The sequence below is a fragment of the Gossypium hirsutum genome, chromosome A11, assembly GCF_007990345.1.
Source record: "Gossypium hirsutum isolate 1008001.06 chromosome A11, Gossypium_hirsutum_v2.1, whole genome shotgun sequence".
Classification (NCBI taxonomy): Eukaryota; Viridiplantae; Streptophyta; class Magnoliopsida; order Malvales; family Malvaceae; genus Gossypium; species Gossypium hirsutum.
The window spans coordinates 114417524-114489142 of NC_053434.1; the positions used below are offsets into that span (position 1 = coordinate 114417524).

Sequence of the window (71619 nt, forward strand, 5' to 3'; positions counted from 1 at the left end):
GAGAAGGGGAAAATGCGTGAGTTGCCACAAGAAGAGAGCGATACAGTGCCCTGGCACAAACGGCTTGAGCATTTCCATCATAGTGATGTGCTCTATATGAAAAAGAACCAAATTGTTGTTGAACTTCCTCACTTAAAAGAAGAGCTTCCTGTGTATATAGTCTGCCGATATAGGAAGCAAACAAGACTCCCTTTTCCAACAGAATCAACTTGGAAGGCAGCAAAAAAGCTACTGTTGGTCTATGCAGATATTAGTGGACCTCCCAGACACCGTCCTAGAAAAGGCAAGTACTGATCATCAGCTCACTGCACTATACACTCCGTAGTTGACATCGAGTAAGCACAATTTTTGTTCATGATTAGGAACATTTTGTAAATACTTGAATTACTGGTGAGTTATGTGAGTGTTTTACAGTTCTCCAATAGAGGGGAACTGTTTGAAAGAGTGAGTTCATACCGAGAGAGGTGAGAGTAAAATTGGTCACTTTGTTGACCATTCTTTTATGTAATAATAAAAGAAGAGAAATCATTGTCTCAAACATCCATACCACCAAGTACTCAAATAATCTTGAAGCTTCTTCACATGTAACCAAATTAACCCTAAACTAAATGGAGAAAAATAATTCGATATCTAAAACACCACTTGTTTTAACTTTGAATTATAAAGAACGAAACTTCCATAAATTTCATAATCATCAAACAATACAGCATCCAATGAACTGAAAAACACAATAAATAAGAGTTGCATTTGTTTTTTATCAAACCAACATAAAGAAAACATAACACTATATAGATTCTAATCAAGTTGTAATCAAGTTGTGTTTCCTGCTTTGACACGAGGCACGGGTGACTTAGCAGAAAACCATAAGCAGATGCAATTTAGAAACCATGGATTTTGATGTTTTCCTTCTTCACAATGCCAGCCTGGTCGGAAAAACAAAGGCAACGAAGATTAGGATCTCAAACACTAAAATGGATTAGATGTTCATTAGAAAGCACTAACAATTACCTGAACAAGGAAGGTTGAGACATTCTTGCGCTGGTCACCTTGGAGTTGAATAACCTAGATATAAAGAGAAATATAACAATCTTAACCACCAGGCACCGATAATGGATATCAAAGAGGTTAACAATATCTAGAGGATTATAAACACACCTGCCCTAATTCAGGGTCCTGGACCACAGTACCATTGCAGCAAAACTCCTTCTTGAGGTCTTTGAGTATCTTGTTGTAGCTGAATTCTTTCTTCAACCCTTGGACAGTCGTCAAGCTTTTCCTACCGTTGCGTTGCTGAATACGAATGTGCACATACTCCTTTGCACCGGCACCTGAGTCCTCAGCATTTGCATCAGCAAAGGGATCTAGCACAATAATTACATAAAACAAGTTAAACCCAAAAATGATGACAGATAGATAAATAGCATAAGTGAGGAAGTTACGATCCAAGCATACCAAAGGCAGTAGGAATCTGGACGTCGAGATCAGACATGAAACTTAGTTGATCAAATAGGCTTAACAACCACAAGCTGAGACCTAAACATGTAACACGATACCCACACCAGATTTGGCTTCATATAATTATACCACCAAGCATAAGAATAGTTAATGGCAAATTCTATTAAGATTTAGGGCAACCAATACAAAGATTTTCAAAAAAACTTCATCAATAGATTGAAAAGAACAAACAAAAGCCTTAGAAACCCCTCAAAAGGAAAATTGAAACTACATGCATATAATCATTATAAAATCAAAACCATAGGCTAATTCGAAAACAAGCATTATTTGTTTGCAAAAAGCCAATAACCCAGACTCGACTTAAGGTGCACTACCACTCCAAATTAAGATTAAAGTCTAAGGTTCGAATTCCCTATCAATCTTCGACTTCCTCAAAGAAAAAAAAACAGTTAAATAAATAATACACTCCAAAAAGAAAGTAACTTTGAATCCTAATTTTTTTTCCTTTTATTCAAACAAAAGCAATTCCCAAACTGAAGTAATTATAAACAATTAGAACGGAAATTAAAAGAAAATTTGACGATACAGACAAAACCCAGAAACAAATGTTTTAGATCAACCGGATGACGATAAAAAGTTCAACTTTAACAAGAAAAAAAGGGGGAAAAGTTACCTGATCCGAGGTGTTTAGGGCTTTCTTGAGAGAATTCAAATAGATAAATAAGAAGAAAACCCTAAAGATCGGATAAAGCTTTTGGTTTGGGTGGAGATGGAATTAAAAGGAAAGGTTGAGAAATTATTTTATTAAAAAATATTTTGTTAGTTGGGGGGATTCACGCGAATTGAGGCAGAGCGATTACAGTATTGCAATTTGTACTCGCTAGAAAAAGCTTGTGATGATTTTACATGGACACGTGGCGATCGATGGGAAAGTGATTAAGTAGAGAGTGGTTGACAATTTGTCAACGGAGGTTGAAAAGTGTTTTTCGAAAGACAAGGTTAGTTTAGAAAACGACGGCGCTTTGAGGTTTAAAGAAAGAGCACGTGGGAGATTAAAACACGTTATAAGTAATTGCATTATTCACAAATTTAAAATTATTTTTATATTTTATTTTCATAATTTTTTTTACTTTTCCATTTATTGTTATTACATTTTGAAATAAAAGAATATTTAATTAATAATAATGTAACTAAAAATATAACATTATAGTAATAGTATATATAAACATAAAATAATTATTTTTTTTGAAATCAAATTGGGATATTATTATTGCAGTAAAACAAAACCAAAAGAAGGAAAAAGCTTAACAGAGTCAAAGACCACAGACCCAAAAACCAACACGGGAGCCCAAACATCAAAAAGGCCGAAAAAGAAAAATCTTGAAACATATTAAAATAACAAAATAAATGCCTAGAAAACCCAGTATGTCATTAATGATCTGTCCTCAACTTTCCTCTTTTCAATATTTCCTTTCGACTTGTCGGATCTAAAAGCCCGAGAGTATTGTGACCGAATCAAAGAAATGGGACCTCTCAAGTCCCAGTTCACCATTTCAAACTCTTATTTGATGAATTTGGTTCTATTGGTCGTTCAATCTCCATTTGCTGTTGAGCATATCTAAGAACACAACCCACCAGGTAATTCATTTCTCTCTTTTTTAGACTCATCTTGGCTAGGTTATGGTCTAACTAATTAGCTTACGTGGAAAGCAAAATGGAAAACTAATGACCGAAAACTTTCATTTTCCTTTTGAATGTTTCTAATGCAAGCGCTAATTTATGATTTATCCACTAATCTTGTTTTGCATTTGTTGATGATGGATCTGGAATCCCCTTCCACTATTACATCTATTAAACCCAACTCGATCCTTGTGAGCACGGCTTCGAAATAGGCAAGGGCTTCTGCATCAAAGGTCGTGCCAACCGCCGTGTGCAAACAAGACTTAGAGACCAGAACTTCTCCTTTCGCGTTTCGTACCACAATCCTTGAAACCGACTTAAAACCCTGGCAGTCGAACGAGGCATCAAAGTTGATTTTAATAATCTGTCCTCCAGGTGATTTCCAATTCTCCTTCTCACCAACAAAGGTCACGAATGTAGTTTTTGGTGAAATTAGCTACTCTTATTCCTGAATGGGTTTTCCCTTCATGCAGATTCCTATTTTTGTCTAACCAAATCGACCACAAGCCACAACCAAAAAGTGCTGTTGGGACTTCGTGCAACTTCCAAATACCTAGGTAAGCCATTCAAAACAATCCGTCTGTTGCCTTAGAATTATCCATTCAAAGTTTAAAATTTGCCATATTTCTACTGAAACAGGACATTGGCCAAAGACATGCCATAAAGTCTCAATTCCCACGTTACATCTAGGGTTGTTTTGAGTCAATATTTTGGCATATAAGTTAAACATTGTGGGGATGAAACACTCTCTATATCATTATCTTAATTTTATTGGGCAGTTGTAAATCCCACAATTGTTTGTAGAATTATTTTGTTGTAATCTGTAAATCATTAAAATTAGAGGTAATGCTCTGAGTCTATAATAGTTTATAGGTGCTTCTTGTCAAGAACATACCCGAGGGCTCACCGCACCATGCTCATCCCTCGCAAGTGGAATCTGCAGGATTCTGTCCGCATCATTCGTCTTAAAAGGTATTGCGAATAATCTCCTCCTTCCATACTCTATTAGCACTATCAATTAAACACAGAATAGTAGATAAGTTTGCATTGTTAATTTGATTATGTAATCTGTAATTTGTTGTCCCGAGTAGCTACGCATCCTTGTTGATTAATATGCTTTTTTACATATATGATCGTGTGCACCCTAGCTCTGCCTGTAAGAAACTGGTAGAAGGATAGTATTTGACTTTTAGAACTTGCGCTAATAATGAGTCAGGCCGATTAATAAGACACCGTAAGGCCACATTAAATTTCGTTAAATTCCTAAAACCCAACCCACCGTCCAATTTTAATTCGTACATTTTATCCCAGCTACACCAATGAATTCTTTTGCACGCATGCCTTTTCTATCACCAATACCTAGCAATTATAGCTTCCATTTCTCCATATAAAGTTTTTGGTAAAAGAAAGCACATCATAAAATAAGTAGGGATCACTTGCAAAACCGATTTAATAAAGACTTTCTTACCCCCTTGTGATAAGAACCACAAACTACATCTATCAATTTTCAGTCGAATTCGATCCTTTAAACTTTGAAAGGAGGCCTTCTTTTTCTTACTTACCAAATTAGGAAGATAAGATACTTCTCAACATCATTAGAGCTCCTCACCCCTAACAATCTCTTAAAAAAAAGTCTGTCAGCCTCCAAAGTATTAGTACTAAAAAATACTGTGGATTTTTCAAAGTTCACACACTATCCAGAACACAACTCATACGTATTCAAAATTCCCTTTATCTTCTGAGCTCCCAAGATAGTTGATAAACACACTAATTTACATAATTCTTGTGTTTAATTTGGTTTATTTCTAAATTAATCTCTGCTTAATTGGTGTTTTTTATGATTTAATTTTGTCAGGGATGCAATTAGTCAAAAACAAACAAAAAGTGACCAAATTGAAAGACAAATCGTTGAGTTGGGGCCAAATCATAAAGGTGGGAAGGCCAAGGATTTAACATCAATTTTAACTTTGTAAAAATCTAAAAATAGAAGATATTATTTTATTTAGTTTTATTATTTATTTATTTTTATTTTTATTTTATTAATTTAGAATAGGCTATTTTTAGTAACCCTATGTATATAAATAGGGGCTTTTAGTTTCCTAGAAAAATTATCATTTAATTTGTATTCCTTCTTCTACTTGAAATAGAATTACTCTCTCTCTTGTATTTCCTTTTTCAATTTGGAGTTGGAATATCATTTTTTTTCTCTTCAATTTGATGTTGCATTTTGTAGCTTTGTCTCCAATTTTTGTTTCTTTTCCACAATTGGGTCAATTGCTATCCAAGTTCTCTTTTCTTTCCAAAATTCCATCATCCTTCACACAAAGCCAAAACGCAATCCACAACCTTCAAGCATAATTAAATTCATGTCACACTAAACCCCTTTCAATTTTAAGCCGGTGTTAACCCCGTTAAAAAAATCCATGAGTTACAAACCCGAGCTGTTTAACTCCCAACTTTCGATATTTGTTATTTCTTTGGATTAAGAGTATGACTTCGTCAACTCACAAAGTCAAGACAACACTAAGTCAAAAAAGACGTCGTTTGAGTTAGTGTGGCTAGACGTACAATTGGAATTCCGAAAGGATCGATTGTCTAATTGGTCTTCCGTGAACACATTTGTGTGCCAAGTGGGGATTGTTGTTTGGTTCCGTCAAGGGAAGTAGTAACCGGATTTAAATGTCCCAAACGTTTGAGGGCATTGGTTCGAGCTAGGCTCTTCTAGAACGCAAAGCTATCGGAGTTCTAAATCACGAACGTTTCGTAGGTTGTTCGATCGGTAAGGGTTAGTTATAGGACGTTCCATAACTAATTTACACAAGGAAGAGTTGGTGTCCGAGGCGTCCTTGGTAGCTATAACTAGCTTATTGGAAAAGAGGAGTTCACCTAATTTCGAGGATCGGGTCAAAGACAGAAAAACCCGTGCTTAAGGCTGAGCTAAGTTTAATTGATTTTTCTTCGGATTACTTCGTTGTTTTTTTTATTTAATCTTTTACTTTTTACATTTTTTTGTGTTTATTTCAGGTTTCATATTTTATCCCCCCAAACATCGCGGGCACGACAACTGCCCAGACTTAAATCTGGTCGAGAGATAAACAATTTTCAGTAAACTAGTCTCTGTGGGATCGACCCTACTCCCTATACTGCTTTAATTTACAAATTAGGTGTAGGTTTATATTGGTGGAATCGACAGCCATCAGTTTTGGCGTTGTTGACGGGGACTGGCAACACTTACAATTGTTTAAATCGTCTTCATAACCAGATCTTCATCAGGAGATCTCGAATACAACCCAGAGATTGAGAAATCGACGCGAGCACGATGAAAAGAGACAGAAGCTCTTCAATGTGCAAGTAAATCAGGAATTGAGCTAGGACAAGGGATCCTGGAATTCGACGTTGAAAAGTTGAGCGAAATAATTCATGCAGAGGCAATTCGACGTGGGAAACGAGTCGAAGAGGTTGAACCTGAGACCGAACCACTCTTTGAAACAAAAGGCAACCTCAGTGAATTAGAAAGGATGGTAAACAGAACCATTCGTCAACTAGCCGCTGCTCCCAACAAGCAAACACCGTTATGCATCAACTATCCAACTAGAAGAACCCCTTTCGAATTGAAGTCGGGCTTGATTCACCTTTTGCCCACTTTTTTAGGCTTGAAGAACGAAAATCCACACACTCACTTGAGAGAATTCCACATGGTCTGCTCAAGCATGAAACCCCAGGGAGTACCCGAAGATGAAATCAAACTTCGGACCTTTCCTTTTTCTTTAGTTGATACAGCAAAAGAATGGTTATTTTACTTACCCCCCGGTTCTATCACAACGTGGGATGACTTATCTCGTGCATTTCTTGAAAAATTCTTCCCAGCGTCACGAGCAGCTGAGCTTAGGAGGGAAATAGTGGGAATTCGCCAAATGGAAAGTAAATCGCTCTATGACTATTGGGAGCGATACAAAAAACTGTGTGCAAGTTGTCCTCAACATGGGTTGACCGAACAATCACTTCTTCAATATTTCTACAAGGGTTTGCTCCCTATGGAAATGAAGATGATTGACTCTGCTAGTGGAAGGGCGCTTGTCAATATAACCCCTCAAGGGCAAGAGAACTAATATCCACCATGGCTGCAAATTCTCAACAGTATCGGCCGAATTCGAAACCGACAAGACGGGTTAATGGGGTAAACGTTTCATCTTTAGAAGATAAATTGGATAAGCTTACGAATGTTGTTCAATCTTTGCTTACAGAAAAGAAAAGTCTGACCCAACTATGTAGAATTTGTACTACGTCTGAACACCCGACGGATTTGTGCCCAATCCTTAACGACAATTCAACGGCACATGTTGATGTTGTCGGAGGTTTTTCGGGACCTCCACAAAGACGCTATGATCCTTTTTCCAACACCTACAATCCCGGGTGGAAGGATCATCCCAACCAGAATTACGGAGCTAATCCCCGATATGATCTATCATACCAACCGAGACATCTGCAACCACCACAACAACAACACAAGCCAAGCACATCTCTAGAAGCTGTTGTGGAAAGACTTGCCGCCGATGTTGTAAAATATCAACAGAGGACAGACGCATCAATACAAGAGTTAACTAATCAAGTTAGTAAACTCCCGATGGTAGTTAATCGCTTGGAGTCTCAAGGAAAATTACCTTCCTAGACAGAGCTGAACCCTCGGCAGAATGCCAGTGCAATAACTCTTCGTAACGAAAAGGTTCTAGAAACAGTTCCAGCCAAAAGTCATGGGCAAGACAATGAACAGGGAAAGCAGATCTCTGATCCAACAGCCAGGCCAGAATCAGAAATTCAGAGACCAGTTGTGATGCCACCTCCTTTTCCAGGGAGGCTCGCAATGGATAAGAAAGAGAAAGATAAAAAAAAATCCTTGAGACATTCAGGAAGGTGGAGGTAAATATTCATTTACTCGACGCTATCAAACAAATCCCTCATTATGTAAAATTCCTCAAAGAGTTGTGTACTAGCAAGAGGAGGTTAATAGGTAACGAAAGAGTAAATGTAGGAGAAAATGTCTCCGCAGTACTGCAAAAGAAAGTTCCACCCAAATACAATGACCAATGTATGTTTGCTATTTCCTGTGAGATAGGTAATGTAGGCATTAAGAAAGCCATGTGTGATTTAGGGGCTTCCATTAATGTTATGCCTTATTCTATTTATAAGCTGATTAACGCGGGTCCTTTAAAAGAGACAGGAGTAATAATCTAGTTGGCAGACAGGTCAGTCGTCTATCCCGAAGGGCTGCTTGAAGACGTCCTTATTAAAGTTAACGAATTAGTTTTCCTTGTAGATTTTTACATTATTAATATGGAAGATGATAATTCTACTAATTCGTTTGACATTTTGCTTGGAAGGCCGTTCCTAAGTACCGCAAGCGCAAAAATAGATGTTCGAAGCGGGACGCTGACCATGGAGTTTGATGGCAAAATCATGAAATTCAATGTCTACGAGGCCATGGGTCATTCTAACTCACTATTAAATATTTCTAGCATCGATATTTTAGATTGTTTAACTCAATCTTATTCCGAATATCATGACTTTGATGAGTTGGAAACTGTCCTTTATAGAAACATTGACATGAATGTTTTACATCATCTCGAGGAATTCACAGTCATTGAAGATCCGTTGCAAGAAATTGTCAATCACTTGGAAACGCAACCTTCGTTGACAAACCGAGGTAACCAATTTGAACTATTACATTCTCAAACTAAAATATTGCCCTCGATTTTGTAACCACTGACCTTGGAGCTTAAAGCATTACCGGACCACCTTAAGTACGTCTTTTTGGGAGATAAAGACACCTTACCGATGATAGTGTCAAACAAATTAACCAAAGACGAGGAAGAAAGTCTAGTTCGAGTTCTGAGAGAGTATAAGGAAGCTATTGGTTGGACGATAGCCGACATAAAAGGGCTAAGTCTATCCACTTGTATGCACAAAATTTCCATCGAAGACAACACGAAACCAAAGAGAGATGCTCAAAGGCGCCTCAATCCACCCATGATAGAGGTAGTGAAGAAGAAGGTCCAGAAACTGTTAGATGCTGAATGATATACCCGATTTCTGACAGTGATTAGGCTAGCCCGGTTCATGTCGTGCCCAAGAAAACTGGCGTGACAGTGGTGAGAAACCCGTTAGGTGAGCTGGTCTTTACACGAGTCCAAAATGGATGGAAGGTTTGCATCGATTACAGAAAGTTGAATGCAGCTACCCAAAAAGACCATTTTCCACTCCCCTTTATCGATCAAATGCTCGAGCGATTAGCCGGTAAGTCCCATTATTGCTGTCTCGATGGGTACTCAGGATTTTTTTCATATTCCAGTGGCTCCGGAGGATCAAGACAAAACGACTTTCACGTGTCCCTTCGGAACATTTGCGTATAGACGGATGACGTTTAGACTCTGCGATGTTCTGACCACCTTCCAAATATGCATGGTGAGTATATGCTCTGATTACGTCGAGAAAATCATCGAAGTTTTTATGGATGACTTCACGGCATACGGTAACTGTTTTAACGAATGTCTCAATAATCTTGCTAAGATATTACAAAGATGCCTAGAATTTAATCTTGTTTTAAATTATGAGAAATGTCATTTCATGGTTGACAAAGGATTAATTTTGGGTCATATAGTTTCCTCGAAAGGAATCGAGGTAGATAAAACAAAAACAGATATTATTAACTCGTTACCTTACCCCTCATTAGTGAGGGAAGTTCATTCGTTTCTTGGCCATGCAGGATTTTATAGATCCATGAAAAAATTTCTCAAAAATCGCGCGACCACTTTGCAGTGTGTTGCAAAAGGATAAGGAATTTGAATTTGACCAAACTTGCAAAGACGCATTTGATGTGCTGAAGCAGAAATTGTCTCCGCTCCCATAGTGCAGCCACCAAATTGGAACTTTCCCTTTGAAATCATGTGTGATGCGAGTGACCAAAGTGTGAGAGCTATTCTTAGCCAAAGAATAAGGAAAGAGCCTCATGTTATCTACTATGCTTCGAAGACTTTGGATGTTGCCCAAAGCAATTACACAACCACCAAGAAAGAATTATTAGCTGTTGTGTTTGCTTAAGATAAGTTTAGATCTTACCTATTGGGAATTAAGGTAATTATCTTTTCTGATCATGCAGCTTTGAAATATTTAATAGGGAAGAATGAGGCAAAACCCAGACTGGTCAGGTGGATTTTACTCCTACAAGAGTTTGATTTTGAAATATGGGATAAAAAGGGAAGTGAAAACCTAGTAACTGACCATCCGAGTCGATTACTGATTCTAGTAGACGACACACCATTAAAGGATAACTTCCCAGATGGAAACTTTTTTTCAGTAAATGCAGTTCATCCTTGGTATACAGACATAGTAAATTACCTCGTCACATGTACTGTTCCTTCAGATTTACAAAGGTCTAAAAAAGATAAGATAAAAAAGGATGCGCGATATTACATTTGGGACGATCCTTACCTTTGGAAGCATTACTCGGATCAGGTAATATGACAGTGTGTAGCAGAAACAGAGGTACAGTCTATCTTAACTTTTTGTCATTCTTATACATGCGGAGGGCACTTTGAACCTAAACGCACCGCACACAAAATTCTCGAATGTGGATTATTTTGGCCAAACATATTTCGTAATGCCTTTTTATTCTGTAAAACTTGTGAAAAATGCCAAAGAGTTGGCAACCTTAGTCGTCGAAATGAGATGCCTCTTACTATTATTTATATTTGTGAAATTTTTTATGTGTGGGGCATCAACTTTATGGGTCCCTTCATTTCTTCTTTCGGTAATTTTTATATACTCTTAATTGTTGATTATGTCTCTAAATGGATAGAGGCGAAGGCCACTCGCAATGATAATGCTAAGACCATAGTTGACTTTTTTAAAAGTTCTATTTTTTCCAGGTATGGCACTCCACGAGCATTAATTAGTGACAGAGGAACTCATTTTTACAATAAGCTCGTAAGTGCACTTATGGAGAAATATGGAGTAACTCAATGAATTGCCACTGCTTACCATCCACAAACAAATGGGCAAGCCGAATTGTCAAATCGAGAGATCAAGTCTATTCTGGAAAAGACGGTTAAACCTAACAGGAAGGATTGGAGTTTGAGGGCTTATAGGACAGCTTACAAGGGACCAATAGGCATGTCACCTTACCGACTCGTTTTCGGTAAATCGTGCCATCTTTCGGTCGAGTTAGAGCACAAGGCTTTTTGGGCAGTTGAACAGTGTAATATGGAAATTGAGTCCGCGGGAAAATCTCAAAAATTAGACATCCAGGAACTCGAGGAAATCAGGAACGATGCATATGAAAATACTCGAGTTTATAAAGAAAAGACGAAGGCATTTCATGACAAGTTCATCACTAGGAAGCAGTTCTCAATAGGACAAAAAGTTCTCCTACATGACTCCACTTTAAAATTCTTCGCTGGTAAGCTTCAATCCAAATGGATAGGACCGTTTATTATTACTAATTTATTTTCGAATGGTGCAGTGGAAATTCAAAGTGAAGAGACACGAAAGCGCTTTAAAGTGAATGGTCAACGATGAAAACCCTTTTTCGAGAATTTTCAAACACACACAGTTGAAGAGATTATTCTCGATGAGCCAAAAGTTTAAATAGCAGGTCGTCGAGCTAACGACGTTAAACAAAAGCACTTTTTGAGAGGCAACCCAAATTTATTTTCATTTATTCTCATTTATTTAATTTTTTTAGTTTAAGTAAATTAGGATGTAAATAAATTAATTAATTTCTATTTAACTCAGTCAATTTGATGTTTTCAGGAACACTATGGAGGTCATGTAAAAAAAAGAAAGACGAGTACTGATGGAAGCGTGGGCATGACTTGCTAATTTGGTGATAGTGAAAAATATATAAAAAAACCAACATCCACTAAAATTCCTACCCAAACCCATTTACCCACATACCAAAATACCCAAAAACCAAGTCCAATTACCCATTTCCCTTAAACCCAATTACCAAATCACCTACCAACACCCACATCCATCAACCTAACCCAATTAAATCATCAACCCAAACCAATCAAACTACCCAAACCCAATACCCAAGATTGGCTCAATAACCAACACCTAACCCAATTACCCCACCTAACCTAAAATAACCCAAATAAAAAATAAACAAAAATAAAATTTTAAACACCCAAAATCCCTAATCTCCCAACATCTTCTCCATCTTCTTCATCTTCTCCAAAAACAAAACCTACACCCAACACCAAGCCATGCCGCTGACCACCACCGTCACAACCCATCGCCGACGTCTCGATCTTTGCCAAGGTTACACCTTCACAAGGCCATCAACACCCCGCGCCACCATCGATGGCCCCAACTTTACCTTTTCTTTTTCTTTTTCCCATCCGTCACCGTCGAAACCATCTGAAATGCCTATTTTTAACGCTAAAACTGAGACCATAGTTCGAACTCAGAACCAAACGCCCGACAACTTTTCGGTTTCACTCAATCAGAGTCGGCACTGATTCTCCGCTCCTCTTATCATCGATATCGACGATGATGAACCTCCTCCATCGCCTCCTATATAAATAGCCCCACCAACGAGAGCACGACGCCAACAATGTTTGACTCCTGTCGAACCAGAACTTTCAGACAGCAGCTCCGATAGTCCCGAGAGGTCGACCCTTAACCCTCCATCTAATTTACCTTTATTGACATATCATGAAGGTAACTCGAACGAGGCTCAGACATCTCGCAACCACGTTAGAGCTTATTCGACCACAAATGAATGTGTCGGTCAACGCCAAACAAGATCGTCCACCACTCGAAGTCGTCGACAACAGATACGTGAACCAACGACACCGCAGGACCGCAATACTGACACTGCTGAAAATTCAAGTCCACCACCCTCGCCCAACGAATATGTTCGACCAACACGAAACAGTTAGCGTAATAGACGAGGTCGTGCCAACACCTTTCTCACTGAAAGAAGATTACGATGATTTTTAGATTTTTCGACCCCAGAACATCGCACATGATACAATGACATTCAACAACTCACACTCCCGGTCTGTAAGCAAATCGATTTCACCACTCTTAATATGCTAAATATTCATGATACTGTGACTACTTATTTTGATGCTATTGGTTGGAGCTCTTTTGCAAACATATCCTGTGATGCATATTATGAGCTGATATATGAGTTTTACACCACATTTAGCTTCAATGTTAGTGCATTACAGACTATTGAAACGCAAAGCATTATCTGTTTTCGTCTGCTTGGAAAGGACTTTCAAATGTCGATATCTAATTTTAATATTGCCATGGGTTTCGTTGACCCTGACAATATTTAATCCGATTCCTATCATACAGCTTTGTTAGATATTTCGAGCTACTTTAATGCTTAAGATGCCTACCGTGTGTTAACCAATTCTAATCAACTTTATAATCCGAAAACCACAAAAGACTTATTGGTGCATAAACCTGCCTTAAGATATATTCATCGATTTTTGGCATTTAGTTTTTCGAGACGAAACGATTCATCCGCTGTTTTAACGAGAACTGAATTATTTTTCTTGTGGTGTATGGATTCCGGTTATAAAGTTAATTTAGGATATTAGTTTGCAAAAAAATTTCATGTTGTTTTGCATTGTAATCGTCCTCTAATACTTGGGTCGTACATCACGAACTTAACCTCTATACTTTTTCCCTCTAAAATCGATTTCTCCTCCTTGACATGTGCATATCATATGACAGCCTAGATAAATATTGTTTGGATTCTATGGGTTTGCTTGCCGGCACCCCTACTGCTTGTTATTTTGTTCCTCCAGGTACACGGACTACACGTGGGAATATGGTTTTTCGCCAACGCCCACATTTCGCTACTCGAGAACAAGAGGAACAGACTCCAACTGTAGAGGCCCGTTTAAGCCGAATCGAGGCTCGACTTGAAACGATAGAAACCCAAGTCTCTACAATCCTCAACATCCTGCAGAATCGTTACCCCCAACACCAACCACGTCATTAACATATATGGGGAGTACTCTTAACTTTTTCTTTTGTTTGGGCTGTTAACTTTTATTTCATATAATCTATGCTTGAGGACAATCATTGATTAAGTAGAGGGGATGGATGATAAACATGCATGATTTTTGCTCTTTTGCATGTGTTAAATCTTACATTAAGTTCATTCGAAAATTTATTTAAACATTGAGCCTTTAATCTCATACTCAGTTAATTTGGACAATTGGGCAAAGTTTGAATTAAAATGTTCAAGTATATAGGTTAGTCAAGATTTGTGTCTTAAAATTGATATATGTAGCTAGATTTTTTTTTCATAAATTGATTGTTTGGAAAATTATATTTGTTTGTGCATTAATAAATAAGTGAGTAAATTAAGGTTCAAGTTATGAGTGAAGTTTCGAAAATGTGACCGGATTGAGTAACCGGGGTAAGGTGTTGGGTTGTCATCTTATCTCGCGTAAAAAGGTTCGAGTGACAAGTCGGTAACTTATAAACATTCCGCTAACTGAGCTTTCAAAAAAAATAATAATAAATAAATAAATTTAAGACGATTTGAACTGAGTAACCGGGATAGGGTGCTTGGGTTGTCATCCTAGTTCGCTAAAAGGGTTTGACCACGTCAATAATTTTATTTCTCTAATGCACAGTTAATTAAATAATGCCTTGCAATTTATTGGATTCAAACTCAATTTAGTGAAATTATTTAGCCTACATGTTTCAATGTTATGACACTTGATGTTCGAACGTTGTATCTTGAGCATTTATTTATTTTTGCCTAAGTTGTTTACATTGATTATGTATGCGGAAAAAAAAGGCTCGATTTTTAATGAATTATAGAATAAATTTAATGTTTGAAAGAACAATATGCTTGAGGGCAAGCATGAGCCAAGTAGGGGGAGTTGATAAACACACTAATTTACATAATTCTTGTATTTAATTTGGTTTATTTTTGAATTAATCCCTGCTTAATTGGTGTTTTTTATGATTTAATTTTGCCGGGGATGCAATTGGTCAAAAACGAGCAAAAAGGGACCAAATTGAAAGACAAATCGTTGAGTTGGGGCCAAATCATAAAGATGGGAAGGCCAAGGATTTAACATCAATTTTGACTTTGTAAAAAACTAAAAATAGAAGATATTATTTTATTTAGTTTTATTATTTATTTATTTTTATTTTTATTTTATTAATTTAGAATAGGCTATTTTTAGTAACCCTATGTATATAAATAGGGGCTTTTAGTTTCCTAGAAAAATCATCATTTAATTTGTATTTCTTCTTCTACTTGGAATAGAATTACGCTCTCTCTTGTATTTCCTTTTTCAATGTGGAGTTGGAATATCATTTTTTTCTCTTCAATTTGACGTTGCATTTTGTAGCTTTGTCTCCAATTTTTGTTTCTTTTCCACAATTGGGTTAATTGCTATCCAAGTCCCATTTCCTTTCCAAAATTCCATCATCTTCACACAAAGCCAAAACACAATCCATAACCTTCAAATATGATTAAATTCAGGCCACACTAAACCCCTTTCAGTTTTAAGCCGGTGTTAACCCCGTCAAAAAAACCCGTGAGTTACGAACCCGAGCTGTTTAACTCCCAACTTTCAATATTTATTATTTCTCTGAATTAAGAGTATGACTTCGTCAACTCACAAAGTCAAGACAACACTAAGTCAAAAAAGACGTCGTTTGAGTTAGTGTGGCTAGACGTACAGTTGGAATTCCGAAAGGATCGATTGTCTAATTGGTCTTCCGTGAACACATTGGTGTGCCAAGTGAGGATTGCTGTTTGGTTCCGTTAAGGGAAGTAGTAACCAGATTTAAATGTCCCAAACGTTTGAGGGCATTGGTTCGAGCTAGGCTCTTCTAGAACGCAAAAGCTACCGGAATTCTAAATAATGAACGTTTCGTAGGTTGTTCGATCGGTAAGGGTTAGTTATAGGACGTTCCATAACTAATTTACACAAGGAAAAGTTGGTGTCCGAGGCGTCCTTAGCAGCTATAACTAGCTTACCGGAAAAGAGGAGTTCACCTAATTTCGAGGATCAAGTCAAAGACGGAAAAACCCGTGCTTAAGGCTGAGCTAAGTTTAATTGATTTTTCTTCAGATTACTTCGTTGTTTTTTATTTCATCTTTTACTTTTTACGTTTTTTTTTGTGTTTATTTCAGGTTCCATATTTTATCCCCCCCCAAACATCGCGGGCACGACAACTGCCCAAACATAAATCTGGTCGAGAGATAAACAATTTTCAGTAAACCAATCTCTGTGGGATCGATCCTACTCCCTATACTGCTTTAATTTACAAATTAGGTGTAGGTTTATATTGGTGGAATCGACAGCTATCAACAGTTGTCTCACCAAATAAAATGCAATCATCTGCAAAGAAGAGATGAGAAATCTGTGGGCCTCTCTTGCTTGCTTTGTCCCCTTTAATCTTCCCCCTCATCAATGCCACTGCAAATCATAAAAAGGAAAGGGTTGAGCGGATTCCCTTGACGAAGTCCTATGGTTGGTTTAAAACGTTATCCTTTGCCCCCATTTAAGATGATCGAATAAAAGACGGAAGTAAGACACTTCATAATGAAATCCACCTAAGATTGCACAAAACTCAGTCACTCCATCATAAACCTTAAGAAATCCTACTCCATCCTATCATGTGCTTTGCTCATATCAAGCTTAAGTGCCATTTGTCTTTTTACTCCAATTCATTTATTCTTCAATGTATGCATTATTTCATAGGTTACGAGCACATTATCAGTGATTAAATGTCCTGGTACAAAGGCACTCTATGCACTGTCAATGAATGCATCCAAAACATGCTAAAATCTATTAGCCACCACCTTAGCTATCACCTTATAAAGAACATTGCATAGACTAATGGGTCTAAAATTTGTCATTTCCGTAGGATGCGAGGTTTTGGGTATCAACACAATGTCAGTGACATTTAAGAGCTCTAAATCTCTACCTTAATTTAAGATTTCCAAACAGAAAAAAGTTACCTTTGTACCTAAAATATGCCAACACTTCTAAAAGAAAACCATTGGAAAGTCGTCATCACTAGGAGCCTTTGTGGGGCCCATTCCTTTCAATGCTACCCAAATTTCTTCAGCAGTGCACTTCGTTGTAAGCTACAAATTTGCTTTCTCAGAAATGTAATGCTCAATTCCTTGCAAGACCGATTCCATATTGCTCACCCATCCGGTTGTAAACAACTCTTGAAAAAAAGCAATTGGTTATCTTCTCTATCTCTTCCACGTCATTGACTTCTTCCCCATCCTTGTTCCGCAAGCTTCTTATAGTATTAGATCTATTATGTTGAGTAGCACAATTATGGAAGAATGTCGTGTTTCTATCTTCCAATTTAAGCCAATTAGCATGCGCTCTTTGCTCTCAATAGGCCTCATCTTTATCAATTTCCAAATTGATATGTAACTTTGTGTCAATGATTTCAGCCAAATTCTCATCATTTCTATCCTCCTCTAACAAACTCTTCAATTTTATACTTAGGTCTTTTTTTAACCCCACCATTCCTTTACAAATTTTAATCACCCATTGAATTAATCCCTGTCTTAAGCTTTCTAGTTTACCCATTACCGTCCCCGAATATGATCCCTAAATATCCTTAACCATCCTCTCAAATATTTCTTCTAATTACCACCATGCCTTAAACCGAAAGGGAGCCTTCCTTCTCTCCCTATGCCCTTACTCTGTATAAATAAGCTAAGGATAATTATCCGAATGTTAGTAGGGTAAGTGTTGAATACAAGCACGTGGGAAAATCGAAAACCATTTTGTATTTGCGACCCCCTGTCAAGCCTTTCCCCTATGTTTGTTTCTGGTAAGTTTTCTCTTTCCCATATGAACCACAACCCAAAGAATCCTACATCCAAGAGTCGACACTTGTCAAGAACTGTTCGAAAAGCCTTCATTCTTTTCTCATCTCTTGGCACCCCTCCCTTCTTCTCAAATAAGTACACGATTTCATTAAAATCCCCACAAACTAGCCAATGATAAGTTTGAGTCCTTCCCAATTTTCGAAGTAAATTCCAAGTACTACACCTTTCAGTAACAATATGTACTCCATAAAACCCCGTGAAGCGCCATTCTTTGTCAACTTAATTTTTCTTAACTAGAGCATCAATATGATTTTTAGAATAGCTAGTAATTGTAACAAGAACATTTCATTTCCATGCCAATGAAAGGCCACCCCGCGAACCTTTTACCTCAGCATTAAACCCATTAATAAATCTACAACTTCTCCTAACCCTCTCCATACGTCTGTCATCAACTTTCATCTCTATGAAGAAGACCATTTAAGGATAATGTTGCTTCAACGTGAACCGAAGCCTTCTTATTGCCTGAGTACTCCCCAATCCACTGACATTCCAACTTATAATTTTCATTTAGTCCAATCGGCTTACTTATGGGCAGTCGTCGGTCCTATTTGAGAAAAAACAACCATTTGTTCCTGAAGGGTCTTCAGGAACTGATAATCAAGACCATCGTTATCAAATCTCCCCCTTTTATGATTATCTTCACTAATAGAAAGAGTTCTCAATTTCATCATTTGTAACTAAAAAACCCTTCCTCTTACTTGTCACACTTTCCATTTGGACATCATCAATCTGCACAGTCTTTTCCAATCTCTTTTAGTTCATTCTTTTGGGCTTTTCGATTTTTTCTATTGCTGCTACATCCAGTCTATTCATATTCTTATCTTTCTTACACTACTCAAACCCCAAATTTGAGACATGAAAAATAGATTTTTTAGGTTTAATTTTTGTAGAACAACATTAACTAGATGCCCTAATTTTCTCATAATTACGGAACAAACCCGCAAGTCGCAGATCTGTCAAAAATTCCACCTTCTGCAGAATCTCCTCTCTATGATAAATTGCTATCGGCATCTTACTACAAGTGGTAGCTTTTTGAAATTTGACCATCGATGTATCCAACCCCTCATTCTCCCCAATATATAAGCATTATATAAGCATTCTTTCATGGATTTTTTTACTGAGAAACCAAACATCTGGCACTCTTTACGTACTAAATTAGATTTAACTTTTAGCGCCAATGAGTAAGGGAGGTCGTCTTCCAACTTTTCTTCCCCCAGATTTGATATCTCAACATAATCTTTCACAGCATGACCCATACGACCACAGCTGAAATAAAAATTCGATAGGTTTTCATACTTAAAAAGGAAGCCAAACTTTCTCTTGATTGCCAGTTGTAATAAAAATTCCCCTCCATAACGATTTTTGGACATCCAGTTGGACTTTCAATTGGCAAACATCGCTTTTTTTTATCTCTGATCGCATTACTTCTCCAAAAGTGGAACCTATTGCGTGTATCAAATCTTTCTTCTTACACTCTAGCAGACAATGACCAATTTTAAGCCAGAATGGTGAGAAAACCAATTTAATATTTCTCTTTTCTGTCGCCTCCTTCAATCTATCAAATATAATCAATTGTCTTCTGAATAGCCACAGTCTCCCCTCCATTATCATCTCCAAGTCATCCTTATCCTCAAACGAGATCAGAAACAAGTTTTGCCCAACCACTTGGATATCAAATTTTCTCCTAGTCTTTCATATACTCTTCAATTGTGCAAAAAAACTATTCAGGTTATATTATTTTTTTTCTTCACACAGACCATAATAAACGACAAATTACAATTTGGCACAACCAAAGAATTCTTCACCGTTAACTGTACAAATTCTTCTGCTAAGAGGGAGATCTCATCCTCCGCCATACAGGGAAAAAGTCACCACCCTACTCCAACCCAACCACAGCAAGTACTGTTTCTCTAGGACATTAAGAGAGAGCACTCTTGACCTTTTAGATATACACAAAATACAATCATCTTCACATATACAAGACAAGACATATAATTAAGAGTGAGCGTTCAATCAAATTGAGTAAATTTTTTTTAGAATTAATCGAGTTAACAAGTCCTGTTTTATCATCCTAACTCAATTTAAAATTTTTTCGAATCAAATTGAGTAAAATAAAATTCGAATTAAGTCTAATCAAGTAAAATTGTTCGAGCTAAATTAAAAAATTAAACATATTAAATTAAAATCTTATCACAATATAACAAATTCCATATTAGAGTTGTGAAACCATATATATTTAAAAAAATTTTCGAAACGTAATAATAATAAAATCCTTAATATGATAAATTAGAATCATTAATTAAATTATTTAAGTTCCAAAGTTATTATTCTAAAAAAAATTTAATTTTTTTACTTTCTATATATATCTTTTTAAATTTTTTTAAAAATTTTGAATTTTAAATTTTTTATAAATATTTTAAATTTTAAAAATTATTTTAAATTATTTTGTAATTTTTATTAAGAAAGACCAATTTGCTCATTTTCAAACTTGACAGGAACCAAAATACCATTTACACCAATCTGTTATTTGAATTATTCTAATTATTTGAATTATAAAATTTAACTCGATTCGAATTCGAATTACTTATTTAGAGTTTACTCGAAGAAGTCGAATAACTCGATTTAATTAACTCGAAATCTAAAATTCTTTTTTGATTTTTTCAAATCAAATCGAGTTTTGTCCACCCTTAAACGTATCTATATCCAACCTTATTTCGGAGCCAGGATAGCATGTAATAGCAAAAACATGCTAGAAACAGAGGATAATAGTTCCATTGGCATTCAACATCACATGGGCCAACAGTAGAACAATACAACAATCAAATCAACATGGGGATACTTATAGCAAAATAAGTTCATCAGTAGGTAGGATTTTCAGCTATCAAACGTAGGGGCTAGATTCCCAGAAAACTCGGAACCTGCAACTTAAAAACCATGGATTTTGATGTTGTCCTTCTTCACAATACCAGCCTGCTCATAAAGAACATACAAAATTAAGAACTTGTACAACCTGACCGAGACCAGAGAGCGAGTGTCAACACATGTATGTTCAATAGAATCATATTCACACAGCATGGCTACATTTATTCGGACGCATATACCAGCTTTAAGTGTATATATAAGAAAACCAAATGATAATGACAATAACCTGAACAAGAAAAGTGGAGACGTTCCTCCTTTGATCACCTTGAAGTTGAATAACCTACACATAAACCAAGTACATAATAAACTTAAAAATGAAGAACAAAGACAGTGGTGGCGAAGGTAACTTTATTAGGAGGTTAGACGTGCACCTGCCCTAACTCAGGGTCCTGGACAACAGTGCCATTGCAACAGAACTCCTTCTTGAGGTCCTTGAGAATTTTGTTATAGCTGAATTCTTTCTTCAACCCTTGGACAGTAGTCAAGCTTTTCCTACCATTCCGTTGTTGGATACGAATGTGCACGTACTACTTGGTACCAGCACCAGAGTCCTCAGCATTTGCATCAGCAAACGGATCTAGCGTAAAACCGCAAAGCATATGAGTTCATTTTCCATGGGTGATCCAATTTAATCGATAAGAAAGCGGCAATGCTTACCAAAGGCAGTAGGAATTTGGATGTCAAGATCAGACATGAAACTTAGCTGACGGAAAGGTCAAACGAGTTCAACGCACTGAAAACCTACATTGCAAGGTCAAATCTTGATCAGATATTTCGTTTACGAGATCTTTTCAGTTCGGAACTTCCTATCTTTCAAGCAAAATCATTTTCTGCAAACACTAACCGGTCACCCTGGGGGTAACATAGCAAATAAATTTCATCAAAAACACAAATTTAGTATTCTTGGTAAGAAAAGAGAAGATGAGAAAGCACCAAAAAACCATACACAGATTTCAGCAGTTACAAGCATAAGCCTCGAACTCATATCGGAATTTTAGCAAAAGGGAAACTCGTTATATTGATCTGATCTAAAGAGGGGGCACATGTGATTTGGTCCTAAAAAGAATTCAAGCATAAGCCCTAAATTATATCAAAATAAAAACAATTGTTTTGGGAGAAAATCATAAAGAAGCGATTAATACGTACCTAATCTGAAGAATCTGATTATGAAATTTAGAAATCCTAAAGGCGATGATCGAAGTCTGAGCTGATTCTCTTTTTCTCTACCTGAGTTCTGACTTTAGAGTTTGAAGGGTGGGGGGGAGACAATATGATTTATCCGTCGGTTTTTCTGGATTAGGCCGGGTTCAGTAAGTGAGTCGGCAATGTGGAAGGTATCTTAACCGATGATCAGTTTGATCCACACGTGTACGATGATTAAGGCGAGTTTGATTGTTTTGTGTAGAGAACGAGTTAGTTTGGAAGGGTAGAATTGACCGTACAAAGATAGATAGATAGATTAGATTACAAAACATATACGACACCGTCTTAGTTTTTCTCTGAAATGGCACGTGCCCTTTTTAACTCTATGATGCCTTCTAAAATCTAAAATAGTTGGTTTTTCATTTACGTTATTTTGCTTTTCACCATTGATGTCTTGAATATTTAAATTCGATTTTTTTTATTATACGAAAGTTTTATTTATATTTATTTCAATTTAAATTTCATTATATATGATTCTTATTCAGAGTTTTTTTCGATCTAAATAAATCACTTTTCAAATAAATAATACAATAACGATTAAATTTATTTTTAATCTCTCTATTATTTAAATATAAGATTATGGCATGATATTTTAAATTTGATAATGTTTACATCATTTTAAATGATCATTAATTAATTTAAACAATTAATACTATTAATTATTTTTAATGACATAATTTTTTTTAAAAAAATATTCATTCTGTTGAAATTAATTTCTGAATTTAAAGATTTTTTTTAAAAAAATAATGTCAATCTTTTAAACTAAAATAATTAGTAATGTTAACTATTTAGTTTAAATAATATTAATATAAAATAAATAATAAAGTAAATGATGAACTTATTTCAAAATTAAAATATAGTAACTAAATCTTGAATCAAAACAAAAATATGTAGTAACTAAATCTCAATTTTAATTAAATATTAAAATCATAATTAAAATTATATTTTTTTTATTCCATGCTTAAAATTATTTATAATCCTTAAATAATAACATTACACTTTAACATGCTTAAACTTAACTCCTCTACCATTAAAAACAATACCAATTAATACTCAATAACCGCCATCAATTCAATGGTTTAACCATTTAGTAGAGAACCAACAAAAATCAATGAAAAATCAAAAAATTAAAATAAACAGTAAAAGAAAGGAGAAGATGTAAAATCTTAAACTGTCATATAACCATTCACTGAAAAAGATGTCAAAAAACACATTCATATCAAAACCTTTGAAGATAAAATCAATCATATAGCAAACATAACATTAACAAAAAAATATTAGATATTAAGATCATAATAAGTAAAAAATTAACTCTTTCAAGTAGCTCATAATTTTCTTTAACAACAACATGATGGGTCTGCAAACTACATCCAATAAAAAGTTCAAGTTGAAAATTTCGGTTCTAGAATTTCCAGGCATAAACGATTCAACCATGCAGCTGTATAAAACATTGCAAATATTACAATAAAAAAAAATTAGAAGATTATGGCTCAACAACAGTCACCTGTTGCCATTCCCCATCTACAGCTTCTTTCCACAACGTCACATTGTTGTTCCCATCAGCCACAGCCAATATGTTTCCAGTCAATGACCACGACACCCTCCACACAGGGGTACCAAAATCATGCAATACTTTACCTTCCCACTGATCCCCTTCCTTGGCCACTGTCCATATAATTACTTTCCCATCCTGGGAAGCGCTTGCAATGGTAGATTTCGGTAGCCCCAAATTGGGTGCCCAAGCAACATCCCGTACCCAATCAGTATGCATTTGGAGAGCTGGAAAGCAGTCCATCTTCCAGATTCCATTGTAGAGTTTCCACACCTTTACAGTGTTATCGCACCCACCAGAACAAAGTTTCTGAACAGGGTCCAGCAAACCCGAACCGACAAGAGCACCGGGTGCTGTTGATGGAGCCCATGAAACAGATGTTACCCCCACTGGGTGAGCCTGATCAATCCTTGATACATCCCAGCCCCCGTCTGCCCTTGCTGTGAAAACCGATATATTTCCATCAGAAGAACCACATGCCAAACAAAGTCCCAGTTCATGAGGAGCCCAAGCAATTGAATTAACAGATGACTTATGGTCATCAAATACATGAGCCTGAGCCCAATCATTCTGATTGCCTTCCTTCCAAATAATCACACGTCCATCATAACAACAAGAAGCAAGTAAAGAGCCAAACTTTGGATGAGCCCAAGCCACCTGCCATACTGGTCCCTGGTGACCTGTCAGAGTCGCTAAATGCTGATGTGTGTTGTTGCTCACCCCAACTATCTTAATTGTGCTGTCTGATGAGGCGGTAGCAATACGCTTACCATAAAAATCCATGGCCACATCATGGACCGTGTCCTGGTGGCCAGTTTCAATCTTCTGCGATGGCATTTCTCCTTTATCTGTGAGTTATTCAGTTTCAGTATAAAAAATAGGAGCTGGAATTTTGAATTAAAAGAAAAAAAACAAATGTTCCATAAAAGAAAAAGAGCTTTTTAAGTACTGGAAGACATATAAATCACACAAAAAATTAAGAACTAAATCATCTAAGGAAAAAAATCTAAGAAACCAAAACACGAAAAAAAGCAATGAAGCATAAAGAAGAACAAAATCAAAGGGACTACAACACCAAAGGCAAACATTAATAATCATATGACTTCAGTAAAGTCTATGTTTCATTAAGACTTATCTTTCCTATCGGCCTTGGTTTCATTTGATGCCTTAGGTTTGTGACTATGTCTTGACTAATAGGGATAAAAGGAGGCAGTGACGACTGATAAAGCTCCACCAGCATTGGGATCATATTCTCGGGCCATCAAGGCCAAAAATCTTCTATTCTCTCCAGTGTTCTTTCTCTTATTTCCAAAGGTTTGTGAAATTGAAATTTCTTGACATGCCAAGGTTTTAGGCCTGAATTTTCATTATATGCCCGATGTATTAAATATTAACCATCACCATTCTTTTCTATTCCCAGGCTATGAAATTCATCTCATCACTATAAAGGATCAGACCAACAGATCTAATAATTTGTAAACAAATTATGATGTAAATGAGGCATCTCAGCTTTCCTACTTTGGATCTCAATACACGATGGTTATTGACAGTTTCGAAGCAAATCTACAGGTACTCCATAATATAGGATATCTATGGAAAATGTGAGTACAAATAGCATGAAATCAGGCTGCGATCTTACCAGTAATCGGCAGAAGGAACAACAGCAGCGTCGATCGGATCGAAACTGGTTGAGGTTACAACAAAAAAGAATCATAATTAGATCTAATAGAACCGAAATATAGAAATAAAAAAAATAACAAAAGAAAAGAAAATAAATTAGAGAAAATAATTCACCTTGAAAGTAGGGATTTTCGCAGAGGGCTTTGATGGATCAATTAATCTGAAGATATCGATTTTGGGGATGGAAATAGTTAGGGCCTAGGGCTCGAATCGGTACGGTAACCTTGTTTTATAAGGTCAAGCAAGACGTTAAATGACGAGAAAGGGCTTAAAGAAAAAAGGTAAATTTTAATAAAAGGTCCTTATACTATGAACTTTTGGTGAATTTAATGTTCTTATTATAATTTGATATCTTTAGTTTTATTTTTTAAAAGGTCATGTTTTTTCAGTTAATTCACCAAATTATTTGATTTGATTTATTTTTTAAATATATGATAACATAATATTTACACCTTTATAAAAACATGACATCAATAAGATATTTTTTCAAGATCTGTAAAAAAGTGTCAATGTGTATATGACACATCACTGTATATTTTTAAGAAAAATCATGCCAAATTATTTTCAATATTATAAATATTGGATATTTGATCGAATGGGTCAAATCATCAATTTCAATTCAATCGATTTAACCATCAATTAAACAATAAGTAAATAAAAAATAAATCGATTCACCATTATTTTTTTCCTAATTTCAATTTTTTAATAATTCACAATAACTTGTTCTATGTTCGATCAGGGTGAAGCCAAAAAATCTTTTTGGAGCGTTGGAATTAAGTTTTATATTTTTACAATAGTAAAAATACAATTTCATCATTTTACTAGCCTATATCTTTATAATTTCTTAAAGGATCAAATCAAATTTTTATTATTTTTTTGGGGAAAGTGAAATTTTACCATTACCTTTAAAATTTTATAAATTATAAAGGATCTAAAAGGAAAAATTTTCATTTTAGAGGTTTGGGGCTCCTGCCACCCCTATATCCAATATTCATCAATTCTTGATTCAACTAACTCAACCAGTTGTTCCAATTTAGTTTAATATAATTGACTATTTGGAAAAATTAACAAAAAGAATCATGTTAATACCAAAAGTATACGCATCTCAAAAAATAAAAATATATTAAATTATAGTAGAAAGATTGTATCTGCCAAGAACATATAGTACAGGGACCATTAAAAAAAGAGTTAAATTTAAATTTAGTATTTGAACTTGTCTACTTCTTTCATATTGGTACTTAAGAGCTTTTTTTTTTGTCAACTAAGTTGATACTTTTTTTTAACACCGTTAAGCCTGGGGTAGGTGGCAGTACTAGACAATGACACGTGTTATGAGTGACATCATGATGATGCCATCATCTAAAAGTTAAATTAAAAATTATTAATAATTTTAAAAATATATGCAAAAATAATAAATATATATTGCCCTGTTTCTTTTCTTTCTCTAATATTTTTCTTTCCTTTTCCCCATTTCTCCTCATCTTCTTATTTTCTCCTTCTTCCTCCCCTCAACCTTAGCCAGCACCTAGCCTATGCCACCATGATTGGTCGCTTTTCTGGCCGAAAGTGGCACCTAATTGTTGCTCTCCATTCCCTCTTTTGAATGCTCTGATTATATTTATTGGAAAATTTTCCAAAAGTCACAAAAATGCTTTCTACTTTTAAACTTCTTTAACACTGATCTAAAGATCAAACCATTGAACCATCTTGTAATTTCGACCACGGCTTCTCCTTGGTATGGTAAACTTCTTCATCGCTCAGATCTTTCAAATGGATTGGTTGTTACAGTCATGGTAGTCGATATTTGGCCCTTTATCGAATCATTTTCTGCAGCCATGGGGTATAAGGGCCTTGTGTAACAATTCAATTTTTAGTGGTGTCAGAAACAGTAGTTTCAAGACCATAGTTCTGATGAGTGAGTTTGTAAATCTTACTAATTAATATTTACAGGTTAAATATGGTGTCATTGTGAATTGTGATTTGGCCTATTTTATTAATTGGTCAATTAGTCAAGTTACAAGTGGTTCGTACCAAAAGTTAATGCTTTTGGAAAATGAGGTATCGGGACCTCGTTTTTGAAAACCAAGCTTGTAAATATCTCCATTGAATATTTATGGAGCTATATTATAAGTGAATTGAAGTTTGGTATGAAAATTTTAGTGATTGGATAGTTAATTAAAGTATAAGGACTAAATCATAAAAAATTATAAAAGTTAATCGGTATTGGTTTTTATTTGTTAAAAGTCTAAATTAATAAATTTTTGAGGGTTTAAGTGAAAAATTGACCATTTTTATTTAAAGTGGACGACTGTGACTTGACAAATTTGTAATTTTTGTTAAAAATAATTAATTATAAAGTAAAAATTATAATTAAGTAAAACAAATAAGTGTTATCATCATCCATTTTCATTTCTTCTTTCTCAAATTGAAAATAAGGCACCAAGGAAGCCATTTTTGAAGGCTTACATTCGACCAAGCTTAAGGTGCTTGCATGATCGAAAATTGGAACAAATTGAAGAAAATCGAGAAAATGACAAAAAATGTTAAATAGTCCTTAGGGAGTTGTTTGTTTCCTGTCTTGACCAGGTAAGTTCATATGGTATATTTTTGTTAAATTGTTATATTTTTAAAATTATAAATGTAAATATGTTTAATTGAAATTTTGATTGTTTACGATTTGGTATAAAAAGGTGAGATATGGATTAAATCATAAAGAAATGACAAATTGACTGATAAATTGAATATAATGAATTGAAATTTCAGATTGATTAGTTGAATTGAATCAAATTGATATGATTATGTTTGATCTTTGAAATAAATGAGTAAATTGAATAGATTTGGAAATATTGTATATTGTTGTAATTGCAAAATTGTTTTTATGATAAGATGAATCATAATGTTTTGCACACAAATTGATAATTGGTTGATGAAATGACAACATTGAACTGAGAAATTGGCCTAGAATGGAAATTGAGAAATTGTTACCTTATTAATTGTTTGAACAGAGTCGGATATAGTTGGCATGCCATAGGATAGAAAGAGTTTAGGATTATTCGCCTACGTGTTGGGGAGTGTTGGGCACACCCACTTTTCGGTTATAACGACCAGTGCTGGGCACATCTATTTTTCGATTTTACCGACTAGCGTTGGACACAACTTATTATTTCAGATTTATTCGATTGGTACTAGGTGCCAAATTGATGTGATTGAATGAATCTGTATATTCGTCTGAGTCAAGTTAATAAGGACATATATAATGTAAATAGAATAAATGATATTCAGATTTATTTGATACGATGATTGAATGATGCATATAAATATTGAGAATCGGTTATACAAGCCCAGGGGACCAATATGGAAACATGACAAATCAATGAATGTGAATTGGAATTTGTATTATGAAACGAAGTAGTAATTGACATTAAATTGAAAATTGATATATATTTGGTATAAAGATGAATTAATTTGATTTGAGAATGAAGTTCATATGATTTCATATGAATTTGATTGAGAATTCAAATTATGAAATGAAAATAATTTTTGGCATTAATTTGAAATGGGATGTATGGTGGGTAAATAGATTGTATGATATGATTAAGATAGTGAATTGATTAAATGATTGTTTGTTTTGTGAATGATAATGAAATGTTATATGATTGAGTTACTATATGGTATAATAAATGTTGAACTCACTTTTTTTATATTTGATTTGCCATGATAGGCAAACTTTACCGTGCTAAGTAGCATGTAGTGTATTATTATAACTTGAGGTAAGTTACTTAGTTTTATACCTTTGAACTTACTAAGCATTGTATATGCTTATCTTGTTTGTTTTCCTTTTCCCTGCAGATTACCAACTTGCAGAACATATCAAGCAGATCGTTCGAAGCTTACACTATCCCGTTATTGATTCAATAGTCTTTCTATTGTTTAAAACTTGGTTTTGTGGCATGTATATAGGTGATTTATTTTTGGTCAATCTTGAATGTTAGTACTTTGATTCTTGATTGTGGTTTGTGTTTTGAATGGTATTATGTTATGTATATAGGTTGTGTTTTTAAATCGTGAGTTTTGAAGTTAAGTTTTGAAAGTTGCAAAGTTTGGACTTGTTATTATGTAATGTTGTTTCTAAAGACTATTTGGCATGTTTGATGGAATGAATGGTATAAACATGTGTAGTTGAGGTGTGCTTATCCTTGAAACATGGTAGATTGTGAATTGATAATGCTTGATGAATGGTTGATTATTAGATATATGATATAAGGTTAGTTGTTGGCTTGAGACTTATACGGTCAACATTGATAAGTGTATAGCATGTCTTATGTTTGTTTAAAAGGTAAGATTTGGTATATTTATCATGGCAAGAATGTACCATTTCATTTTGAGATACTTTGTTTGAATAAATCATGTTGGTATTATAATTGTTGAATGTTTTGGTAAAGATTTATGATTTGTTTGTGATGGTGCGAAAAAGGCATATTGGTTAGAACTTTAGGTTGTTTTGGTATCATGATTTAGATTGAATCCTTGAGGTGTTTTAGGTAAGATTTTGATGAAAATAAACATGTGTTTGGTAATGCTTAAGGGTTTGGATTATATGAGTTGCAAAAGTGGCCATTTTTTGCTTCACATGGTTTGCCACACGATCGTTTGTCACACACAGTTGGTTGACACAACCGTGTGCCACTGATAATTTAGATGCAGGATTATTGACATAGTTGCAGTTTCTCACACAGCCTAGCCACACAGTCATGTGAATGTTTGCAAAGTTTTACAATTAGGTCCAGACAACCACAGTTTGTTACACGGCCTGACGACATATCCGTATGACTCTGCATTACATGACATCAATTTCGCACATAGTTTGCAGGCATGATTGTGTGGTTCAATACCACAGGGCCTTTGGACCCCGTTTTACATTTTTACCTCACTTTTATTTAATGTTTTAATTAGTCCCTACTTAGTTCTGAATTATTTTTAGAGCTTTCAAAAGCTCGATTTAAGCCATTATTGCATGAATAACATGTCTTAATTGAATGATTGATAACTATTGATTGTTTTAAAGAAGTTTTGAATCGAAATAGCATGTTCTTATTCTATATTTATTATAACATCCCATAACCTTAATCTAGTGACAAAGATAGGTGAAGAGTGTTTCATTCAGTATTATGAATGATTGAAGGGTTGGTTGATAGGGGTTAGGAGTTAGTGGTTTAAGTACCTTAGATCCCATTGTTGTAGTTTCTTGTAAGCAAAAAAATTATTGCATAGTTGGGTTTTTTTTTTCACAATTTCAAATTTGAGTTTTTTTTTTGTTTCTTGATATTCTAATTGGTTTTGTTAAATATCCATTTCAAGTATTCATTTAATTATTTTATTTGTTTGCATGTGTGTCTATTATCTTGAATTGAGATATGAGTGGGTTATTGATGAATGTTGTTTAATTTACTTTAAATTTATTTGCAAAATCTCATAAATTCTTAGAACATGCTCAAAATCTAATAAATTCTTAAAACATGCTCTCCTTTAACGTGAAAAAGAAACTCTCGATGGAAATAAAATCAATAAAAACCCAAGTTGAACACAACCAACTCAAATAGAAAACAAATAATAAAAGCTTTTGTATGACAAAGAAATGAAGCAATAGATGAAAGACAACGCAAAGGGAAATGGAACAAATTTATGAAGATATTCAGGAAATTTGAGAAAGATTTCTTTTTAATTTATCATTTTTTATATATTTTTCGATATTATTTTAAAAAAATTAAATTATGATATTTAAATTTTTTATTGATTTTTAATATATTTTTTAAATTATAACATAATCATGATGTCATTAATGAAATGTGTTATTGTTTGGTATTGCCACCTGTCCTAGACTTAATGGTGTTAAAGAAAGTATGAAACTAGTTGATGGAAAAAAAATTCGGGTACTAATCTAGGACAAAAAAACCTTAAATACCAATTCGGGAGAAGTATACAAATTCAGGTACTAATTTTATATTTAATCTTTTAAAAAATTTAGAGATAAAACAACATTGGTCGAAGTGGGTGATGTCAAAATTGAAATTAATTTGAACTTCTCCTCTTCATGCTTTAAAATAATTAGTTTCTTACCATTTATTTAATTAAGTACTAAATTTATAAGGGTTTTTTATTTAAATATTAAATTTTAAAACAAGTTTTTTAAAGTCATTTTTCAGAATATATAACTTTTAGGGTTATTTTAAAACTTACAGATATCAATGTTCAATTAGTCAACATTGATGTAGTATTTATTATTTGTAGGCCTAACCAATCCATTTAATATAAAAGATTTAAACACTCATGGATATCGTGTCGAGGTCCCTTAATATTTTCGTTATTTATAAAAAAATCATAAAACTCTCCCGACTTGATAACAAATCCCTAAATTTCTACTTATCTTCTCAAAAAAGTGGTTGTTTAAAGGTTTCATGTAAAACACATAACTTATCATGTTACAAACATAATCAAATTATTGACTTGATTTTTTTAATTTTGTTCATATTAGATTTTGTTACAATTAATTTTTATCATTGTAAATTCTTTTTAGATTTTACTAAATTAAGTATTTATTTTGTGATATTTCGAATAGGAAAAATATTGATCTATTCATGTCCCACATAATTTATGGTTTATGGTATCAGATGAACATATCGCAAATGATATAATTTATGGTTTATGGTATTAGATGAACATATCACAAATGACTTAAAAAGGTTGGTTTACTTGTGGCATTTAGAACAATAACGTTTAAAATAGTGTTGGAGTTGTTTGGCACTTTAATGGAAAGACAAAGGTTGGAAACATATACATATAATTTTCCATGTGGAAAAGCGTTATACTGCTAAAAGATGTTTTAATAATTGGTCTTCCAATCGATAGACTTGTGATAATTGAAACGACTTGAAGATGCTATATTATTTGTTGTTGGGTGTGGTGTAGAATAAAGAGTGAAAGGAATAGATGAGAAATGAGTGAAATTCAAATGGTAGAAAATACTTGTCGAATTGGCCCCTCTGTATAATGCGATTGTGAAACAGCTACAACAATATGCCAAAGCTTGGATACTTTGGATGATAGGAGGTATGTTGTTTCCTAACAAGTCTAGAAATAAAGCTCATGGCATGCATTTAGGTATATTGTCAAATTTTGATTTGGTTGGTACATTTTAGTTGGGGGATAATGGCTTGAGTGTATCTGTATAGGGCACTTTGCAAGATGACTTGAAATTGACAAAATAAATGTTGTTGCCTTCTTTTGCAAACTTGGGCATGAATATGTATGCTATGGCTACTGTCCATCTCTTTCTAGCCATGGGAGTTCTCTTATGCAAAAGTAAAAAAATAATCATATTGAATATCTTAAAATGTATTAAATGATGAATAATCATAATGTCATTTGCATCTAATATTTAAACAGATTTAGAGGTCACTTGGATCATATCAGTCATACAAAAGACTTAACTTAGAATGATGGGAAATTGATCGATTAGCCAATTCGAAGGTAAGTTAAAGTAATTACTAGTGTTTATGAATGTAATTGTATTTATGCTACGTTTGGTAGGTGTATTACTTTTTACACATGTTTTAGTATATGTGACAGCAACAAACTAATTCAATAGTAATATTTAATCACTCTCGTGATTTATTTTTCGCAAAAGAACGAAATTTTTTTGCTTATTTTGAAGAGGTCTTAATTTTTACAAAAATTATTACTTATCTATCTAATTTTAAGTTTAAATTTGTACTAACTATTTTTTATTTAATGTCTAACTATTGAAATACATATGTAATAAATAAACGCATTATTCATACTATTACAATATTAACTAAATGATACATTATTCTAAATGTTTGCAGTTTGTGTGGAGGTCGTACATAAAGAATGCAATTATTAACTTTTTTTTATCAATGATAGTGTACTAGCACTTTGTGGTGTGTGGAGGTCATGCATGTTGATTTGTTTCCAGATTATTGAGTAGTGACATATTGACCAAATGAAACAACAATTTGGGTTGGTGCAAGATGTTCCAAATGATCCAATAAAGCTCAATCGACTTCATATGATGGATTTGAGTTAAGGGCAAAGCTAAAAAATTATTTTAAGGGGGTCGAAATTAAATTGTAATTTTTACGATAGTAAAAATACAATTTCACCATGTTAATAGCCTATATCTTTGTAATATTTAAAGGAATAAATCAAAATTTTATTATTTTTAGGGGGCCAAAGTATAATTTTACTTTTACTAATTTAAAATTTTAAAAGACCAAAATGGAAAATTTTCTATTTTAGGGGTCAGGGCCCTTGCCAGCCTCCCTAGTTATACCCATGATTTGACTAGGCATAATTAGTATTGTCCCATAGAGAATATATTTTTTGGGACTAACGCTGTGAGCATTCCATCAATGGAAATATTGTAATTTTCATCCTTTTCATGTATATATTCAATGGTTTAGGCAGATAGGTCAACTACATTTATATGTGAAAGAGGAATATCTACATATGAAGAAAGGACATGTACCAAAGAGCCGGAGTCTGAGCCACTTATGCAACATTTTGACTTAGAGCCACATGTCAAAGTTTCCACACAAGTCATATTGGCATTCTTTGCCCTTGTGACACACTATCTAGCTGCATCCACGTTCCATGTTAGTTAAAAATTCAATTAAGCAAACGCCATTCCTTCACCATTTAGGATGCTAATGAAAACTTTAACTAGACTTTTTGAGATCTTTAGACTATCTTTTTGTGTGTTTCTTGTACCAAATCGTTTTTAAATGCTTTGACTTTGTGTTCTGTAACCTAAGATATGACCATTTTTATAACTTATTCAACTTGCAAACTCAGATAAAGATACATAGATATATTAAATTATTAGTGATTTATTGTTCTTAACTAGTTGAGTTGATTATGGAATGTATAAAATTTTTAAATTTGAGTAAATTACACCAACAGTCACTCAATTTTATGGTAACTAACAAAACAGTCACCTAGGTTTCATTTCAGTCACTCAACTTTTAAAAAATAACAAAACAGTCAGTAACATTATAAAAAAGTGACAAAACAGTCATTGATTAATAGTTTTCATTAATGTCTTAACGGGACCGCTGATGTGGCAAGTTAACTAGCTGATGTGGCCAGTTAACTTGCGACGTTGGATGTCCACAATGGAAACCCACCCAATTTAAGAAAAAATTGAAAAAAAAACCCTTAATAACAAAGAAGAAGAAGAAGAAGAAGAAGAAGAAGAAGAAGAAGAAGAAGAAGAAGAAGAAGAAGAAGAAACCTAATTTTTTCTGTTGCGTTTTTCTTCTGGAGAAAGAAAATTTAAGAAAATAGATTTTTTTTACTGCTTAACCTAATTATTTATCTTTAAAAAGAAAGCATCGAATGATTTTCTAGGGTTTGAAAGAACTTTAAATTTGTTGCAAAATTCTGGAAAATTTCATGCTGATTTTGGTTGTAATTTGATGTGTTGAAGGGATTTAAAGATAGGAAAGAGGAACTCAAAAGCAAAGCCTGCTCCTAAGAAGCGAATGGATAAGCTTGATACCGTTTTTAGTTGTCCCTTCTATAACCATGGCAATGATAAAGTAATGACGTTAACTTTTTAATGTTTAATTTGAGTTTTAGAATTGCGTTAACTTTTTAATGTTTAATTTGAGTTTTAGAATTGATTTAATGAAAATACATAATTAGCTAATAATATTAACAATTAACTTTTATCAAATTAACTCTAAAATTAGAATTAAATAACATCATTGGATTGTATTTGATAAATTAAACGTAAAATTAAACAAATTCTTGATTAGCACTAAATTTATTCTATTAACAAAATCAAGAAAAATTAAAATCTAATAATATTAACAATTAACTTTAATCAAATCTACCCTAAAACTTGAATTAAACACTAAAAAATTAAAACCGTTACTTTTGAATACTAAAATATATAACTATTGTTAAATACAAGTACCAAATTAAAAAAAAAGCATATGTACTATATTAAAAAAAGTATCAAACTTAAATATCAAATGATATATTAAGACTATATAAATTATCATATTTATATTAAATAATAAATTAATTACTTAAGTAATAAAATGTACTTTCTGAATGAAAAAATATATTTGTTTCTAGAACATTTTGCAATTTTCTTTTATGAAATTTATTTTCTCAATTTTATTTATTAAAAAGAATTATTAAGTCTTTATCAATTTGGAAAGTGAATAATTAAGAAAAACTAACAACAGGTAAATGTTTTGTGTCCATTCATCCTTTGTGACAAAATAAGAAAAAGTAAATAAATACATGTTGAGTTTTTATTGACCCATGCCATTTAAGTTTTATCCCTTGGGTTTGACCCTAAGCCTATTATTCAACACATTATTTTTATTTTATTTTATTGACAATAAAAACCGAGATGCATTAGTTAAAGCATTTAAACATTAAGAGGGACAGATCTACTCCAAGTCAATAGGCTTATCTCATATATTACATCTTAACGCTTTCATCCTCGTGATGCATTAAGGAAGTTGAATCAAAAGTTATTAAAGAAAGAATACTATTGGAAGAATATCTTATTCAATGTGTTTTGCATGTAATAAAATTATTCTAACGAGAATATAAGTTAACTTGTCGGCATCCTGACTAGTTCAATGAAAGGACAACGATTTGATGAAAGTTTACACATATTTATCATTTTTTTTCTTTTGTTACTTATAATACAATGGTGAAAAATATTTATTTATTTAAATTTTCTTTTGCCAAGTTTGATATATTGTTGGAATATATTGACATCATTATTAATTATATAGAATTATATTGCTATGTATTTTAAAAGGGATTAATTTACTTAAATGTAAAAATTAAGAGGACTGAAAAAGTTTTTTTACCAATAAAAAAGAAAATGAAAGTAATTGATAAGCTAATAAACAAGCAAAAGGGTAAAACATAAATGGAGGAGGGTAAAAGAGACGATTAATCAATCAATCATTTAGAAAGAGGAATTCCAGAAGCCAGAGAGAAACCCTTTCAACTAAAATTATAATAAAATTCAACTTCTTATCTCTTTCTCTCTCTAAAATCCTTCATATTGCTTCACTCTTTTTCCTTTCTTTCTTCGGATTGTTTCCTAAGTTTCGATCCAAAAACCCTAAAATCTACTCCCTTTTAATCTCAATCGTTTTTTTATTTTAATTTATTTTAATTTCCCAAATTTATTCCTTCAAAATTTTGATTACTTCCCGAACCCGAAAAAAATTGTTTCTTTATTTTCTGTGTAATATTTTTTGATTTTTTCGTTTAATTCCAATCAAGAGCTTTAAGAAAAGTTTAGTTTACTATTTTTTAATAATAAAATAAAATTTTGGGTTTTTCTTCTTTGTTCTGTTTGGATTGGAAGTTTGTTTCTTTCTAGTTTTCCTGTATTATTATTTTTTGTGAAAAATATTCTCTATGTTTTATTTCCAATAGAGACACTTGTAACCCGAAAATTTCTTCAGTTAAGAGGCTGTTTCTTTCTGGGTTTTCATCAATTCCTCTTAATTTCTCGCTTTGAAAAGAAAAAACCCAGATATTGGTTTAAATTTTTTAAGGAACAACATTTAGTGTTATGTTAAAAGGAGATATTGGGGGAATTATCGGAGAGAAATTTGAATTTTCTGGATTGTTTCAATTTTGGGTTTCTTAATTGGGTGTTTGGGATTATGAGGAACAGTGGAGATGGACAAGGGCAATCTAAAACGCAAGGTGGTGGTGTCGTTTCCAAGTCAGCTCGGAGTTCATTACGTGCAATTTCCAGTTACTTCAGGATTGTTTCTTCCGGGGCTTCCACTGTGGCACGGTCGGCGGTTTCCGTAGCATCATCGATTGTGGACAGGGAAGACGATTCTGGGTATGATCAGGTAATAAGTAAGAAAATAGGAGTTTTCTTTTAATTTTTTTTAATGCATTTTTTCTTTTTCTTTTTAATTTCCATGCGGAATTTGTTATAGAGTTGGAAAGATTATTGGAGTTCAATTTAATGTGTCCTAAAAAGGAAAATGTTTCAGTATTCTTAGTATGCACACGTTGAGGTTTGTTATATGGTATTGGAATGTCTTAATGGGTTGAAATGTTCATAAGAGGAAGGCATTTTTTTCTTTAATTGGAGAACTTTAATATGCCTATATTGAGTTTCTTTTCTTAAAATGAAAGAGAAACATAGGCATTGTTTTGGTTATAGGGTGTATGATTTTAGGTTTAGTTTGGTGAATTTATTAGTTTGAGCTTTAAATTTGCTATTACTCATTTTGAAGATTTTGAGTTTTACCATTTGTCCTAGAACTTAATGCTTTTAGGTGCCTTTTTTATTCAAGCTTTGAAAAAAAATGTTAGCGCATTTGCATGTTCCTTTTATTTCTGTTTTGGGAAGGGGAGATTGTGACATGTGGAGTGATTTTTGGTTGTGAGTTTAACTTACTTTGACCGGTTAATAATTGATGCATGTAGGAGGTATACTTTTAGGTTAGTCTTTTCTAAATATGCTTTAAGGTTAAGAGCATAGAGCAAATATGACTAATATCATAGTCCTCTTTCGCTTTTGTTGATGTAAAGGTTAATTGGGCTGGCTTTGACAAGTTAGAAGATGAGAAAGGTGTCACTCGACAAGTTCTCCTGCTTGGTTATTGGTCGGGTTTTCAGGTTTGGGATGTTGAAGATGCTGATAATGTCTGTGACTTGGTTTCAAGACGTGATGGTCCCGTTTCATTTATGCAAATGCTACCAAAACCAGTAGCAGCAAAGAGATCAGGAGACAAGTTTGCAAACAGCCGTCCCCTTTTGGTGGTTTGTTCTGATGGGTCCCTCTCTGTGGGTACTCGTATTCAGGATCATTCTTGCAATGGAAGCATACCACACAACAATTATTCAGGGAATGGTAGCATTGTTTCTGCCATTGTCCAGTTTTATTCCTTGAGATCTCAATCTTATGTACACAAGCTAAACTTTAGATCAGTTGTTTATTCTGTAAGGTGCAGTTCTCGAATTGTTGCTATAGCTCTAGCAACTCAGGTATGTTACCTTGTGCATATATTTTTTTGGGCATCCTTACGTCTAATCAGATATTCACTTAAGTTCTATATTTTGCAGATACATTGTTTTGATGCCACCACATTAGAAAGGGAATATACCATTCTTACAAATCCTATAATTACATCCTCCGCTGGTTCTGGAGGTGTAGGTTATGGACCTTTGGCAGTTGGTCCTAGATGGCTGGCTTACAGTGGTAGTCCAGTTGTAGGTTCTAATTGTGGACGTGTCAGTCCACAACATCTTATGCCTTCTGCAAGTTTCCCTGGTTTTTCTTCAAATGGGAGCCTGGTTGCACACTATGCAAAAGAATCAAGCAAGCAACTTGCTGCTGGGATTATGACCCTAGGAGACATTGGATATAAGAAACTGTCAAGATACTTGCCGGACTCATACAATTCTGTGCAATCGGGAAGTCCTGGCTGGAAAGGAAATGGAAATGCTAATGGTCATTTTCTCGATACTGATAACATTGGAATGGTACATATTTTCTCCCCAAGCTGATTACACCTGCAACTTAGATTTGTATTTTCCAGGGCCTCCTTTTTCATTCTCTTTTACACATTTGGCCTCTTGTATAGTCTTTAATTTAACATCTGCAAATTGCTATGTTTGTAGTTAGACCTGTATGAAAAATTCTGTTAAATATGTTATGTATTTAGTAGATGTCTTTTAATCTGAGACTTGCATCCTTCTTTTATTGGAAAAAAAATGCAAGCAAACCTTTTTTACATATGACTTATTACCTTTTCCATTGGCTTATCAGGTTATTGTTAGAGATATTGTCAGTAAGGTTGTTATTGCTCAGTTTAGGGCACACAAGAGCCCTATTTCAGCATTATGCTTTGATCCCAGCGGGACACTTCTTGTGACAGCTTCAGTTCAGGGTCATAATATCAACGTGTTCAAGATTTTGCCTGGACTTCAAGGAAGCACTTCTGCTTGTGATGTACCAGCATCACATTCACATCTCTACCGACTGCAGCGCGGTTTTACAAATGCTGTGAGTCTAGCATTAATGTTCAGTATCATTGTTAGCTGTTCATAGTGTCTTGCTTTTTTTCTTAATCTGTTTCCTTTTCATTTGAGGTTTCAGGTAATACAGGATATTAGTTTCAGTGATGATAGCAACTGGATTATGATTAGTTCTTCAAGAGGGACAAGCCATCTATTTGCTATCAATTCAATGGGTGGATCTGTAAGTTTTCAGTCTGCTGATGCTGGTTTTGCTCCTAGAAGTAGCAGTTTGGGTGTTATGACTAAGCCACAAGTTCATTGGCCACCTAATATAGGAGCGCAAACACCTACTCAATCAAGTTTTTGTGCTTCTGGCCCTCCGGTGACACTTTCTGTTGTTAGCAGAATAAGGAATGGAAATAATGGTTGGAGAGGCACTGTAAGTGGTGCTGCAGCAGCTGCAACAGGCAGGATGGGTTCTCTTTCAGGGGCCATTGCTTCTTCTTTCCATAACTGCAAAGGCAATAATCTTTTGTTTACCGAGAGCAACTATTTGAAGACAAAATATCACCTTCTGGTTTTCTCTCCTTCTGGATGTATGATACAGTATGCTTTGCGACTGTCCCCTGACCGAGATCCTACACCAGTTGTTTCTGGATTAAATGCAGCATATGAATCAACTACAGAATCTGATGGAAGGTTAGTAGTCGAGGCAATGCAGAAGTGGAATATTTGTCAGAAACAAACCCGAAGAGAGAGAGAAGATAATGCAGACATATATGGCGAGAATGGAACATCAGACACTGGTAAAGTATATCCTGAAGAAATCAAAGAGGGAACTACATTCACTAATCCATCCACTGTTGACAAAGCAAATACCAACCCTCAGGAAAAACATAATTTGTATATTTCGGAAGCTGAACTGCAGATGCATCAAGCTCAGACACCATTGTGGGCAAAACCAGAGGTATTAATCTGTTGTTAGGTTTGTCAGGTGTTTGGTTGTGGAGATAGTCCTGGGTATTCTGTGTCTGTGCACACATGGGTGTTGGAGGAGGTTGTTGAGAAAGAAGGGTTGGCCCGGGGGGTGGGGGGGTCATCCCCTGTTCTTTTAGTTTAAATATTTTCTTTTTTTGAGGAGACCTATCATTCTTATTGTATTTATTTGCAGATATACTTTCAATCAATGGTGATGGATGACATCAACATGGCTGATGAAAATGCTTTTGTTGGGGAAGTTGAAATTGAAATGTTGCTAACTCGCATGATTGGAACACGGAAAAAAAGCTTAGTTCCAGTTTTTGATTACCTTCAAAGCTTTAAATTCCAGCAAGCAAGGTGTGTGAAAGCTATTTATGTTAATCTGTTTTTCAGATTCTAAGGGTGCATGTCAATTTTTTTAGTACTTGCATACAAGTCCTGATACTTGGAGGTCTTTGGTTCATTGAATCATCCTTGGCTTTTCTTCGTTTTATTATCAATTGGCATTTCTTTCAACTGTTTGGTTTGCTTATGAACATCCATGGATATGTTATTAACTCTTATCATCTGGTTTACAGGGTTCCAACTGTAGATAGCAATAACAATGGATGCCTGCTGCATCAGAGGTCAGGTCTGTCTGAAAATGGCCGGCTTTCATGTAGAAGTATTTCTGGCTCTCTTAATTGCATGACCGAAAATGGTGATGCAGTTGATGAACTTCAAAATGGCATAGAAGAAACTAGATTGAATGGTCGTCAGATGCCTTTAGGAACTAAGGGCTTTGTAAATAGAAGTGACAGCCCTAAAACCAACACTCGGCTTGAGATTGTAAATAATAGTGAGAACTCAAGAATGGAAGCTCAACTCAAGTTTGTAAATAATGACAGTGAAGACCTCAATATGGGGAATCTTTTTGGAGATGAAGGTGATGAGTATGATTAGAGTTAATCTTATTATTTCTAGTTAAAATTATTTTGTTTAATGTTAACATTACATGTGTCCAAACTAATCATCTTTGCCTGCACAAGCTTGCATAAAACTGAAAAGTGATAGTTAATATAAAGATCACAAGTTTCACCTGCACCTAGATGTTCGTTATTCCTTGTAATGTATGATGATATGATGCCATCTTCCTCAGTTGGCGGATTTTGTTGTCACTTGTCATTGTAATGTGTCATTACTTTCCTTATAGTTTTATTTAATGGCTTGATAAAGCTCCGCACATGGGACACGGTGGACATTCTGCTGTGACAAATAGTTTCCATATGAACTAACAAAGATTTTTAGATTATGAACTTGAATGCTTGAACAGGGTGTTGTACCTATTGTTATGTTATTTGAGACGAAGCCGTTTTTTGGGATTCCATCTGCTAAATATCAATTACTTTACGCATATCTTGATCCTTCTTTTTCCTTGTTATGCTTCTAGCTAAATTTGATTAGAAGACAAGCTTATTGTATTCTGATTATGATCATGAACTGAAGTTTGGCCTTAATCTCCTATTGCAGGTGTGGAATTTTATTCTTTTGATTCTCCAGAGAGTCTGATTAACCGTGTTTAATACTTATGGGGGTGGCAATGTAAACAAGAGACAGACAATGGATGCTTCGGCTGTGAAGTGAATTGTTTAGCACTATGTTGTTGGGTTTTTCATATGTTAACTTTGTAAATTATAGACAATGAATTTCCCAATATTTAGTTGTGATATGTAAATAATAGAATTACCTTATTAACTCCAACTCTTCTATTCTATTAATTTAAAAAGTTTATTTGTTACCATTCAACTTGAGTTTCTAATTTTCCCTAATTGGAGTTTATATTGTTTTGATCAAGTTGCAATTATCCAAGTAAACAATTTGCTAGCTTCTCTTTTTCCCTAATTGGAGTTTATATTGTTTAGATTTGGATGAGTGATCAAGTTGCAATTATCCTAGTAAAGAATTGCAAGTTTCCCTTTTTCCCTAGTTGTAGTTTATATTATTTAGATTTTGGTGATTGGGGGATTTTTTTGAATCTTCTATGTTTATTTTATTGTCTATGTTTAGGGTTGTTTTTAATAATGTTAACCTCAAATTTGAACCTGTTTTTTCTCCTTGGGCGTGTGGGATGTTTGTATATATTAAGGGTCTGTTTGATTGGCAGTAAAATGTTTTCTGTAAAATGATTTCTGGAAAATTTTTTACTTTTCTGTAAAATGATTTACTGGAAAATATTTTTTAGTGTTTGATTGAATCTGTGTAAAATATTTTCTGCTGTTTGACAGATTTCCTGAAAATATTTTCCGGAAAAGTTGTTTTTACATATATTAATAAATTTATATATATATATTAATAAATTTTTATATTTTAAATTATTTTTACACATATTGCAATGATTTATTTATAAATAAATTTTTTATTAATAAAAGTTTTATCTAATTAAATTCCAAATGTTCATCTATTTGTAGATTATACCGATTTGATTTTACTTCTTCATTATTAAAACATTTATTTGTATTTAAATTTTATATTAATTTGATTCTACTTTTATCCAATCTGATTCTTGTGATACATATATTTAACATGGGATTTAAATTAAAATAAAAAATACTGTAATTATTAGAAAATTTCATTTTAAAAAAAAAAACTAGTATATTGTATTAACTCGTACTAAATGATATGTCAAACTTAAATTGCTACATTAATATATATTGGGTAACTAATGCAAGTGTAATATGCAATTAAAAGCTAGAGTTTAAATGTTACCAACACAAAAAATAAAGACGAGATAATAAAAATTATTGAAAAAGAAAAGCAAAACAGTAATCCATAGCACAACAAGAAACTAGTTATATTGTTGTTCTCTTTTTTCTATCCAAACCCAAAACAAAACATCAAAACCGCATTTAGTACTGCCAAAGTCTTTTATGGTTCCATCTAAGATTTGCAATAAATGAATTTGAAACTACTTAGGACCAATGTCTTTGAGAGCACAGGTCTGCTCTTCCCCCATTGCAGACATAATAGACACAACCAGGTCTTTCCCCTCAGCAAAACCATCCTTGATCTGCAATCACACCAAAACACATGAATGTAAAATTATATAACTACCATCTTCATGATATGTAAATTGGAACCAACATTTTCATGTTTGGATATATGGACATCACATCAGGCACCAGTCGCAAGAGATATTAGTAAAATGCAACTCATATTTTCATGTTTAGAATGTGTTTGCCATGTATATATAGACATTTGCATCAGGTACAAGTTGTGTGAGTTAAGATAATGTATAACAACCCGGTAAAATTATAGCAGCACATATATAAAAGAACAATACAGTTCAGCTAGTACAACATGAGAAAAATGACTATATTTCCCTAAAAGAATATGGGGTTCAATAAGGTTCCCCGCATCATAAGGCCAGGAAATTATAGAAGAAAAAGACAGAAATCGATCAAATCTAAACCTTTCATTCACAATTTTAACTGCACTCCTCCTTCTGTAGAAGAAAGAGGCTGCAAACTTGCTCTTAGAACTTTTGACAGAGGTATTGTCCACTTAGGCTCATTGAACCTCACAATCTTGCTCTTAGAACTTTTGACAGAGTATGTTACATACATTTCAAACTGGATTATATCATTTAGGGGTTATATCATTTGGTATAATTTGTTTAATCCTTTCCTTTAAAACAATCATTAATGCATAGCTGTCTCAAAAATTGAATTGTAAGCTTTTACAAAGGCCTAAAAGCTAATCTACATCAAATTTTAACTTTTACAAGTAAATCAAAGCAAAAAAAAAGAAGTCATAGCTTCTTTAAAAGTTCCAAATTTAACATCCAATTAAACAAACGCAGCAGGTCAAGATGCACCGTTTACATAATAAAAACAAAACAAAAATTCAAGTATTCGTTACCTTGACTTTTTCTTTCCTTGCAGACAATCAATGACAGAAAGAGACAGTAGCTCAAGATTTGAAGCTGAAAGTTGAGGTAATGGAGAAATCAGTTGTGGAAGTACAAAAGAAAAAGAGTTTCTGGACTTTGGTCTCCTCTGCAACAATTCTTTTGGCAGCAGTAAACTTTACATATGCTGCAAGACGATTTTGAGTGATTTGCTCAGTTGAAACTTTGTTTTCAGCACAATGTGACAAGTCAACATGTATTGTTTTGCTTAGTGATAAATAATATGTTTTTTTTTAAGTAACATCAAGGAATGAGCATGATTTCTATATGCTAATGCCTCATATTTTTGGATTATCCTAGTCTGCTGTCAGCTTGATCTTTACCATGTTGCTTATACTCTATATGTCATCAAATCAATAATATGTTGCTCATATTTTTGAATGGATCAGATTTGTTTTAGATTAGATCAACTCGAGTTTTAAAATTTTTGGATTATTTCTGCTCCAGGTCTTCATTTAAGGTTTGGGAGGCTGAGGTTTTTTTATACCAGGTCAATACAAGTTCGATCATATTGGGTCCAAGCCGGTTTAGGGTTTCGGAGAAAAATTCAAAGGTCTAGCTGACAACAAAAACAAGAATATGACTCTCAAACTTTTGAAAATAATCCAAGCCTGGACGGCTACAACTAACAAAGCAAATAATCCTGTTGTGATAACAAAGTATTCTAATAGTATGTGCATTCAGATTCTTTAGCAACAATATTCAAAGATATCTCAATCTTAAAATACAATCTCAATAATATTACTCATAGAGAACTAGTAGATCAATGCAATGAAGTTCCTAAATCACATTGAATAACTTAAAAACTATACTAAAATGCAACATTTTCCATTAATTTCTCACTTACTAAGCTGAAGCATTGTCAAAAGACTCACATTTTCAATTCATTTCCAACTTACCAAGCTTAAGCAAAATACCAAGACTTGCATTACGAAAAAAATACAATATAAAGGACAAACAGAGGATAGAATTAAACATCACAGACATTACTTTATGCAAAATACAACGCGAATAAAACAGCTTAAAAACACAATGAAAAACCATTCTCAGGGCATAGACATTACCTTGATTTTGGAATTGGGAAAAAAAGGGAGGAGGGCACGATAGGGTTAGAGATTTGGAAGACTGTAAGGCAGTAAAGTAAAAGTTAAAATTAGCAACATTATTACCCAAAAATCAAAATACAACGCAAACAAATTATGAACATCAACGACTAAACAAACAGCTTACCTTAAATACGAATTTGTTGGCAACTCGGGAATAAACAAACCCTTAAATGCTTGATTCTAGAACTGGGTGGAGGACCGAAGGTAGACCGAAGGTGGACCTGTGGAGGAGGATCGGTGGAAGACGGAGGTAGCTTGATGCCTTGATTTTGGATTTGGGAAAATAAAGGGAGGAGGGGAGATAGGGTTAGGGAAGACTGTCGGCAGTAAAACAAAACGCAAATGTTGTGGATACAGCTTAAAAATTAGCAACAATAGCAGAGAAGATGAGGCAGAGATGATGAGGAGCTGTGGAAATGGTTTCAAGGGTGAATAGATGAGCTGTGGAAAATGTCTTACCGATTTCTAAGGGGTAAGACATTTTCCGGAAATATGGGTTGATTTTCCCGTGTTGCGGAATTGATTTTCCAAAAGAAAAATATTTTCCTCCAATCAAACACTAGAAAATGGGAAAAACCAATTCCGGAAAATATTTTCTCCCTATCAAACAGACCCTAAATTGGATGTGGTAGTTGCACTATACATTGCACTATACATCTTAACGAACATTCCTTTTTGAAACATAATTATTTTTTTTTTGTAAATTGTATCAAAGATTACTTTACTTAAATGAATAAAGTAATAATTTCGTGACAAAATAAGCTAAGAAGACATTTTTTAATGAAGAAAATAAGGACATGTGACACATATGACTAAATTTTTATAACATAAAACATGCATTTCATGAATTCTTTGTCAATAATCCAATCCCCAAGTTTGTGTGCATTCAACACAAGCACCGCCATTATAGTTTTGAGAAATATATACATAGTCAACCTTTCTTCAAGGCCTAGGTATATATACACACACAAATGCATTATCTTGGAATTTGCTGTTTATGACATGGTGAGAATTGTTCTTACCATCTTTCTATGTTTCAGCATTGTAGGGGTTTCAGTGGTTGAAATCGTTGCTGAAGTCTGGATTTTATCTCATCATTGCTGTAAATAAGGCGATTCCACCATTGCAACTCCCCTCTTATTTCTTTAAGAGTGGCTGCTACTCCATTGCTTGTTGCAAAAGGAAGCTTTGTTAGCATGGGACAGTTTCTGACTTCAATCATCTCCAATGCAGGCCAAGCAGGTAGTCTTGAACAAATGGTCTTTAACATAGGCAAATCACTCAATTCTATGACCCTTAGTTTTGGGATCATTTCTGCTGACACTTCTCCTCCAATGATATATTTCATTTTGCTACAGTTTTTTACCTTGATTTGTTCAAGGTTTTTGACTTGTTGAAGTAATGCGAAGGATATGAGGGCCCTCAGCTTCTTACAGTCCACCACTTCAATGGTTTTTAACCATTTGAGGCATCCTTTTCTTGGAACCATGCCACCTAGAATTGCACCCAAGTTTTCTAATCGATTGAGGCTTAAATGCTCCAAGTTTGGTAAGATGGTCCCCGAAATGTTGTCTCCACTTATCAAACTAGTGATGCAATCACACTTTGAGATAGAAAGTGATTTTACGCTTTGCAGGCTTGACAATCTATGGCTGATTGAGAGTTCAGATAAGGCACTTATGCCTCCACATATAACCAGGTCCAAAGCACTTGCAGTGTCTAACAAACCATTGAGTCCTTTGATTCCCATGAGGTCAACGCCTCTGAGAATGGCTCTTTTTTCATCATGTTGAGTGGCTAGATGGTTTGAATCACAACTGCCGGGGCTAATTTGAATGTTGAACTCTCTCAGTTTCATCAACCAAGCAGAATCCAGGGTAACAGAATCAACCTTGTCTAGTCTTAGTTTAACTATTGAAAGCCGATCCAGAGTGAGTATTTCATTGAATGAAGCCTTACCATAATCTACATTACATCTGATATCCCACTTGTATGCACTGAATGACATGTCTAATAATTCCAGGCTTTGCAACCCTGAAATCGTACCAGCTTCAATGGTTTCTAGATGGTGTGTTCGGGACAAATGTAGTTCTTGTAGCTTCTTTAGCTTGCTCGTCCCATTCGGTAGTTCTCTCAATCGAGTTCCTGAGAGATCCATCACCAGGAGTTTATGAAGAGCTCCAAGTGAAGGGAGTTTCTCTGGATAACAACAGTTTCTTAGTATAAGAGCTCGAAGCTTTTGGAGCTGACTAAGAGAAGGTGGCAGGGTAACTATATGAGACTGGCTCAAATTAAGGACTCTTACCTTTCTAAGTCCTGCAAAGAGATTGTCATGGATTTTGTTAATAGGATTACCCACAAGGAGTATCACGGTTAGCTCGGAGAAACCCGAGAATTGCTTCGGTGGCTTTGTGATGTTGGTAAACAAAATACTTGTACAAGGTTCCTCTGAGCCTTGTTTTGTTGATATCCATATGGCTACATCCCTGACCACATCATGTAATTTCACAGTTCCAGCACAATCACCCTGTTCTAATAAGCAAGAGTCCTTTAGAGTTTCAATCAATGCTATCCCATCATTGAAACAATCTTCCAAAGGCTGGTGTTCATTGATTAATCTATCAGCTATCCAGCATTGAATCAATTCATCTGTTCTGATTGAATAGTTTTCTGGATATAAAGAACAAAACAGAAAGCATGACTGCAGGATCTTACTTGGCAATGAGTCGTAACTCAACTTTAAACGACGATAGACTTCGTCCTCGATGTGTTTGATGTGAGGGTCTGAATGCTGCAAATGGTGAAGTGCGTGTTTCCACAACTCGATCCTTCTTTTGTTCCTCATTGACTTCCCAACCGTTTTGAGAGCTAATGGCAAACCACTGCATTCTTTTGCAACCGCCCTTGCTAGTGGATTAATGCTTGGTACTTCAACCACATCACCAGTATTTTGAGCAAACAAATTCCAAGCAGCTTCTTGTTTTAGAACATCTAACTTGATCTCTTCATCTGTCATCATTGCTCGGCAGACATCGAGCGATCGAGTTGTCAAGAGAATCTTACGGTTGGCTTGATCATCAGTTTGTGGAACTCCCACAATGTCCAAATCAATATGCTCCCAAACATCATCCAGAATCAGAAGGAACTTTTTCATCATCAATCTTTTAAGCAGCATCTTAGCCCTTTCTTCTATGACCTCATTGGGATCCAATTCCAAGTTCAATCTCTTGGCTATCTGAGATTGAACCTTTTTCAAATCCAAGTCCTTGGACACTGTGATCCAAATGACAATATCTATTGAGTCCATCAACGAAGATGACTCCAGCTCATTGTTCAGGTTCCGGACCAACGTAGTCTTCCCCACTCCGCCCATTCCCCACACGGCTATCCTCTTGTTTTCATCCCCTTTCAACAATTCCATTAGTTTTTCTATCATCTCCTCAGCCTCTCTCTGACCGGCTAGAGACGGTGATACGAGTCACAAAAGCCCAAATTCTTGAAGGCGAGACCCAATAAGCAAATTCCCAGCCCAATCAAGAAATCCATCCATACTTAGTTGAAAATCAGGCCAAATTGTCAAAGTGGCCCAAGTTGTAAAGTTTTATTTTTATTTTTATTTATTTATTTACTTAGTTTAAATTTTTATGTCAATATTCAGTCCAAGAGTCCCAGATAAAATGACCTTTGACCAAATTTCCATATTAAAATAATTAGGAGTTTTTTTTATTTTAGTTTTCTAATTAGATTAGGACTAGTTATAAGGCCTATTTAAAGGCATGGCTGTCCACCTTGTTAAACACTTATCATTATTATTAAAATTTCAGATTTGTTGAGAGCATAATTTTTTTTGAGTTTTCTCCAAGATTTCTCTCTTGAGTTTTCTTTAGAAGTTGTTTTAACAATCTTGTGATTGTGGGAGCCATCTTCAACCTTCTTCTTGCCATTGATATTCTTTGGAGGGGAGATTAGAGCCGTTTGAAGGGAGTTGTGAGATCTTTCGAGATTTCAAGGCTTCTTAGGACTTATCTTTTAATTTCTTACTGTCAATTCTTTCTTTATTTCTACTTGTGCTGAATCATTATCTAATCTATTTTCTGTTCTTATTGTGTTTTCAGCCTTTTTCTATCTTAAGGAATCAGCCCAAAAATCCCCAATTTCTAGGGTTTTTCCATACTCTTTTTGGGTGAAATTAGATTGTCGAAATTTGGGGAAAACTATCTTGGTGTTCAATTGGGCAGAATCACAATCTCCTTGAGGGTTTCAAGAACCCTAACACTTATTTCTATTCTCAATTTGATTCTTTGCTGATTTGGGGATTTTATTTCAGATCTGAAAATTCAAAAATCTAATCTTTTAATTTTCTGTTTCGTTTCAGATCTAATTGTTTAGGGTTTTCGTAGGAGTTTCTCGTGACTTGGCAACTCGATCTTGGTCCGCGCGCAACCCCGTATCAGACGGTCCTTGTTGTTTCTCGACAGCTCGTACCGGAGACTTCTTGTCTATAACAACATTATCGAAACAGCACAAACTAATCAGCTGCCGCACCTCAAGTTGCTTCTTGGCCATACGTCTGCAGAGCCTATACCGTGGAAGAATGTTGCAGCAAGGACCACAACCTTGAACAGCAAGCCTATCAGCCTTTTCAAGCATTGGCTGCACTTCTTGTTCGATCTCTTCGACCTTCAGGAGCCATCCTTTGACTTGTTCAGTAGCACATTTCCCTTCAGTTTCAGCTAATCTCACATCCTCTTCGATCCCATTCTTTCGGTCCTCGAGTTTCTCAAACTCTTTCCGCAGCTGTCCGGTGTTATGTTGGAGTTTTATAAGGGTGGCAATGCTTGTAAAGAAAAAGCTGAAAATACATCTACCAGTTTCAACAATGACTGAACCCAAGGGATCCATGGCTGGAGGAGGAGTCGTAAAGCTGTGTTTCCATGATGATTTATAGTGGTAGATGTCGACAAAGCGCCAAATTCGTAGGTTCAACCAAGGCACAAAAATTAAAATAGATGTTTGTCGCCACCCCTACGAAACTTCTATGCAAATCTATATATATATATATTCTCTTCATGTACCTTGTACTCTATGATTACGGATTGTCTTTTCTATGTTTCCACCATTTTCTAAGCAATGCTGTTTGTTTTCCTTTGGTATTGCACCCAAGTCATGAGGTTTTCATTAGATAGGGTAAGTTGGGACGTGAAAACACGGCACAAGCACGGCACAAATGCATTCATCTGTCTTTTTTACACATGATAATTAACAATCACATATGCGAGCTCGAAAGTTCGAAATTCAATATCTGCAATTGTGTTTTTCTTCAGGGTGCGGCTTACTAGTATAAAAAGAATCTAGTTCATATGATGCTGGTATCATTGAGGTTATTCGCTCTCCAAATCAAAGAAATTTCCATGCAGATCGTAATTTGGCTTTTCTTGTTTGGTGTATGTGTTTGACCTTCACTTTGTTTAACCTAGCAATCTATGTATAACTTGGAGAAACTCATCACTAACATTGATAATATAGAACCAGACTGATAATGCCAATGGTGCCGTTCAATCAGATAATCCAAGAAAATGAGGTTGGCTAATGTAGTGTATAACAAGGAATCATGTCTAAAACCTAGTACCTCCTTTACTTTAAATAGCTATAATAGTATAGTACTAAGTACTAATTAGTTTATTGTTCAGTACGGTATTACTTTATGAAATGTAAATTCTGTTTTATTAGTGAAAGAAAAAATATTTAATAACTCAAACAAATTTTTTAAAAATTTCTTTTTGTTATAACAATTAAGTTACATCAAATATAAAGTAGTATAACGATAGTAGTTCACATCATAAGAGTGTGGAGAGCCACTAAAGTGAAGGTGATTCAATTATGGATGGTACAAAGAGCTACTAAGAATAGTGATTTTAGAATGTTGAGGTCGTATTTAAGAAGAGTGTGAGCGTTATATTTTCACTCTTTTTTCTCCTCTTAGAAGAGGGGGTATTTATAGATTAAGGAAGGTACTTATCAAATAAAATTTAGCTTAAATTCAGATTAGAGTACTGTTCGAATATCACCATATTTGAGATTAATGAGCTTAGAAAGATAAAAACATTAATGACATTTAATGTAATGACTATTTTAAATGACATCGCGAGGATGTCTTTTCCATTATGGTGTGGAATGCTCACGTATGGGAAGCATAGGAAGTACTCAAGCGTATAGATATAACAATTTTATAAATTTAAAAATTTTATTTTTATAAAGTTATGCTAAAATTTTATAAGTTTTTTCTATGGTTATAAAATAAAATAAATTTAAAATTTTTAAATGAAAATATTTTACGAAATAAAACCTGGAATTTAACATGTAATTTCATAAAAAAATATGTTCAAGTAAAATTCAAAGTTGGGATTTATAAACATTTTCAAATTATATAATTTTTGAAAAAATTAAAGAAAAAATAGAAATTATGCTACACGAAGCAAAGAGTCTAATTGTAATTTCAATTTTTAAGTAATTATGACATTCTTGAAAACATAAAAATTAAAGGGAAAAAAAAGATTAGAATTTACACTCAACAACTGTAAATAACTTTCCTCACGAAATAAGTTATTATAATTGTTTCAAAATAATAAAAATAATAAATATGACTCATTTAAAGGTCATTAATTCCATCAAAAGTGTAGAAATTGTAGTATTTTGTGTTAACAATGACTGCATCTAGTTCATGTTTCCATACATGAAGTGGAAAAGGCCAACAGCATCTCTGCATAGAAGCATATAATTGAAGAGGGAAACATATATTAGCAGATGAACTTAATAAAAAATTTACAAGTGATTTACCACCTTCAAATCATTAGATTACAATTGAGTCACCCAATAAATCCAGTTAGTTTCTTCAGTTAAAACTAGAACATCTGAGAATAATGACCAAATGCATACGCTTCTTTGTATCAAAATGCAAACGCAAATCATTGTAGGTTGCCGGCTTAGGCAACCGGAGGGCGGAGTACATGATCCTCTGAGGTGTCTACCGATGCAGGCGGCATAAACTGCCACATGGCAACTCCAGGATAACCAAAGAAAGGAACCAACTTGTTTCCTGGAACTTGACCTTGGGCAGTAGCAAATGCAGTAGGGAATGCAGGTGCAGGAGGCATGAAGCTAGGTTGTGCATTTATGGCCTTCAGCTGTTGCTCCAGCTTTTCCTTCTCTGCCTTCAGCCTTTGCTTTTCGTCACGAAGTTCATTCTTTTCAGCCTAAAAATGAGGAAATACAGCTTAATCTGGTGAAATGCATATGTTTCTTAAATCATTTCCAAGATAATGGCAGTTCCCGAATAGAAAATAGCTTCCCAAAGTTATGATATTACCATAAATGAACGTCAAGGCATCCTCACCTTCAATTCTTTAATCCTGTCATGGAGACTTGAATTTGAATCCTTCAATTTCTGGGCTTCACCTTGTAACTGGGTTACCATTCGGACAGCATCAACCAAAATAGCAGCCTTGTCTGTCTTTGGAGGCCTTTCAGGTTCCAAAATAGAAGTCAGCTCCATAAACCTGTTATTTACAAAATGTTGAACATTCGTGCTTGGCATGGAAAGGAAAAAAAGCAAAGAAAAGGCAAGAGAAGAGAGATGGGAGTACTTCTCATTTAGCCTATCCCTACGCAACTTCTCCCTGCATGCTTTGGAGCTTGAAACATTGCAAGATTCGGATCTAACCCTGCATTAACACTTGTGTCCTGTCAGTTTCTTGTTAACAGAATTGATACATTTGTAGCACTAGCAACTGAGTTTATTACATAAATGAGAAATACAAAAGGAATATTCAACAAGAATGTCAAGATCATGCCACATCTGAATCATCTTATCAATGCTGCTAGAATGGCAATAATCTCAGTTTAGTTGAGAATATATTTGGTGTTGCAAAACTAACACAAACTAAAATGCTTTAGCTCTGCAAAAATAATGCCCCTATATATTATTACCTTTTATCTACTTGCCAGAACTATGCCTCAGCCTTAAAAAGTTTTGGATATTTTTATATGATTTCTCTAGGTATTCTATACTCACTTAAGTACACCTATTAAATAAGTTCTTAAAACTTTCACAAACACACGAGGAAATAAACAGTGAAGGACTAACTCATCACGAAAGTGAAACTAATGGTAGTTTTTTAAATCTCCCCCCTCCCCCCCCCCCCAAAAAAAAAATCATAGAGATCACGGAAAGAAAGAAAGTACCTCTTCTTTGAACCAGATTCCTTAAGGCCATCTGAATCCTCAAACGAGCCGTCAATGTCCACACTAGAAGCAGATCATACCACACAAGAAAGAAAATAAGTGTCAGGACAAACAAAAGAAACAAAATATCCAACTGAAGACATCCGAGCCATTACTATGAGAAAAAAAAGAGAGAATTTTGTTTGCAAATAAACAATGAACTACAAGATCTACACTAGAATGGAAGTTATAAATCCTCCAAATGAAAATCCAGAAAATAGATAAAGAGATCATAATGAAAACTTCTGCTCAACAAAAATAAAGAAATTCAGAAACAAGCTTTTTCTTTCAATAAAAACTTCAAGGCATGGCGGATAAAGGACCAAATTAATGGTGAACATGGCAGTGGTGACTGAGTATTAAGAATTTAATTAGACTCCTTCTAGCACTTAAAAGGTTTATCCAGACATGCCCCTACCCTCTAAATGGACATAAATTCTTATTTGGTAAACATCTCAAGGTTTCGTGAAGCAAATCCCATATTAGGTAAAAAGCATGCGCAATAAAGCAATAAATGTTACTGCACATAGCAAAACACTCCAAAGGGGCACCCTACAGCATCCTCATCATACCAGTTTGGAAGAAATTTATAAAAGGATGCTTCCACAAGCAGCTTTGTTCAAATATGAATTTCAATAACGTTGCTTTGTTTTCCAAAGAATCCTCTGAGAAGCATGATTGCAAAACCATGTTCATAATAATTTTGTTTCAGAGTTTGGGAGTAAAACACAACATACTATGAAAAAAAACATGAGGTAGAATGTATGAACTACGGCCCAAGAGAGCATGAATGGTCATGAATTACAACTACAGAGATGACAACGCCATAAAACCCATGACCACTTGAGCACTCGAGCTGCGTACTGTCAAATTGGATAGCATAACAAGCACCATAACTTAACCAAATGCCCAAATCAATAGGTTGTTTGAAACACATACCGTCTCCTTTTCTAGATTAAAAACACTAACAACCTTCGGTTAAGATGAAAAATTGATGAACTTTACAACCTATACTTAAATCAATTCTCAGGACACTAAATATACAGAAAAATAAGCTAATAACCTTATTTTAACTACACCAAGCTAACCTAGACAATCATATACCCTAAGAAAAATAAAACTATACGATTTTTTTAATAAAATCCTCACTTCATTTTCCAAGCAATAACTTTAACGTGAAATAAAGAGTGGAAAATTAAAAAAAAAAAAAACTTGATCACAATTTCGAAGAAACCCAAATCAGGTTGAACAAAATGAAATCACACTAGATGATCAAAAAATATAAAACCAACGGCAATCGATCAAAGATTCAAATAAGCTTTTCGAAACCCTAACTGAATTAGGGAAAAAAAGATAGTAAAGGAGAGATTTTTTTGGGCATACCTGAAAACATTAGAAGAGGCATTGATTGGCTGAGTGGGCCAAGAAAATCCGGAATAAGTTCCGTCAGGGGCAGGGATATCGTTGATCAAGGTTGCATAATCGAAGCTAGACCAATAATTGGCGTTTTCAGGTGATACCATTCTCCACTGAACTTGCTTTTAGCCGGAAAGTTGGAAGGGTTTGGTTTGATTTCCGGCTTTTGGCAAAGAAAATGGAGTTTCTGTTTGGCAAGAGAGAAAATTAAAAAAAAAAAGGTGTTGGGGGGGGGGAATGTGTGGGAACTGGAAAACACAGAGGATTGGTGGCAGGGGATGGATATTAGCACCTTGGAACCCTTTTTTGGGCTTTAAAAGCCCAGTTGGCAACTTAGACCAAGTTTGAAGTTCCTTCGGGTATGGAGTAATCCAAATCCGGATGTATATCTCACACACATTATGTGTATTCCATTCAATAGCTATATAATGTTTGAGTTAGTGTCACGTGTGTCGACATTCACATCAATTCAGTTAAAGATATTACATTTATATCTTATTGTATTTATTTTAAATTATATTATTTAGAATATTATATTTTTTATTTTGAAAGAACAGATAAAAAATATGCAAATAGCGGTATTTGAACTTATATATCACTTAACCAAAATTTTATTTTAATATTTTTTATACATTTTAATTTTGTTATAAATACTTTATTATCTCCCTCAATTGTATATATTAAAAATATTGTTGATTTAGTTAGTGTCATAAGTTAATTCAACATAACTCAAAATTGATGACAACACCATGATAAACAATTGTAGTGCATTTAGTATTCTTAATATAATGTATTTACGTATTTGAATTTTGTTTTACTCACAATTTAATCTATCGTTTTTTATTTTTAATATCATACATATTGCATGTTGCAATAGCCCAAATTTGACCAGACTTTAAAAGGGAAAAATAGATAAATAAATATTTATTTTAAAGTCCATTTAACAGTCCAGGTTACAAAGCCCAAGCATTGGGGCCCAAGCCTAAACAAACTGCATAACCAATACCCGTGTAACCCAAATACACCCGAAGCCCAACACATGCACTAAACCCAATAACCTATCAGCCCCTAAAACCCTTAACCCGATTACAAAACTTAAGTGGCCCAATTAGCCCAAACTTTTACACTGAGGCAGGAAACCCTAGGGTTTCTGCCTTTCCCTCCTAGCGCCGCAACATTTTCTCGAAGATTCGGGGAGCGTCTGTCCAGCTCCCGAATCAAGGCCATCAATGCACTGTCAACACGCCATCAATGCGCTGTCAACACGCCATCAATGCGCTGTCCAGAAACCTGTCTCCCTCACGTCTGTCCAGCTTCTGAATCAAGGCCAGGTCGACTCTGTTCCAGCGACCTTTCGCTGCCAAGATTGTTGCTCCTGCAGCAATCCTAGCCTTGGATTGTGCCACCATTGGTGCTCCAACATTCATCACGTCAGCGACCTTTGAATCACCGAGATCCTCGCAGTCACCTGCAGGAAAAGGAAAGGAATCAAAGCAAAAATTGTAGCAGATAGACCTAAACAGATATGGAAAGAAATCTAAGGTTTCTTTCCAAAATAGAACAGCTTCCAGGCTATAAAGCCTTCTTCAAACCTGCAAAGAAAGAGGGCAGGGAGATACCCAAAAATAAAAGGGAGAGAGCAAAACAGATAAAAAAAAAGACACAAAAAGAAGTGAAAAATGAAAGCAGTTGTAAAACCCCTTTTTTTTACATATATAAAAAAGAGATCAATTTCTTTGAAAGGTAATAGAGCCGATTGTTTTGTTTTCATTTTCTCACTTACCTGTTTGTTTTCTTTACATGTATGTAGATTTTTGCATAAAAATAAAAAGGAAAACGAAAAAGAAGGGTGTTTATCTGCCGATCTACAAAGAAAAAAGAGGATTTTCACCTCCGGCCACCGTATACGGTGGGGCTGGAGACGGCGCGTAGGCGCGTGAGAGTCTGATGATGGAGGCTCGACGGAGCTCCGAGGACTCTCTTCCCCCTTTTCCTCTCTGCCTTCAGAGGATTTTTTTTTTAAAAAAATAGAGACCAAAATGATTTCCAAGGCTTAAAGCAGCCTTTTATAATTCTTTAAATACGACGCCGTTTATACTTAACTTAATAAACAGCAAAACGGTGTCGTTTCGATATAACCTAGGAAAGATCCGCGCGTTGACCTGACCCGGGGAGGATCCGTGTGTTTTCCTTGGGGTTAATTACCCGATTTGTCCTTCCGTTTTTTTGTTTATAATTATGTTTTATTTTATTTCTAATTTAGCCCTAATATTTTGATTTAATTTCAATTTAATCCTGATGGCAGTTTTTAAAACGGTATTAGGGAAACGACGCCATTTTGGGGCGAGGGTTAATTATTCAATGAGTCCCTCAATGTTCGATTGTATTCAAATCAGTCCAACCCCTTTTTAAGAATTTACCCTAAAATTTTATTTGATTTCCATTTTAATCCTTATTATTATTTTATATATATATTATTGCTTTAATAAAATTCATTTTTTTTACATATTCATATTTTTTACTATATTATTATATTATTTTATATTTTATTATATATTTATATTATTATTACATATTATTTATTATGTATTATTTTTATATATATTATTATTTATATTATTATTTTTATATTTAAATATTAAATCGATGTTATACATTTTATTAATTATTTATTTATATATTTTTATATTTATCTTTTAAAAAAACTTGTATACTTTATATCCCATGCTATAAAGTTGTTTTTCCAATACATATAATATTTTATTTATATTATTACCATGCATTATTATTAAATATTGTATTTTAATTTATATTATATGTATATTTTAATAATTTTTCACTTTATTTTATATTTTATATATACTAATTCTTTTATATATTTTATATTGTATACATCATTATGTATTAAATGTTATTTTATAATTTGATGATTGTATTTTATGTATATTGATACTATATTGTTTTTTTTGTTTATATGAAAAGTTGTATAGCATGCATCATTTTTAAATTAATATTTACTTTGTATGTTTGTATGTTTTGCTTATTCATCTTCAATATATGCTATGTATATCTTTGTATGTATGTTGTTATATGACTAAGATTTGCTATATTTATATGTATGTATCTAATGTATGGCCTTACATTATTGCTATCATATCGTTTAAATGCATGTTTTATTATCGCAATATGCTATCTCATATGTTATAATGTATATATATGGTTCTTCATGCATCAATTAAAAACGAGATTCTAAAGTTTTCAAAATAAAAAGGGCAATGCTTGGTATTTGGAAGCTTCGAGAAAGGTAGCGCCCTAACTTACTGGGTTGCAACTTTTCTCATTGAGTTCGAATAGTTAGGCATCCTTCTAAATTTTTAAGGTTTTCAAAATACGAGCGACTGTCTTGGGATTTCAAAACGTTGTGTCCTAACTTACTGGATATGACGTTTTGTCGTTTCAAAATAGAGATCTTCAAAAAGGTGAGCTTAGCTTCGAATGTCTTAAAAACGTTGCGTCCTAACTTACTGGATGTGATATTTTGATTCATTTGATACAAGTGAACCCTAATTTTGAAAATCAAAATATTGTTAAGAGGATTGCATCTTGAATTTTTTTTTAAATTTCCGATATTAAAGACACTTAATAATCAATTAGGTACCAATTTTTGGGCGTTATGAGGGTGCTAACCCTTCCTCATGCGTAACCGAATCCCGAATCCGTTTTCTCGACTTTCGTAGACCAAAATTAATGTTTTAAAACAAAACATTTTATAAGGTGATCCAATCACACCTAAAAAGATTGGTGGCGACTCCCGTTTTTCTTAAAGTCGATTCCCATTTTCCAAAACTCGATAAAAAAATGATCTCGACAGCTTGATGACTCCGCTGGGGACTAATAAGAGAGTCAAGCCGTGTAATTGATTATCTCTTCTCTTAATGTCAGAAATTAAAAATTTTAAAATTTAATCCTCTTTGCATTACATGTGTTTGTATTATTACATGTGTTGCTATATTCTGATATGCATTGCATTTGCATGACCGTTGTGGTCACACCTTTAAGTGGGACTGAGAAGCTACGCCTTCGTGAGGTTTTCACCTCCGTCCAGGATAGTGGATCACTTTCGGGATACATCCGTACCTATGGTTTCGCGAGATTTTTATCTCCGTGTAGCCATAGGGAAATGTATTCCCCTAAACTGAACTCGATTCAAATGAGCCTATAATGGGTGAGAATCGATGAATCTGCTGGTTCAGGTACCTCAACTTTAAAACTAAAACCTCATATAGAAAAACCGTAAGAGCTTAACTTAGTTAGAATTATACTTTAGATATTACCCTCATATTTCATTCTTGAGTTTATTGATATTATGTGATACTGACTGTTTCCTTTTTTTTCATTGCATGTCATTTCGCATTTAAAAGGTATCGATTCACGGTCAGTTTCTAAGTTAGAAAGTTTTATTATGGAGAACAGACTTCTTGATAGAGTGGAGGGTAACGCTAACGTCCATAAATGGTCGGAGCAAACTCAGCTAGGAAAAGGGGATAGTATAACTACGGGATATGTGTCGGAGCTATCAGACTACACTCGCATCAGTGTTACACTGAATAATCTACAGGAGCTTAAGGCGATTTGAGATCAGTGGGGCAATGAGACCAAGCAATCATTCTATGGTAAGTACGGAGATTTGCCCTATTTGTTTGATATTCAGGTTGATAAGAACTTGTTTCGAGCTCTCGCTCAGTTCTGGAACCCAACATACAGTTGTTTTACCTTTGGGGAGGTAGATTTAGTGCCTACTGTGGAGGAATACACATCCTTACTTCGGTGTCCTAGATTTCAGTGTGATAGGATTTATGCTCGAGCTGCTTGTGTCCCAACCTTTGGTAAGAAGTTGATGACTATTACGGAAATGAGCGAGTAGTGGATCATGGCTAGAATTAAGGAAAAGGGTAAGAGTAAGTGCATCCCCTGGGGAGCTTTGAAATATTTGATCCAGATACATCCAGACGAGGCGAAGAGCGTAGATATTTTTGCCTTAAGCTTATACGGATTGATGGTTTTCCCCAAGGCCTTGGGATATGTGGACGAGGCGACCACAGATCTCTTCCATCGACTTAGCAAATGGGTCACTTCTGTTCCTGCGATTTTGGTGGAGACATTCAGGTCCTTGAATGCATGTAGGAGGGCCAGTGCGGGCAGGTTTGTTGGTTGTGCTCAGTTACTTTTAGCTTGGTTCTACAGTCACTTTCGATTGATAGATAAGGTGGTTTGTCGGGTCTTCTTCGAGGATTACTCTCCATTGAAGGACATAGCAGCTTCAACTAGGAAAGTTGATGTTCTTGAAAAAATTGGATAGCGCTACTTCAGAATTTGCAGTCAAAAGACGTAGAATGGAGGGCTCCATGAATGATTCCTGGTGAGATCCTTTACCGATGCGGCGGTTTTGATTGGGTTCCTCTGTTAGGAATTTGGGGTGCCATCGGTTATGCCCCTTTGCTGGTGTTGAGGCAGCATGGATTGAGGCAGTTCGTACCAGCAACTCATGGACTGGCTCAAAGTGAGTTCTTGTATAGATGAGCTGATTACAAGAAGAAGGTTAGTGAGATCTCTAGTGCTTGGAACCAGGCTTGTAGATTGAAAGGAGTAGCCATTAACCCTGCTACAACCCCTGAGTACATTGAGTGGAAAAGTAGAAGGATTAATGACAATATCCCTAGCCAAGCATGGAAGAAGCTCGACCGATGGAGGAATACTTGCAAGTGATGCCCTCGGAATTAGAGATCATGAAACAAGAGTTCGAGAGAAAGAACTTAGAGCTCAAAAAGAAGATAGCAAAACTCGAAGAAGAAAAGATGTATTTGAGCCTAGACGTCGACGTTCAAAAGATGGAGGTCGAGAAAGAGAGGAAAGAAAAAAGGAAGATCGAGGAGGACCGAGACGATTTAAAGGAGCACTATAAAAGGGTACAAATAACTTTGAAGAGAGCAGGACAAGGAAGGTTTTCAGATCAGGGGCAGAAAGAGGTCCAAGAGGAAAAAGCTAAAGCCGAATATTGGGAGAAGAAGTTCCAAGAGATGCAATCACGGAATTTGACCTTAGAAAAAGAAAATCAAGGTTTAAAGACTAAAGTAACTGAGCTCGGGCGATCCCTACATCTGCATCGAAGTCATGAATCTACGGTTGAGGTAAAAAAATTAAAAGGCAAACTTTTTGGGGAGTTGGAATCAGTATTGCAGGATAGTAAGCTCAAAATCGAGCAGCTTGGGGTACGGGAAGATCATTTGAAGGGAGAGCTTCATCAGTCTAGAGGACAGGTCAGAGAAAGGGATCACGTCATTGGAGAAGTCGTAGCCCAGATTCGAGAAGTTGCTGAACACATGCAAGACTTGGCAATACGAGTTGATGTAATGAGTTTGATATATGAGTCATCGTCGGATATAGGACGAGAGTTAGCCCTTTTATTAGATAGAGTTAAAACTTTGGGCAATAGGGCGAAAGCGTATTTGTAATCCTCTTATATGTAAAGATATTCTTTTTCTAAATAAAGTTTTTTGAATGAGATTGAATCAGAATCGATGTCCTTTTGGCATTCATGCATTTACATCTCATAGCATTTCATCGCATCATTTGCATTTAAAATTATAGAAAGACTCTAATTAGTTAAAATTACCACAGAAGTAGAAAAGAAAATCTGGAAACCACGCATCAGTATGGAACTCATACAAAATCTAGGAATATGGATCAAAGGTTTGAACAGCTACAAAAAGATATGCTGGACCAATTGCAAGAGCAATTGGCCAAGATGCAAAATGACATGAGGGAGCAAATGCTAGAGGCTCGAGGAATATGATGACTAAGATGGCTCAGTTATTAAGGGCTACTAATAAGGGAAAAGCCCTTATGACAATCATTGGTGAGGAGGAAGAGGATCATCCTCCAGGCTTTACTCCACCCCACGGGCCTACACAAACCGAGGCACTTCCTAGGAGGCCATCTGTCACTATAAGGCCTTAACATGGACCGGTTGATGTTGGGATCGACATTAATAACCCAACTGGTTCAAGATTCAATTTGGGTGGCAACCCTACCAATCCTCTCATTCCTGACTTGGACGTGGCTAAAAAGGAAGATTTGAGAGTCGAAGCTGCAAAACAGTTGGAGGAACATTGCCGATGGTTGGAAGAGAAATTTAAAGCTTTAGAGAGTGCTGATAGGCATCATGGAGTTGATGCCAAAGACTTGAGTTTGGTCTCAGACTTGGTACTTCCCTATAAATTCAAAATGCCAGAGTTTGAAAAATACAACGGGACTACTTGCCCAGAGGCCTACATTATGATGTTCTGTAGAAGGAAGACCGGATATGTGAACAATGATCAACTGTTAATTCATTGTTTCCAAGATAGCTTAGTGGGAGCAGCAGCCAGGTGGTACAATCAATTGAGCCGGGCCAGAATAAATTCGTAGAGGGATCTTGCACAAGCCTTCATGCAACAGTACAATAATGTGACTGACATGACACCGGATAGGATCACGTTGTAAAACATAGAGAAAAAACCTAATGAGAATTTTAGGCAATATGCTGAAAGATGGAGAGAGGTTGCCATGCAAGTTCAACCACCATTGTTGGAGAAAGAGATCACCATGTTGTTCATCAACACTCTGAAGGCTCCATTCATTACTCATATGATTGGAAACACTACCAAAAATTTTGCGGACATAGTCATGGCGGGAGAGATGATTGAGAATGCCATAAGAGGTGGCGAAATTGAGGGGGAAGCGGCCAAAAGATCTGCCCCTATGAGAAAAGACAATAAGGTGAACAACACAAGTAGCTTCAACTCAAAGGTAGTCACAGTTGGTCAACCTAAAGTAGCTGCGGTTGGGCAACAAGGTTCTCAAAGGCAAGAATCTGGCACAAGGCATGAAAGGATGCAATTCACACCTATCCCTGTGACGTATCATGAGTTTTATCAAAGTTTATACGATGCACATGCTATTGCCCCTTTCTATTTGAAACCATTACAGCCTCTATATCCTAAATGGTATGATGCAAACGTTAGATGCGAGTACCACGCGGGAATATCGGGGCACTCAATTGAAAATTGTACCGGATTCAAGAAGGCCGTAGAAAGGTTAATCAAGATGGGGGTTGTGAAATTTGATAGTACCCTAAATACTGAAAACCCTTTGCCAAATCATGAAGATTAAGGAGTGAATGTCATTGGCGAAGCTAGTGAGAGAAGGATGAAGGAAAATGTTGCTGAGGTGAGGATGCCTATGAAGGTGATTTGGGAGGAAATGATGAAGAGAGGGATGATAACCTCTAGGAGAGAAAGAGAAGAAACGGGGAACTATTGTGAGTTTCATGGAGAAGAGGGTCATGAGACCCAAAAATGTGAAGAATTCAGAGCCTTGGTGCAAGGCTGTATAGATAATAAAGAGCTACAAATTTTTAAAGGTAGCTCTCATAAAAGAGAAATAAGCGTGTTGGAAGGTGAACAAAAAGGAACCAGTCAGCCAAGGATCATTATTTCCTTGCCAGGGAATAACGAAGTGAGGACACCAGCAGTGCCTAAGGTCATTATTCATAAACCTACTCCTTTCTCTTACAAGGATAGCAAGAGAGTACCATGGAGTTATGACTGTAGTGTGACAGTGCCGGAGGAAGAAAATATAGCCAGCGCATCTAAAGACGTACAGGTGGAAGGTTCCCACACGCGGAGTGGGAAGCGTTATGATACGAGAGGCGTCAGAGTGGAGCCCACAAAAACAAAAGGTGTCGAGGTTGAGAAAGATAAAGAGACCGAAGTACCCATCAATGAGCCAGTAAAGGAGGAGGAGGCTAAGGAATTTCTAAAGTTCCTTAAACATAGCGAGTATAGCATGGTCGAGCAGTTGCGTAAGCAGCCGACTCGCATATCAGTATTGGCTCTACTTTTGAGTTCTGAGGCGCATAGGGAAGCATTGATGAAGGTGCTTAACGAAACATATGTCACCCATAACATATCCGTTAATAGGCTAGACCGATTGGTGAACAACATTAGCGCGGATAATTTCATCTACTTTAATGATGATGAAATCCTACCGGGGGGCAGAGGGTCAACTAAGGCCCTGCATATTACCACTCGATGCAAGGGGTACACACTCCCAAGCCTACTCGTTGATAATGGATCAGCTTTGAATGTTCTACCGTTGTCTACATTAAACAGACTACCCATTAACGATTCTCACATGAAAACATGTCAAAATGTGGTAAGATCCTTTGACGGTACAAAAAGGAAGGTGATGGGAAGAATTGACATTTCCTTGGAAATTGGGCCGAACGTGTATGAAGTAGACTTCTTGGTAATGGATATCAAGCCTTCCTACAATTACTTATTAGGTAGGCCATGGATACACTCAGCGGGAGCGGTGCCCTCGTCGTTGCAGCAGAAATTGAAATTAGTGACCGATGAACGGTTGATAACTATCAATGCGGAAGAGGACATTATAGCCACAGTCACTAGCAAAGCCCCTTATGTTGAGACGAACGAAGAGTATATTGAGTGCTCTTTTCGCTCTTTAGAATTTGTGAATGCGACTTTCATTTCGGAGGGGAGTAAGCTACTGGTGCCAAAGATAGCAAAAGCTACGAGAATGGCTCTACGAGTGATGGCGGGAAAAAGGAGCCTTTCCAGGAAGAGGTTTAGGAAAGTATCTGCAAGGAAGGACTTAGATCCCAAACTTAATTGAGAAGAAAGACCGCTTTGGTTTGGGCTTCAAGCAGACTATAAGCAAAGAAGGAAAGACATCGAGAATCGCCAAGAAAAGAGAAGGGCTCGTTTAGATGGAAGAGAAGTGGGGTGGGGATCGATGACATTCCCTCCTATATCCAAAACTTTCATATCAATAGGATTACTTGTAGAGGAGAGTCATCAGATTAATGCTGCACATGACGAAGGATTGGAACAAAGGAACCTTGAGGGCATTCGTCCTTACGAATCGGGAAGCTCTTTGAACAATTGGACTGTGGAGGAACTTCCTGTAGTCTTTAGGAATTCTTCGGAGTAATTCTCGAAACATTCTTATTACTCTAGAGCCTAGGAGTAATAGGATTATATTTGTGAAAATAGGCTTATGTTCATCTATTATTATTTAAATAAAAAATAACTTTTATCAATTTGAACGAGAATTGTTTCATTTTTATCAACCAATATTCCTTTAAATTTTGGCAATTCTTATTCTTTCATTCATAGCACATAAATAATTATTCTTAAATTCATTCATTCTTTGTATATCCTTCTCAGATTCCTAGATATCAATTACATGAGCATTGATATTACAAATCCTGATTTCTATCGCGAGTAAGACTTGTGTTTAGAGGAATTTCAGGATTTTAAAGATGTTCAAGATTGTGATGTGTCTCTAGATCTTTTGAGGATAGTGAAACAGGAGGAGAAACAAATCATGCCACATGAGAAAGAGGCAATAGAGAATGTAGCCCTAAAGGAAGGGAAAGAGGTGAAAATTGGGACACTTATTGCCAAGGACACAAGGCAAGAAGTGATTGAGTTGCTACGTGAATTCAAGGATATCTTCGCATGGTCCTATCAGGATATGCCAGGATTAAATACTGATATTGTGGTGCATTGTCTTCCAATAAAACAGGATTATAAACCAGTCCAACAGAAGTTGCAGAGAATGATGCCAGATAATGTTCTGAAAATAAAGGACGAAGTTAAGAAGCAGTTCGATGCGAGTTTCTTACAAGAGGTAAAGTACTCGGAATGGGTAGCTAACATTGTGCCTGTTCCTAAGAAAGATGGGAAGGTACGAATGTGCGTTGATTACTGAGATCTGAACAAAGCTAGCCCAAAGGACAATTTTCCTTTGCCACACATCGATACTTTAATAGACAACACGGCGGGATATTCGTTGTTCTCTTTCATGGATAGTTTCTCAGGGTAGAATCAGATAAAGATGCATCCAGAGGACATGGATAAAACTACCTTCATAACCTTGTGAGGTACCTTTTGCTACAAAATGATACCGTTTGGGTTGAAGAATGCGGGGGCAACATACCAACGGGCCATGGTGAACTTGTTCCATGACATGATGCATAAGGATATTGAGGTGTATGTTGATGATATGATTGCCAAGTCGCGTACAGAAAAAGAGCACATTGAGGTCTTGAGAAGATTATTCTTGAGATTGAGAAAGTTTTAGTTGAAGCTCAATTCAGCAAAGTGTACCTTTAGAGCTAGATCGGGAAAGTTATTGGGCTTTGTAGTCAGTGAAAAGGGAATTGAAGTTGACTCAGACAAGGTCAGAGCCATACGAGAAATACCTCCCCCACAAACTCAGAAGGAAGTTCGAGGATTTCTAGGAAGACTGAATTACATTACTCGGTTTATTTCACAACTAACTAAGAAGTGTGATCCCATCTTTCGTCTTCTTAGAAAGCACAATCAAGGTACTTGGGATGAGAAATGCCAGAATGCTTTTGAAAAGGTCAAACAGTACTTGTTGAATACTCCGGTGTTATCTCCGCCCAGTCTAGATAGACCACTAATACTGTACTTATCAGTATTCAGTAATTCCATGGGATGTGTGCTTGGCCAACATGATGAGTCAGGAAGGAAGGAGAAGGCGATATATTACCTCAGTAAAAAATTCACCGAATGTGAAATGAGATACTCGCCTATCGAAAAATTGTGTTGCGCTCTGATTTGGACAACTCGAAGGTTAAAACAGTATATGCTATATCATACTACTTGGCTTATTTCAAAACTAGATCCTTTGAAATATATGATGGAGTCAGCAGCGTTGAATGGGAGAATGGTGAGATGGAAAATACTACTTTCAGAATTTGATATAGTCTATGTGAGTCAAAAGGCTATAAAAGGAAGCGCGATAGCAGAATTCCTCGCTAGCAGAGTGCTAGAAGACTACGAGCCTTTGAATTTTGATTTCCCAAATGAAGAGTTGATGTGTGTAACAGCTACAGAGGATCATCCTTGGAAGTTGAGCTTTGATGGGGCATCCAATACAGTGGGAAATAGAATTGAGGCAGTCCTGGAATCCCCAAATGGCGATTGTTATCCATTCACATGCAAGCTAGATTTTGATTGCACAAACAATATGGCCGAGTATGAAGCATGCATCATGGGACTCTGAGCAACTATAGAGCGAGGAATAAGGACCATGGAAGTATATGGAGACTCCGCATTGGTAATTTACCAGCTTGGAGGAGAATGGGAGACAAGGGATCCTAAATTAATTAATTATCGAAAGATAGTTCTGGGGTTACTTGAGGAGTTCGATGACATCACTTTCAACTATATCCCACGAGACGAAAACTAAATGGCAGATGCTCTAGCAACTTTGGCTTCAATGATTAAAGTGAATAAAGAGGAAGAAATGAGACCCATTCAGATGAGTATCTTTGAGGCTCCAGCTCATTGTTGTAACATTGAGGAAGAAGAAAAGGATGATAACCCTTGGTATCAGGATATATTGCGATACGTGAGAGATCGTAAATACCCAGAACAATCAACTGAGAATGATAAACGAACTTTAAGGAGATTAGCATGTGATTACGTTTTGGATGGAGACATCTTGTACAAAAGAAGAAAGGACCAAGTACTTTTGAGATGTGTTGACGCCATGGAGGCTAAGTTAATCTTAGAAGAAGTTCATGAGGGTGTTTGTGGGACACACGCTAATGGTTTCACAATGGCTAGACAAATCATGAGGTTTGGATATTATTGGTCTACCATGGAAGGGGATTGTATCAACTACGCCAAGAAATGCCATAAATGTCAGATTTTTGGAGACAAGATACATGTACCACCTTCACCTCTACATGTTATAACTTCTCCATGGCCCTTTTCCATATGGGGCATAGATGTCATTGGGCCAATATCACCAAAAGCTTCAAATAGACATCGGTTTATCTTCGTGGTCATTGATTATTACACAAAATGGGTAGAGGCCGCTTCTTATGCAAATGTTACTAAGTCGGCTGTGAGTCGATTTTTGAAGAAAGAGATAATTTTTCGGTATGGGATGCCTGAAAGGATCATATCATACAATGCATTGAACTTGAACAATAAAATGATAGCAGAAGTTTGTAGTCAGTTCAAGATTAAGCATCATAATTCCTCTCCATATCGCCCAAAGATGAATGGGGCAGTAGAAGCTGCTAATAAAAACATCAAGAGGATAGTGGGGAAGATGACTGAGACTTATAGAGATTGGCATGAGAAACTACCATTTGCACTTCTAGCTTATCGAACGTCCGTCAGAACTTCTACAGGGGCAACTTCTTTCTAATTGGTTTATGGGATGGAAGCAGTGTTATCCATTGAAGTAGAGATATCGTCTCTCCAAATCTTGTTAGAAATAAAGTTGGATGAGGCTGAATGGATACAATCGCGATATGATCAGTTGAACTTGATTGAGGAAAAGAGGCTGCGGGCCATTCGCCATGGTCAGATGTATCAGAAGCGAATGATGTGAGCTTATGATAAGAAATTTCATCCAAGAGAATTTCATGAGGGGGATGTGCTAAAAAAGATCGTTCCCATTCAAAAAGACTTTAGAGGAAAATGGATGCCAAATTGAGAGGGGCCGTATGTCATGAAGAAAGCTTTCTCTGGAGGTGCATTGATTTTGACAGAAATGGATGAAAAGAGTTTACCCAACCCAGTGAATTCAGACTCAGTCAAAAAGTACTTTGTCTAAAGGAGAGGAGAATCTAAGGTGAAAACCCGTAAAGGGTGCCTTGATTTTTCGAAAAAAAAATTTCAGAAAGGCCAAGGTGAAAACCCGCAAAGGGTGACTTGTGACCAAAGGAGTTTTGAGTTGAAAACCCGAAAGGGCAGCTCAAATTTTGAAGGGCATACAGTAATCTTGTTATATCTAATTCAACGAAAGGTGAAGCGCGTTGCATACCGGGGCATCAACGAAATACTTTGGATATTTTAAACACATGTTGAACTCAAGAAAGTCTTCTTAGAGCTGGTGTATAGACGTTCAAGTGGCGATATCTAGGGCATCTAACTTTTGTCCTGTTTGCTATCTTTAGATTCTATTTCTTCTCAAAGATAGACTTTCAGATTAATTTCCCTTATATTTTTGACAAATTCATTCAAATCTAATTATTCTCAAGATTAATTCATCTTCCATTATTCTTAAAGTATGTTGCATTGAAATAATGATAGATAAACTAAATAATTTTCACAAATGAAGTTTTGCGCATTACTCTGGAAATTTCTAGAGGATACAGGAAACTAAAGCAGGACAATTGTTCGAGAAATTCACGTAAGTAAGGGTTGAAAGAACTTGAGGAATTTCTTTCTTCCAGTCCGAAATGATGATTAGACAAATCAAACGATTCGATTCTAAGAAAAGATCATCTTACAGATATTCTCGATGGGTCGTAGCATTTGAAGAATGATACAAGCTTATATGTTGAGCAGGAATAATACTTTGAGAAAAGTAAAGATAAACGAAGGAATGAGTGGTAACGTCTAGAACAGAGGTCATATTCATAACATTTTGCATCATAACATGTCTAATTAGGAGCATTTGACTCACTTCGATTATAGCATCCTAATCATTAGGCATGAGCACATATGCATTCTACAGGTTATGTAGATCAAAGATGATGTGCCTTAACCCTCTAAGCAGTAAGGTAACAGACCAAAGTATAGCAGATCTGGCCTTCACGTGTTTACACTGAAGCGGATCCAAGATAACAAGATTTGACTTCTCTATCTTTGACGAGGAGCAAATCCAAGACATAGCAGAACTAACTTTTAGATGTTTTTCACATCAAAACATATCCAAGATAACAGATCTGGCATCTCCATTTCGACGGAGAACAGATACATAACAGATCTAACCTTCAGATGATTTTACAGAAGCAGATCCAAGATGATTTGGCATCCTTGTGTTCACAAGGAGCAAATTGAAGATACATAACAGATCTAACCTTCAGATGATTTCACTGAAGCAGATCCAAGATGATTTGGCATCCTTGTGTTTACAAGGAACAAATCGAAGACATAGCAGATTTGACTTTCGGATGTTCCCACACCAAAGCAGATCCAAGATAACAGATCTGGCATCTCCATTTCGATGGAGAACAGATACATTGCAGATCTAACCTTCAGATGATTTCACTGAAGTAGATCCAAGATGATTTGGCATCCTTGTGTTTACAAGGAACAAATCGAAGACATAGCAGATTTGACTTTCGTGTTTACGCCAAAGCAGATCCAAGACAACAGATCTGGCATCTTCATTTCGACGGAGAGCAGATACATAGCAGATCTAACCTTCAGATGATTTCACTAAAGCAGATCCATCCTTGTGTTCACAAGGAGCAAATCGAAGACACAACAGAATTAGCTTTCACGTGTTTACGTTGAAGTAGATCTAAGATGATTTAGCATCTCTGTATTGTCAGAAAACAAATCAAAGAAGCAGATTTGGCATCTCTGTGTTCGACGGAGAGCAGATCGAGGATATCAACATGACAGTCATGAGTTTGCAAGAAACAGATTGAGGACCATGATCAGATAAGGCTGGGCAAATTTGGTCTTTCTATGAGTCTTTGCTCGATTCCTGTTACACAACAATGAGCAAAGAGGGGAGCTGTAATAGCCCAAATTTGACCGGGCTTTAAAATGGCAAAATAGATAAATAAATATTTATTTTAAAGTCCATTTAACAGTCCAGGTTACAAAGCCTAAGCATTGTGGCCCAAGCCTAAACAAACCACATAACCAATACCCGTGTAACCCAAATACACCCGAAGCCCAACACATACACTAAACCCAATAACCTATTAGCCCCTAAAACCCTTAAGCCGATTACAAAACTTAAGTGGCCCAATTAGCCCAAACTTTTACACTGAGGCAGGAAACCCTAAGGTTTTTGCCTTTCCCTCCTAGCGCCGCAACATCTTCTAGAAGATTCGGGGAGCGTCTGTCTAGCTCCTGAATCAAGGCCATCAATGCACTGTCAACACGCCATTAATGCGCTGTCTAGAAACATATCTTCCTCACGTCTGTCCAGCTCCTGAATCAAGGCCGGATTGACTCTGTTCCAGCGATCTTTCGCTGCCAAGATTGTTGCTCCTGTAGCAATCCTGGCCTTGGATTGTGCCACCATTGATGCTCCAACATTCATCACGCCAGCAACCTTTGAATCACTGAGATCCTCGCGGTCACCTGCAGGAAAAAGAAAGGAATCAAAGCAAAAATTGCAGCAGATAGACCTAAACAAATATGGAAAGAAATCTAAGGTTTCTTTCCAAAACAGAACAGCTTCCAGGCCTTCTTCAAACCTGCAAAGAAAGAGGGTAGGGAGACAACCAAAAATAAAAGAGAGAGAGCAAAACAGATAAAAAAAAGACACAAAAAGAAGTGAAAAACGAAAGCAGTTGTAA

General features: G+C 35.4%; 5 protein-coding genes, 2 long non-coding RNA genes and 1 pseudogene across 10 annotated transcripts; 2 read left to right on the forward strand and 6 right to left on the reverse strand.

The window, feature by feature from the left end:
* Positions 1–658: 658 nt before the first annotated feature.
* Positions 659–2308, reverse strand: LOC107941207 (protein translation factor SUI1 homolog 2). Of its 2 annotated transcripts, none has more exons than XM_016874760.2 (5): positions 2129–2308; positions 1453–1533; positions 1156–1361; positions 1009–1062; positions 659–923 (listed from the first exon to the last, which is right to left on the reverse strand). In XM_016874760.2, the coding sequence occupies exons 2-5, from the start codon at positions 1487–1489 to the stop codon at positions 879–881; spliced, it is 342 nt and encodes a 113-aa protein (XP_016730249.1). In that variant the 5' UTR covers positions 1490–1533; positions 2129–2308; the 3' UTR covers positions 659–878. The 2 variants fall into 2 exon arrangements, with proteins under 2 accessions (XP_016730249.1, XP_016730248.1); XM_016874759.2 differs by having other exon boundaries at positions 1453–1568; positions 2129–2297.
* A 561-nt stretch (positions 2309–2869) lies between these two features.
* LOC107941196 (uncharacterized) lies at positions 2870–5314 on the forward strand. Of its 2 annotated transcripts, XR_001695562.2 has the most exons (5): positions 2883–3093; positions 3348–3510; positions 3609–3692; positions 3775–4107; positions 4991–5314. It is a non-coding gene; the product is annotated as an uncharacterized lncRNA (long non-coding RNA). The 2 variants fall into 2 exon arrangements; XR_001695561.2 differs by having other exon boundaries at positions 2870–3510.
* Positions 5315–20790: 15476 nt separating this feature from the next.
* On the reverse strand, positions 20791–22274 carry LOC107939861 (protein translation factor SUI1 homolog 2-like; annotated as a pseudogene).
* A 1190-nt stretch (positions 22275–23464) lies between these two features.
* On the reverse strand, positions 23465–25655 carry LOC107939882 (protein transport protein SEC13 homolog B). Its single transcript, XM_016873264.2, has 3 exons — positions 25515–25655; positions 25360–25404; positions 23465–24568 (listed from the first exon to the last, which is right to left on the reverse strand). Exon 3 carries the CDS (start codon positions 24555–24557, stop codon positions 23652–23654), a length of 906 nt encoding a protein of 301 aa, XP_016728753.1. The 5' UTR covers positions 24558–24568; positions 25360–25404; positions 25515–25655; the 3' UTR covers positions 23465–23651.
* A 10719-nt stretch (positions 25656–36374) lies between these two features.
* On the forward strand, positions 36375–42210 carry LOC107939877 (autophagy-related protein 18f). 2 transcript variants are annotated; one of them, XM_016873260.2, is made up of 8 exons: positions 36375–37327; positions 38019–38474; positions 38553–38972; positions 39259–39495; positions 39589–40416; positions 40621–40787; positions 41009–41355; positions 41940–42210. In XM_016873260.2, the coding sequence occupies exons 1-8, from the start codon at positions 37130–37132 to the stop codon at positions 41990–41992; spliced, it is 2706 nt and encodes a 901-aa protein (XP_016728749.2). In that variant the 5' UTR covers positions 36375–37129; the 3' UTR covers positions 41993–42210. The 2 variants fall into 2 exon arrangements, with proteins under 2 accessions (XP_016728749.2, XP_040935925.1); XM_041079991.1 differs by having other exon boundaries at positions 36381–37327; positions 41009–41374; positions 41940–42060.
* Positions 42211–43187: 977 nt separating this feature from the next.
* Positions 43188–44668, reverse strand: LOC121209378 (uncharacterized). The gene is made up of 2 exons (XR_005904496.1): positions 44328–44668; positions 43188–43476 (listed from the first exon to the last, which is right to left on the reverse strand). It is a non-coding gene; the product is annotated as an uncharacterized lncRNA (long non-coding RNA).
* Positions 44669–46518: 1850 nt separating this feature from the next.
* On the reverse strand, positions 46519–50384 carry LOC107939878 (disease resistance protein At4g27190). The gene is made up of 2 exons (XM_016873261.1): positions 49968–50384; positions 46519–48933 (listed from the first exon to the last, which is right to left on the reverse strand). Exons 1-2 carry the CDS (start codon positions 50382–50384, stop codon positions 46519–46521), a joined length of 2832 nt encoding a protein of 943 aa, XP_016728750.1.
* A 1873-nt stretch (positions 50385–52257) lies between these two features.
* On the reverse strand, positions 52258–55463 carry LOC107939864 (transcription factor ILR3). Its single transcript, XM_041079992.1, has 5 exons — positions 55146–55463; positions 53724–53786; positions 53126–53203; positions 52876–53038; positions 52258–52735 (listed from the first exon to the last, which is right to left on the reverse strand). Exons 1-5 carry the CDS (start codon positions 55283–55285, stop codon positions 52466–52468), a joined length of 714 nt encoding a protein of 237 aa, XP_040935926.1. The 5' UTR covers positions 55286–55463; the 3' UTR covers positions 52258–52465.
* Between the last annotated feature and the right edge of the window lie 16156 nt (positions 55464–71619).

Coding starts and splice junctions, on each gene's coding strand:
- LOC107941207 (XM_016874760.2), bottom strand. CDS start 1,489: ATGTCTGATCTCGACGTCCAGATTCCTACTGCCTTTG. Junction 1,362..1,452: donor CCAGATTCCTACTGCCTTTG/GTATGCTTGGAT, acceptor TTATTGTGCTAG/ATCCCTTTGCTGATGCAAAT. Junction 924..1,008: donor TCTCAACCTTCCTTGTTCAG/GTAATTGTTAGT, acceptor TTTTCCGACCAG/GCTGGCATTGTGAAGAAGGA.
- LOC107939882 (XM_016873264.2), bottom strand. CDS start 24,557: ATGCCATCGCAGAAGATTGAAACTGGCCACCAGGACACGGTCCATGAT.
- LOC107939877 (XM_016873260.2), top strand. CDS start 37,130: ATGAGGAACAGTGGAGATGGACAAGGGCAATCTAAAACGCAAGGTGGT. Junction 38,475..38,552: donor CTATAGCTCTAGCAACTCAG/GTATGTTACCTT, acceptor TATATTTTGCAG/ATACATTGTTTTGATGCCAC. Junction 38,973..39,258: donor ATACTGATAACATTGGAATG/GTACATATTTTC, acceptor TTGGCTTATCAG/GTTATTGTTAGAGATATTGT.
- LOC107939878 (XM_016873261.1), bottom strand. CDS start 50,384: ATGGATCCCTTGGGTTCAGTCATTGTTGAAACTGGTAGATGTATTTTC. Junction 48,934..49,967: donor TTATAGACAAGAAGTCTCCG/GTACGAGCTGTC, acceptor CTAGCCGGTCAG/AGAGAGGCTGAGGAGATGAT.
- LOC107939864 (XM_041079992.1), bottom strand. CDS start 55,285: ATGGTATCACCTGAAAACGCCAATTATTGGTCTAGCTTCGATTATGCA. Junction 53,039..53,125: donor AGGGATAGGCTAAATGAGAA/GTACTCCCATCT, acceptor TGTAAATAACAG/GTTTATGGAGCTGACTTCTA. Junction 52,736..52,875: donor ACAGGATTAAAGAATTGAAG/GTGAGGATGCCT, acceptor CCTCATTTTTAG/GCTGAAAAGAATGAACTTCG.